The sequence below is a fragment of the Lagenorhynchus albirostris genome, chromosome 9 (genome assembly GCF_949774975.1).
Source record: "Lagenorhynchus albirostris chromosome 9, mLagAlb1.1, whole genome shotgun sequence".
Classification (NCBI taxonomy): Eukaryota; Metazoa; Chordata; class Mammalia; order Artiodactyla; family Delphinidae; genus Lagenorhynchus; species Lagenorhynchus albirostris.
In genome coordinates this window covers 72471444-72543532 of record NC_083103.1, presented here as the reverse complement: position 1 = coordinate 72543532, position 72089 = coordinate 72471444, and positions in this window count along the sequence as shown.

Genomic DNA, 72089 nt, shown 5'->3' with positions numbered 1-72089 from the left:
ATTTCTGCAGTGTCAGCTGTTACTTCTTTTTCATTTCTAATTCTATTAATTGGAGTCTTCTCCCTTTTATTCTTGATGAATCTGGCCAATGGTTTATCAACTTTCTTTATCTTCTCAAAGAACCAGCTTTTAGTTTTATTGTTCTTTTCTATTGTTTCCTTAATTTCTTTTTCATTTATTTCTGATCTGATCTTTATAATTTCTTTCCTTCTGTTAACTTTGCAGTTTTTTTGTTCTTTCTCTAATTACTTTAGTTGTAAGGTTAGGTTGTTTATTTGAGATGTTTCTTGTTTCTTGAGGTAGGATTGTATTGCTATAAACTTCCCTCTTAGAACTGCTTTTGTTATATCCCATAGGTTTGGGGTCGTTGTGTTTTCATTGTCATTTATTTCTAGTTATTTTTGTAGTTCCTCTTTAATTTCTTAAGTGGTCTCTTTGTTATTTAGTAGTGTATTGTTTAGCCTCCATGTGTTTGTATTTTTTACTGAATTTTTCCCCTGTATTTTATATGTAGTCTCATAGCTTTGTGGCTGGAAAAGATACTTGATGTGATTTCAATTTTCTTAAATTTACCAAGGCTTGATTTCTGACTCAAGATATGATCTATCCCAGAGAATGTCCCATGAGCACTTGAGAAGAAAGTGTATTCTGCTATTTTTGGATGGAATGCCCTTTAAATATCAATTAAATCCATCTTGTTTAATGTATCATTTAAAGCTTGTGTTTTCTTATTTATTTTCATTTTGGATGATCTGTCCATGGGTGAAAGTGGGGTGTTTAAGTCCCCTACTATGATTGTGTTACTGTTGATTTCCCCTTTCATGGCTGTTAGCATTAGCCTTATGTGTTGGGGTGCTCCTATGTTGGGTACATAAATATTTACAATTGTTATATCTTCTTCTTGGATGGATCCCTTGATCATTATGTAGTGCCCTTCTTTGTCTCTTGTAATAGTCTTTATTTTAAAGTCTATTTTGTCTGATATGAGAATTGCTACTCCAGCTTTCTTTTGATTTCCATTTGCATGGAATATCTTTTTCCATACCCTCACTTTAAGTTTTTATGTGTCCCTAGGTCTGAAGTGGGTCTCTTGTAGACAGCATATATATGGTCTTGTTTTTTTATCCATTCAACCAGTCTATGTCTTTTGGTTGGAACATTTAATCCATTTACATTTAATGTAGTTATCAATATGTGTTTGCCTATTACAATTTTGTTAATTGTTTGAGGTTTATATTTGTAGGTCTTTTCCTTCCTTTGTGTTTCCTGCCTAGAGAAGTTCCTTTATTATTTGTTATAAAGGAGGTTTGGTGGTGCTGAATTCTCTTAGCTTTTGCTTGTGTGTAAAGGTTTTAATTTCTCTGTCAATTCTGAATGATATCCTTGGTGGGTAGAGTAATCTCGGTTGTAAGTTTTTTTCCTTCATCACTTTAAATATGTCCTGCCACTCCCTTCTGGCTTGCAGAGTTTCTCCTAAAAGATCAGCTGTTAACCTTATGGAGATTCCCTTGTGTGTTATTTGTTGTTTATCCCTTGCTGCTTTTAATATGTTTTCTTTGTATTTCATTTTTGATAGCTTGATTAATATGTGTCTTGGCATGTTTCTCCTTGGATTTATCCTGTGTGGGACTCTCTGTGCTTCCTGGACTCGATTGACTCTTTCCTTTCCCATATTAGGGAAGTTTTCAACTATAATCTCTTCAAATATTTTCTCAGTCTCTTTCTTTTTCTCTTCTTCTTCTGGGACACCTATAATTCAAATGTTGGTGTGTGTTTAGTGTTGTCCCAGAGGTCTCTGAGACTGTTCTCAATTCTTTTCATTCTTTTTACTGCTGTGTGGTAGTTATTTCCACTATTTTTGCTTCCAGGTCACATATCCATTCTTCTGCCTCATTTATTCCACTATTGATTCCTTCTAGAGAGTTTTTAATTTCATTTTTTTGTGTTTTTCAATATCATTTGTGTGCTCTTTTCTTTTTCTAGGTCCTCGTTAAATCTTTCTTGTATTTTCTCTATTCTATTTCCAAGATTTTGGATCATCTTTACTATCATTACTCTGAATTCTTTTTCAGGTAGACTGCCTATTTCTTCTTCATTTATTTGGTCTGGTGGGATTTTTCTTTGCCTCTTCTTCTGCTGTGTGATTCTCTGTCTTCTCATTTTGCTTAACTTACTGTTTGGGGGACTCCTTTTCACAGGCTGCAGGTTCATAGTTCCTTTTGTTTTGGGTATCTGCCCCCAGTGGCTAAGTTTGATTCAGTGGGTTGTGGTAGGCTGCCTGGTGGAGGTGACTGGTGCCTTTGTTTTGGTGGATGAGGTTGGATTTTGTCTTTCTTGTGTGCAGGACTGTGTTGGTGTGTTTTGGGGTGTCTGTGACCTTATTATGATTTTAGGCAGCTTCTCTTCTAATGGGTGGGGTTGTGTTCCTGTCTTGCTAGTTGTTTGGCATAGGTTGTCCAGCACTGTAGCTTGCTGGTCCTTGAGTGGAGCTGGGTCTTAGCGTTGAGATGGATATCTCTGGGAGAGCTTTGCCATTTGATATTATATGGAGCCAGGCAGTCTCTGGTGGACCAATATCCAGAACTCGGCTCTCCCACCTCAGAAGCCCAGGCCTGACACCCGTCCGGAGTGCCATGACCCTGTCTACCACACAGCTCAGAAAAAAAGGTAGAAAAAGAGAAATAAATTTTAAAAATGATAAATAAATAAAATAAAGTTATTAAAATAAGAAACAAAAAATATTAAAAAATTAAAAAGTAATAAAAGAAAGAAAGAAGAGAGCAACCAAAGCAATAAACAAATCCACCAATGATAAAAAGCTCTAAAACTATACTAAAAACAAAAAACAAAACAGAAAACAGACAGACAGAACCCTACCACAAATGATAAAAGCAAAAGTAGATAGACAAACTCAGACAAAGAATCACTCAAAAAAAGATAAAAAGGAAATACATATATATAAGAAGAGAGCAACCAAATCAATAAACTAATCTACCAATTATAATAAACTCTATATACTTAACTAAGATAAACATAAAACCAGAAACAAATTAGATGCAGAAAGCAAACGCCAAGTCTACAGTTGTTCCCAAAGTCCACCACCTCAATTTTGGGATAATTCATTGTCTATTCAGGTATTCCATAAATGCAGCGAATATCAAGTTGATTGTGGAGATTTAATCCACTGCTCCTGAGACTGCTGGTAGAATTTCCCTTTCTCTTCTTTGTTCACACAGCTCTTGGGGTTCAGCTTTTGATTTGGCCCCACCCCTGTGTGTAGGTCGCCTGAGGGTATCTGTTCTCCGCCCAGACAGAATGGGATTAAAATAGAAGCTGATTAGTGGGCTCTGGCTCACTCAGGCTGTGGAGAGGGAGGGTTATGGAATGTGGGGCAAGCCTGCTGCGGCAGAGGCCAGCATGAGGTTGCAACAGCCTGAGGCATGCCATGTGTTCTGGGAAGTTGTCCCTGGATCACGGGACCCTGGCAGTGGCAGGCTCCACAAATTCTTGGGAGGGGAGTTGTGGATAGTGACTTGTGCTTGCACACAGGCTTCTTGGTCACTGCAGCAGCAGCCTTAGCATTTCATGCCCATCTCTGGTGTCCGTGCTGATAGCTGCGGCTCACGCTGTTCTCTGGAATTTGCTTATGCGGTGCTCTGAATCCCCTCTACTCACGCACCCCTAAACAATGGTCTCTTGCTTCTTAGGCAGTTCCAGACTTTTTCTTGCTTCTTAGGCAGTTCCAGACTTTTTTCCTGGACTCCCTGCCAGCTAGCTGTGGCTAGCTATCCCACTTCAGGCTGTGTGCATGCAGCCAAGCCCAGTCCTCTCCCTGGGGTCTGACCTCCGAAGCCTGAGCCTCAGGTTCCAGCCCCCACCTACTCTGGAGGGTGAGCAGACAAGCCTCTTGGGCTGGTGAGTGCTGGTCGGCACCAATCCTCTGTGTAGGGATCTTTCCACTTTGCCCTCTGCATCCCTGTTGCTGCTCTCTCTTCTGTGGCTCTGAATCTTTCCCTGCACCACTCCCCATCTCCGCCAGTGAAGGGGCTTCCTAGTGTCTGGAAACTTTTCCTCCTTCACTGCTCCTTCCCCGAGGTACAGGTCCTGTCCCTATTCTTTTGTCTCTGTTTTTTCTTTTTTCTTTTGCCCTCCCCAGGTACATGTGGAGTTTCTTGCCTTTTGGGAAGTCTGAAGTCTTCTGCCAGTGTTCTGTAGGAGTTGTCCTACATATAGATGTATTTCTGATGTACTTGTTGGGAGGAAGATGATCTCCATGTCTTACTACTCCACCATCTTGAACATTTCCCCTCTACCCATATTTTAAAACTACATCTTTACCTGACCAAATTTCCTAACAGCAATTAATATATACAGCTTCTCTGAAATTCTATAGAATTTATGTTACCAGTTTTACACATATCAAATTCTATCTTGCAAAATAGTTATATATTTATGTTTCTCTCAGATAGTAGGTTAATATTTCTTAAAATTAGTCTTCATATTTGGCTAAAACACTTTTTTCCAAGCATAGCATAGTATTATATATACACTGGATTCACAAAAGTAAATTTAAGCATAAATAAATAACTTATAGGTTAGAAAACAACATTGTAGTGAGGTTAAGAATAGTTAGAAGCAGATAAATCTTACAATGTAGACATAGAGAAGGAAAAAATATCACAAAAATTGATGGCCTTAAAACAGTGTTACAGTGTATGTAAGAAGATTAGGATGTTACATAATTCTATGGAATCATGTTTATTGAGTAATTTAAAATGTTAAATAAGTATACTCATCTCCATAAATTGTTGATTTTAATCTGAAACTAGTAATATATACAATTTATTGAGTGCATTCTTGGTGCAATCGGATACAGTTTACATACTTTATATGATTTATTTCATTTAATTGTCACAACTCTGCAAGATAAATATTTTTGTTTACATCTTATAGATGAAGAACAGAGGGCCAGAAAAATATTCTAAACCCACAGAACAGTTTCACAGATCTTTATCTTGTCCTTGGTAGAGCCACATAAGGACAATTGGCCTAGGCCAGCATATAGATTTTATCCAGCATACCTCAAATGGATTATGTCTAGGGACCAATATTACAGCGGTCCCCCCTTTTCTGTAGGGCACACATTCCAAGACCCCCACTGGATTCCTGAAGTCGCATATAGCACCAAACCTTATATATACTGTTTTTTCCTATGCATATACACCAAAGATAAATTTTAATCTATAAATTAGGCACAGTAAGAGATTAACAACAATAATAATAAAATAGAAGAACTATAATAATATACTGTAATAAAAGTTATATGGTTATGGTCTCTCTTTCATAATACCTTATTGTTTTGTACTTACCCTTCTACTTTTGATGATGTGATGTGATAAAATGCCAGTGAAGTGAGGTAAATGACTAGGCATTGTGACTTAGCATCAGACTACTACAGACCTGGTGATACATTAAAAGGAAAATTATCTGATCTAGGTGATCCTTGGTCATGGAGCCATGATGATGTTGATGGTTGGATGAGGATCAGGCTTGTCAAGGGTTGGGGATCCCAGGCTGGACAGAGCAGGAGAGCACAAGATTGCATCATGCTACTCAGAAAACTGTTGAAAGTGAAACTTCAGAAAAGGGGGGACTGCTGTAGTTGCTAAAAGGCCAGAAGACTAGACTTCAACTAAGTAGCAGACTGGAGCTTAATTCATTAATTCAAAAATTCACTCACTATAGTGGTATTTTGGGGTCACCTTCTCTATACCAAACACTCAGCTAACCTATCTATAGGAAAAGCTAGATTCATATATGAGCACAAACTACCTCTGTGCATTCATTACTTTTTACTTTAATTATTAATAATCTTATATATTCATCTCTGAAATTGGAAACCTGTTAACTCATGTCATATGATTATTGTGATAAATAGCTTATAAAAACAATTTAAAACCACTTAAGAAAAATATAAAGTTCTAGAGAAAAATCTCATAAAATATTCCCTATAGTAATGGGTCCATACTAAAACCAGACACATCTGTTTAAAAGGCAATTTTTAATAATTACAGCTTTGACTTTTAATTTAAAATAAGCCTGTTAACTTAAAATAAATCTGGCATTAAAACAGTTTTCATATCAGAATAAATGTGTTTTTCTCCCCAAAGTAAGCTTGATAAAATCTATTTAATTGTGTAATCTTAACTTCCCATTATTGGGTAACTGAAATTAGCAATGATAAGTGTTTAAATAAGCAAATTCCAATTACTATTAACATAAGCAATTCATTATTCAAATATGATCAATGTAGCTATTAAAGAACTGTAAACAGAATCATTACCAATGTGAATTATATTACTACACTATACACAGTCCATCAGATACACTTCTTTTGGTGAGTTTTATTTATTGTACTTTGTATATTTATATACCACATCTGCTACATATGTGTATGTAAATTTTCTATTTGTGAGCATTCACCTCTATCACTTTTTTCTGGTTTGTAAGCAAAAACTAGAAGAACATTAGAGATTTGTAAATAATACATGCCAGAAAAAACCTACCCTTATTTTACACTAAACCTCATTGGCTAAATATAGCTGATCATGGCTTTCAAGTCTAATTTTAAGTTCTATGTCATTTTTGTGACTTTTTTTCCCCCTTTTTTAAAGATATATGGCCTCATCATTATGTTGTCACTCATGTGGCTGAAAATATCTTTAAGTGAAGTATGGACTCAATTATAGTTTAAAGTAAAACTTTTAAGATATTCTGAATCTGCCAGTTTCATACAAGATGGTAGTGGTTGTGGTATTTCTGTGTTTGTGTGTTTGTGTATAGAGGTGGGATTCAGTGAGGAAATAAATGTTAAGTGCTTCTTAGAGCAACAATCAGCACAATGATCAGACCAATAACTACCTTAGTCAAACCTGGAAGACTCCACGCTACCACATACATGGGTCTATAGGGCACTGGGATGAACCAGCCAACCAATTAACGTGAAAGAGCAGGCATTATTATTTCTACTTTACAAGAGAGAAAATTGATTAGTAAACTGTTTAAATGTGACTTTCTCCAAAGACAGTTTGTCCAGATAATAATAGCAAAGTATTGAAGTTTGTAAGGTATACTATTAACTATTAAAGTTAAGAAAAGATAAGTGCTGGATGGATATTATGGAAACAAACTATGTTGAATAATTTTCCAGTAAGTGATAGGTTGGGCAGGATGATCCTAGACCACAGTTGTTTTTGTGAAGTCTTGATGGTTAGAAAAGGAGAGAAACTGCTTAATTAATTTTATCTAACATTTTTCAACCCCTTTGTGAGTGCAATCTGCCTTTTATTTGCATAAAATTATTTTGTTATACAATGATAAAGCAGAGTTCTATTCTGAGAAGGAATGTTTTATGTCAATGAAAACTCAAGCTTGGCATAACAACGAAATTTAGTGTCATTATTGATAGAGTTGCTTTCCAGTATATTATTTTGTCTTTTAGGAAAACAATCCTCTAATCCTCCTGTCTCCTTCCACTGCCAACACTGCCCAGAGGTTGGAACTTGGGCTCTAGAAAGAAGAGGAAAGTACAAGTCTGTCTCCTTGAAGCAAAAACATTATAAACTGGCCCCTGCAACATAGAAACTGGCTGAAAGATGGAGAAAGATAATCCAAGAGCAAAGCCCTATGATGAACCTTGGACTGGACTAATTATCATTGATTTAAAGTTTGTTGTTTCAGTTATCTTTAGTTTGTCCTACTCTTTAAGTAAATTCTCTTAAATGGTCAATCTTATTATCAACAATCATGTGGAAGAAAATATAGAAGGGTCCCATACCTTACAAGGTGCAAAGTAGCACCAAAGAAGTAAAAGTTGCCAAAAGCTTATAGTTTGCAAAACGAAACCCACAAGACAAATAGTGCAATGGTCTAGAGCCTACTAGACAGCGAGCTGAGGTAACAAGTAACACCCAGAATGCATTTGCAAAATATATAAGCATTCCTCATGGATTCCTTGAGGAATCGTTAGAAGAGACTGTAAAATAGTGATTTCTCATAGCCATACACAGGACTTGCATCTTAATGATTTGTGCCTAATTTTAGAATCATTAGCCTGCAATAATTGTCAATCCAAGTTTGTGACCAGACACAACCAAGTAGTCCAAGATGCAGCTTCAAAGTTTCCTTGCCCTGAAACATAAATAGTTTCAGGGTTGCTACCAGCTGGAATTTGAAACAATAATTACTGAAATTTCATTCTACAACTTGAATTAATGCATGTCAAGTCTCCTGTCATTGATGTCCTATGGCCGATATAGTGATCCTTCTACACGTATAATGAGAGTGAAGAAGCCACATGTTTGGTCTACCGAGTTTGGAACCTAAGTTTGAAATCATCAAGATTTCACATAAAAGTAGTCACCATATACATATTAGTCTTATATTTTCTAACAAGCTTTATGGCCCATTAGTATTCATAATATTTTCAAATTATTTTAAATTACCATATTCAGTAATCTGAATTACATTATGCTTTGACTGTAGCAGCTGAGCCTTACTATCCCCATTAAGTTTTCATTTATTTTTAATTAAAAATTTAGAACGAGAAAATAACCAAATAAAATCAAAATGGTAACATCCTGCATTGGAATCAGGTCCGCTAAATGAGGACTCATTATCTAGTCCTACTTAATGGGAACAAGGATTAAGTGGGAATCAGAGACTATCCAATTTCTATTTGCTCTCATCATAAATTGAGTGCTAGAACATCTTTAAGACTAAATAGTAATTACAGGGTAAGGATTCGGGTACCAAGATTTTGGTGAATCTCAGTTTCTCTAATCACTTCAGCTCAGGGAGTAAATAAATGAGTCCATAGGAATTCAAAATAGCTTGAAAACTGGGTCAATTTTCTCTTATGCTTATAAATGCTGTACACAGCAATGACAGCCTGTTACAAGGCTCACCAAAATTAGTGGGAGGACATGAACTTTAAAAGTGTGAGATTGCATTCTCTTCCTAAAGACAGAAGATGAGAACAGCCAAACACAGACAATGAAAGCACAAAATAGCTTACGTAAAATAAAGATAAATAAATAAACAAGCAAATGAAAAAAGAAGAAAATGAGGTTCTTTATAGACATTATCTATGAATCATGAAAACTCTGCTCTAAGGTATGTATTATCATCCCTGTTACATAAAGGGGAAATGAGGCTCACTGAGCTTAAGATATATGACTGACAAGGCTTACATATTAAATAACAAAATGGGGAGTTTAAATCTCCATCTTTCTATTTTAGGACCCATTTCATTTCCACTGTCCCATAGTGCCTCAAATCTGAGGGTGTGTATCTGTTCCAAATATTCCCCCACCCCAGACTTTGAACCATCACTTTGTTGTATCCTTTAGTTTTCTTGAGTTTTGTTCTGTTTTGTATTTTGAGATTCAATGGAAACAGAATTCAGTATTACATCCCTGTTGTGTTCAGATTAGATCACACATAAAAAATGGAACTCCAGGTAATGGGCACATTTTTTCATAAATTGAAATAATTAGTATTAAGAATGAGATGGGGGCTTCCCTGGTGGCGCAGTGGTTGAGAGTCCGCCTGCTGATGCAGGGGACACGGGTTCGTGTCCCGGTCCGGGAAGAGCCCACATGCCGCGGAGCAGCTGTGCCCGTGAGCCATGGCCGCTGAGCCTGCGTGTCCGGAGCCTGTGCAACGGGAGAGGCCACAACAGTGAGAGGCCTGCGTACCACAAAAAAAAAAAAAAAGAATGAGATGTAGTTAGAGGACTCACTCGGCTTATTAATTCAGTTAATATAACCCAAAGAGAAGAGAACAAGCTGGTTTTATTTTATGACGTACCTGGCATCCTGCATAAAGAAAAGGATTCCTGTGAAGCCAGAGATGAAATTCTATATCTCAAAGGAGAGCAGATTTTCCTTTAAGAGAGGCAATTATATTACATTTCTTGCCCTATCTGCCCCCTTTGTTGTTCACCAGGACTGAAATAATAGATTCATCTGCCCCAAAGGTAGACATTATTAGATGCTCACTTGTGTCAATGAATGTTTGCCTCATTAACGGAAGGCTCCCCCATGCTGTGGTTAGTCATGGTTATGCATTAAGAAGAAAACTTCATTAAACAAGCACTTCAATGTTCTCTTTTTACCTTTACATTTTGAATTTATGAAATGAGCTTATTCAACTTCCTCACCTTTGAATAATTTACTCAATTGATTTGTTCATTAAATGCCATCCAATCTATGTGTATATTGTTTCTTTGTAAATATACCCAAGTCTGTAGCAAGAATCACATACCTAAAATTATATAATTGTGCATTTGTCATGGGTACGGGAAGTGGGGCTATCCATCATTGCTGGTAGTTTAAAAGAAAAGAGGTAGTCTTCTGAATAGTTTTAAGTTTCTCAAGGCATATTCATATCACAGCATTAATGTATGTCTTAAGAAATGTTTATCTAAACTTTTTGTTCTATTTTGTTTCCTAAGAATCGTTATCTTATCCATAAAAGATAAAATGACATTGGAAATATTTTAGAAATAATTCAAGTATAGAATTTTCTGTGCTCTGAGTTAGGTATTTGACTTGGAGTCTGGTCCCTGGTCTTTCAAACTATAATTATTTGGCTGTTTTAGTGTAGTTCTTTAAGCAATACACAGTATACTCGTTCCAGGATGAGTTAGAACCACATGTCTCTTCAGTCTTGCATGGATTCTGATTTTATTTAATAAAAAAAGCCAGTAATTCTAGAAACAATTCCAAGGATTAATTCACTGAATAATATAAGCAATCAAGTTAGTCTTTTACTAAATCCTCCGGCTTAAATGTTAGTATTTTACAAAGTTTTCCTTGTTTTGAGCTATTGTAGAGTAGAAACTAGATATACAAAAAAAAATTATACAGATGTGAGGGCTATTTCAGATAGTCAATAATAGAATGTTGATACAAAATAATTCAGTGCAAAGACCGAAGGTGATAATAACAAAGAACATAATGCCTTGCTATATTTATAATAAGCAAACTTGGAAAGTACTTTCATGCATGTTTGTCATAGAAAATATTCACTTTTTTATTATTAGGATGCCAGTAAAAACAAACAGGATGGGGAGTCAGAAGAATTGTGCATCAGTTCTGACTGTCTTTCTTGTTCACTGTAGCATTCTTTGACTATTAAGTGCCCACTCTAGACTTCAGTTTTTTATCTTCATAAAAAGGTTGTAATTCTATCCCTCTTAGAGAGTTACATAATAGAATTAAATGAAATAAGTTATGTGATATTTGTGCAAAGTATAAAGCACTATGCAAATATTAGCTGCTTTTATTGCTAAAATTATTATATATTTTTGCTGTCATCTCCATGAAACATCTAAATTTCAAGCTTACTTTTGTTCAATTTGCTTCTTAACGTCCGCTTTTTTTTTTTTTTTTTGGCCACGCTACATCTTATTTCCCTAACCAGGGATCAAACCCACTCCCCCTGAAGAGGAAGCACAGAGTCTTAACTACAGGACTGCCAATGAAGTCAACATCTGCTTTCTGTTCCTTTTTTTTTAAAACATCTTGTCATCTCCAGTTCTCTGTTTCCTCTTCACCTGCCACAACCATCGCCCTATGGTTGGCATATTCAAAAATGTGTACATCCTTTTACTGACTGATCTTTACTTTAGATTGGACTATCGCTTTTTAGAAAATATTTTTAAATTTCTCTATTCATAACTGAAATATCTTTTATAATACCATAACTCTTCCCTCCAAAGCTAAGCTTCTCTTCACCCCTTCCCAAAGATGCCACCCAAAGAATGTAATAAATTTGTAGAGCAGTTCATATTTCCATTGGAATTGTGATAATTTCCCCACCATAGAAGGCTGTGTCCCTGTAATATGTAAGTGCGTGCATGGCATGTGTGTGGGTGTGTATGAATATGTGTATGTGTGTATAAACAATTATAAGAACCTATTACTAAGCTGGAGAGAAAACAAAATAGTTTAATTTAAAAGCTGGGGATAGAGAGCAGCAAGTTGATGGGAACAGTGACAAGGGACCTTGTGATACACCTATCTTGCAGGAGACCAACAAACTAGTGGGAGCTTTCAGTGCTGCCAGATACCCTCTGAGCTGCTTCCCTTTGGGAAAAGATCAACTGAATCTGGCAAATGACTAAATTACTATTTGGAAAACAAAGGTCAAGTAGAAGACTATTCACTTTGTTTCCTCTTGTTTGCTTTTATCTGTGAACTTCTGGGAAGTTCATGTGGATTGAAGAACATTAAGTCAACATTACTCTCTGCATTGGCATGCTCACATTTCCTAATGGAGCCTGCTGAAGTACCACAACAGTGCTTCCTAGATTGCTGTTCACATCCTGTCCTGGGTCTGCCTCAATCAGACTTGATCCTGTTTTTTCAATTAAAACTGGTAGAAGTAACACAATTAGAGAATATGGAAATGAGTGTTATGAGAACAGTCAACATTTTGCAGGAGAAAGTTCTTTAGTATTTCCACCATCTGATGAAAGAGAAGAAGGACTTTGAGCTATATGGAATATAGGAGACAGTCAATGCTTAGAAAACATTGCCCATTCTTGGATGCCTATTTCTAGCCTGGACCACTCCCCTGAACTCCAGAACCATACTTCCAGCTGCTCACTCAAGAAATCCCCTTGGATTTCTAACGAGCGTCTGTCTCAAAGTTAACATGTATACAAATTGAACTCTTGATCTCTACTCTTCATCCACTCCTGCAGTTGCCTCAAAACTGCTCCTTCCTTCAGTCCTTCTATCTAAGTATAAGCTAACTCCAATATTCTAGTTAACTAGAAAAAGAAGTTTCTCTTTCACATTCCACATGCAATTTGTTAGGCCCTCTTGTTTTTATTTTCAAATTATATCCCAAATGAAACAACTTCTACCATCTCTAAACTTACCACCCTTCTAGTCCCTGGCATTTCTCATCTGATAAATGTCAGCATCCTCCTAACTGGATATGGTTACCCCCTAAAAATTATTTTCAATACAGTAGTAAGAGTAATCCAGCTAAAAAGGAAATAATGTCAAGTCACTCTTTCTGCTCAAAACCAAAGACTTCTCATTTCACTTAAAATAAGTCAAAGGTCTTACAGTTAGCTGTATTCTCCTAAATAAACTGCCCCCTGCTGCCTCTTTGACTTCATATCCTACCCTATACCCCTTTCTTACCCCACTCCAGCTATGCTGCCTTATGCACAAAAGTCACATTTTTGCCCCAGGCCCTTTGCACTTGCTGTTTCTACTACCTGGAATACTCTTCTTCCAGATATCCATATGGTTTATTCTCTCACCACTTTCTAGTCATTAATCAAGTATTTCTTTTTTAGTGTAGACTTCACTGACTGAGATAGCAAATGAAAACTCTCCAAGGAAGCCCTTCCTTTCATAACACTTAACACTTGTCTAACTTTTGATATATTTGACTTGTCTATTGTTGATCCCCTATAAATAAACTGTAAGCTTAATGACAACAAAGATGTTTTTGTTATGTTAACTGTGGTGTCCCATATTCTAGACTCTTACCTGATGAAAGAAGCTGCAAATTTTAACAGCATGTCTACAGAAAATGCAGAAACAGTCTCCATGTTGTAGTTTCTTTATATGATCCTTAATATGACAGAAAAAAAAAAAAACCTTTAAAATGAATAAAGAAATGGTGTTCAGGTAAGCAGTTAGAGTAATATAGGTCATGATATAGCTTTCTTGCTCATAAAGCTGTGAGCGCGAAAAAGACTAGAGAAGGAAGAATAAATGGATATCATGTCACTTGGAGTCAAAATGTTTTCACATCTTGATTTCCTCTATAAATATTTTAGACCCATAAACTCTCCAGTTTCTTTGAGCTACTTGGGATAGTATTTAGTTCCTTTACCCCAGGTGGCTATACACCATGTGATTTTGTGTAAGATTCCAATTATCAGAAAAATAGGGTATATCTAGAATTTGTTACTACATTTATTTCACATAAAGAATTTAGTCCTAGGGCTTCCCTGGTGGCGCAGTGGTTGAGAATCCGCCTGCCGATGCAGGGGACACGGGTTCGTGCCCCCGTCCGGGAAGATCCCACATGCCGCGGAGCGGCTGGGCCCGTGAGCCATGGCCGCTGAGCCTGCGCGTCCGGAGCCTGTGCTCCGCAGCGGGAGAGGCCACAACAGTGAGAGGCCTGCGTACCGCAAAAAAAAAAAAACAAAAAAACAAAAAAAAAAGAATTTAGTCCTAGTAAACACTGGAAGAAAAAATCCAAAACTGATTATTTATAGCTTTATGACTGTTACATTTCTCTAGCATTTTTACCTCATAATTTTGCATCCCTTCTCACAGACTTCATACTTTGAAAATGGAAATAAATGACAACCCTTAATTCAAATTTGTTACCAGTGTCAATTTCTTAAAATAGGTTGACTATTTGCTTTGAAAAAATCTTTGGAACGGCCTTTGATGATTATATAAAGCCTGAAAACTTTAAGTATACAGAGATCCCAAAAGTCAAAATATTTCTCTCTGGTAATTTCAGTTTACATCATGGAAGTCTCAGAATGAGGTTATGTTAGAAAAATTATATCCTTAGATGTTAAAGCTTTAGCTTTAATTTCTCTATACCTGTGGAAATCGAATTTATTTTCTATATGACCTTCATCACTCCCCTACAGAGCTAGGGCCTATCTGATGACAGAAACATTGATCTTGGGTAAAGTTCACTGTCTGAATATCTGTGGATACAATTTTGCTCAAAATTCAATCTATAGCCAAGTAGTAAACATTTAAACTGTTACTGTCTACCTTTTCTTTCTCTCTCTTTTTTTTTTTTACAAAATCTTCCTCTCTTTTCTACATTAATTTTACAATTTAAGGACTTATTATATTCCTAGGCTTATGTGGAGTCACTTATTCAAGTGTTTTCATTGAAGACATTTATCTTTTCCCTGCATCCATTTTTATGGCAGCAAAAAATATCATTTATAGCTCAGGGAACATATAGCAGTCAGAATAATGTTGTAAATAATGATGATTTGGGAATGAAGATTGGCTGAGCCCTGAGAAAGTTTGGACTTAATGAGTTAAGGATGGGAAGCACTTAGTACAGAGCCTTGTGAATAGAAAGTACTTGTGTATGTGTCAGCTCTCATGATGCAGTGACGGCTAAATTCTGGCCATGTGGGATGGGGGCCAAGGTGCTTCACTTCATTCAGTGAACATCTAGATACAATTGTAAAAAATTTTAAGTGCTTTTGCATTGAAAGGGACAAGAAAATTACCCATATGCTGAGAATATGCAAACTTAGCTCAAATGATCAAAGTATATTTTACTTGACACCTCCTATGATATTAAAATTAAAAATGGCAAAAGAAAACCAACTTTCAGGCACTGTTGAATAAAGGGATTTAGTAAAATTAGACATTGCTATTTGATGAATCTTAATTACTAACCACTGGTTATTCTGTGCTACTTTAAACTTTCATAATGAACAGTCTGAGCACATAATCTGGTGCCTATGGTTAAGCCTAAAAACTTCACTGTAAAGTAGTTCAGGCAAGAAAAAATGTACAAATATCATGAATGACTTTTCCCCATTACAGAATCTGCTCTATTATTTGTGAGCTCTTGACAACAACTAACAGGTATGCATGAGATTGTACATCTGAATTTCAGTAATAGCCCCAGATCTTCTACTAAATATGTTCTCATCCTGACACTGAGAAATATAGGGTAGAATATAATTCATCTAGTCAACAAATATTTATTTAGTGGCCATTATGTGTCAGACACTGTGCTAGCTGCTAGGGAAAGAAGATATTAGTGTTTTGAATCTTCTGCAAACACAGATTTGCAAACAAAATTGTTTAATTCAGTAAAATGACAGCTATAATTCAGCAAGTTAAAAGGTCTATAAAAGCAATGTGGAGCTACTGAGAAAAGTATTTCAGCATAGATTGCAGATGATTTGTCAAACAAACAGAAAAATTAAAGGAAAGATGAGAAGGGAGGAAATGGGGAAAAAAGGGAGGGAAGAATGCAAGGAGAGAAGGTTTAAATCCCTGGGGAGCACATGATGTAAAAAATACATTGAAAGCAGGAAAAGGCTGGTTATACCTGGGAAAATTCCAGTGGGAAAGGATGAGTGATGAGGAGTACCAGAAAGTAATGCTACGTAAGTAAGGAGGGACAGAAGGGCTTAAGCTATCTTCTAATATGTTTTAGTGTTCATGTAAGTTATTTAAATAAAAGATGTCTTTGAAGAATTTTGAGGAAGGAGGTAACAAGATCAGATTTGCAAACTCTAAGGATTTCTATGATAGATATGGGAAATACATTAGACGGTAGTGAGATTCGAAGCTTAGAGAAACTACAGAGAAGATCATTACAAAGATCCAAATGATAGGTGACAAGAGGCAAACTAGTAAGGGCTAATATTTTTTGTACTTACTATTTTGCATGTTTTAAAGTAACTAATGTATTCAATAAAACAAGCCTAAAAGATAGTCACTAATTCATCTATCACTTCTATTTTACAGTGCAGGAAACTAAGGTAAATAGGTTAAGTAACATGGTAGAGCTAAGCTATGAACCTAGGCATTTTGACTGCTAAATCTGTACTGTTAACCACTACACTTTACTACCTTAAAGACAATACCATAATGATACAAGGCAGCAATAAAAAGGGTAAATTCCTATTCTGGTTACCAGCTTAAATTTCTGCTCGCATCTAGGAATAAACCTTACCATGATTTTGCCAATTCTAGTTGCAGATCTTGAGAAACTGGTTCCTGTAAGCCAAGTACATGAGGAGAGTGATATGCTGGAAAACAAGCCCATCTACCACTTCTGATTCTCCAGAGTCCACTTTCAGAGTCACCCAGTCTTTAACGAGGCTGACAATGTTGGAATGCAGAAGAATGCTGGACTGGATAACTTTTTCAGCAGGTTAATTATCAGGCCAAGTGAGAAACCTCCCAAAGGCCTGGGCTAAGCCTTTCAGCCATAAAGTCTTTTCCAACAGGGCTTCAAAGTCGATGGATGGCCGGTTCTGAAGCAGAACTGCAACTATTAATGGCCATGGGCTCAGAACCAGGTGTTGAATTTGCAGAAGCTACATTTTGTAGGCATCTTCAGTGACTTATAAAGGTCTAACAGTGACAAAGGCATGCATGTCCTCTGTTTCTGAGGAATATCTTAGAACACCATAGTAGCTGGAGTCCTATTACCATTTATACCACCTCCTAGTCTTCCTGAACACTTAATATTATATGCATCCTGGTTCCCAGTCACTTTTGGTACTTAAAGTACAATTTCATTCTCAAGTCCCATTTGATAACATTTTTTCTGGACAATGAATAGCCAGAGAATACAATAATCCTGATACATTATGCTTGCCAGCCAAACTAAGCAATTATCACTCTCCACACTTATACCTCTATCAGCACGTTTTCTACCTCTTGGATACATTTTATTCAATTTCTGGTCTTTTTTCCTTTGCTCCATTTATATCTTGCTGAATCCCTACATCTGACAGGTGTAAGTGATAGCTCCCATGGAAAGGAATAAAATAGAGTCCATTAAAATCTATTCAGTATTTTTAAAATAATGATTGTAGAAATGCAGTTATTTAGGAAGAATAGAGTTTGCAGAGGCTTTTGTTATTTCTCTACAAATAAACACTCATACAATAAATGTACAAAAGAGACAGAATGAAGGAATACGGTGTTACTTTTTCTAGTCTTTTCATTTTGGGAAATTGTGTGTGAAGAACAATAAGGAAAACAAGATTTTAGATCAAACCTATCACATTTAAAAAGCTCAGATTTCTCCCATTTTGGTAATTTCTACAGCGCTTACACCAAGAACTCCCACAGAGCTTGCCCTTCTTAGCACAAGGTTACTAACATGATAAGCCATTTTCACCATATTACTTTCCTGATCCCATCCAATTTAATGTCTTTAATTTAACCACTACCTCTTTTTCAAGAGTTCATGCTTCCTCCTTGCCAAGTACAAAATATCTATAGCTCTCCTTTGAAAAAGATCCCAGGAAGTGGACTTATAAAGGTCTAACAGACTCGTCAGATATGGTACTCAAATATTAAATGCCTCGCTGACATTCAAAAATTCATCTTGGGTTCCACAAAGGGAAAAAATCCTCATGTCACTCCGAGTTCAGAAAAGCACATCATCTACTGAGTGAAATCTGTCTGGTTCCTAGAACTGTTTTCAAATCTTGGTCAAAGAGTAAAGAATTAAAGAGTTCAGTTTACATAGTGGCAAAATGATATTAAATTTTACTGTTTTGAAAGAATTCTGAGGGAAGAAGTTTATCAGTCTCTGCATATAATCTCAATTAAATTTACAAATATGTTTAGTTATCAAAATATGTTTGTCCTTGATACATATTTATTCTGGATTATAGGATTATAGAACTAGGAAGAAATGAGAAAGTAACAGTGTTGTATCCAGTTATGAGATAGAGAACTGCTATTCTAATTTTAAAATTACTCTGCCACACTCTATATCATGTCTTTTCAGAAGAAGAGACTCTGTTTTAAATAACTCTTTGTTTACATGAGAATTACTCCCAAGGGAATGAGAACTCAAAGATGGAGCTGTGTCATATTCATTTCTGTTTTGCTGATGCCTGGCATATATTGTAGTTTATTCTAGGTACACAAAAAGTATTTGTTAAAAGAACAAATGAAAATAATCTTGAACATAAAGGCTTCAAATACATAGGAATCTTTCTTCCCTTGAAATACATCTCTACACTGAAAAGCTTCTCTTCTTTATTACTCCTCTTGCCTCAGCTTACCTCACAAATCCACACTCTTTGAGGGTACAGATATTTTGGTGCAGTTTGTGCCACCATAGACATCCATCCACTAATTGATACAGTAAGTATTCACTAAACCTCTACCATATGGCATGTGGGTGGTAAACAACCACTACCCCTCCACAAACAGTACTGAAAATTTGTTACCCGAGGTCAAGATATAGATAGCTCATCCTCAATTTTACATAGGACTCAGTTCTCTTATTAAAGCCAGTATATAATCTGGTCTGCCGTGGATTTCTCAAGCATATATGTGTTACTGTCACATATGTTATAGCAGAAATACAGTTGGGAAAAATTGTTCTAGAGATCTTGAATGAGCCCAATAAATACATTTGACTGATTGATCTGCTGTGCTTAAAATGTAAAAAATAAAATAATAAATACTTGCCATTTTAATAAATTCTCCCTCCCTCTCCACACCCACCACACACATTTTCATATTAATAATCTCAACTCACTTTCTCCATTTTACCTTTTCTGAAACTTACAACAAAGTAGCGGGGAAAGTCACAACCCCCACACCCCCCATTGGGTTTTAGGATATTTAGGTTGGGCCAATATAAAGCCAAAATCCTTTCCTTCAGACGTCTTTTTCTCCCACAGTTCAACTCTTAAATCTGTAAACGTTATTGCAGCTGTAACCCTATCTTGAATGGGAAGCAGGTTTTGCTTGAAAGATTTATCCTTGTCATATAAGATGGCTTTATAGCCATGCATACCATTTATTGAGCTGACACTGAGGTTGTAATTTTTCTTTGTGGAAAAGAATTAAAAAGCTTTTTAGGGAGTATGATGAATGAAGGTGATGCTTATATGCAGTTGCATCCATTGTTAAGGGGATATTTAAGAAGAGATCTCTGACAGGAAAATCCAAATAAGATGGCCCTGACCCATGGCTTTCCTTTCCCACATTTTTTTTATTCCTGCTTCATCTTTTGGGGTTCCTGATCTTCATGGTGGGGCCATATAAAAGCCTATTATCAAAAACACTCAAACTAAAGCCATACTTCTCCCACGGGGGATTACATTTCTACAGAAATCAAAATCTCAAGCTGAAGGAATCAACTGTCAAGGTAGGATTCCAGCATGTCAAATGTACCAATTAGCCTCTTAAAGGAGTTTTGTTAAAGAAACCTTTTCCCTTACTTATGCCATAGAAGAAATTAAGTAAAAATCGAAATAAGACTAACATTTTGCATTTCTTGAAGGCTAAGACCTTTTAATGTAGTACTCAGTGCATAAACTGACCTCAGTTATTAAAAGTAACAGTGCAGAAGTAGACATTAGCAATTTAAGGCATCCAGGTATCTTTTTGCATGATGTTTCCTTTGTTTTACCTAGAAACTCTTTGTCTGCTCTGATAATTCTTTAACTGCATTCTAAACCTGACATGTACTTGAGGTGGCTGAACTCTGATCCAGCCATCGGTTCAAGGATCCTTTGGAGTAATTCTTTTTTGATCCTTTCCTTACCTCTTCTTTTTCTAAGTTCCCACCAACTTCTCACTTATTCTAGGGTACCTATATTTCAGGAGGGGAAATAAAAATTAGTATTCACCTTAAGGATTTTAAGTTTAGGTTCATGATATATTAGATCTAGAAGGGTTGCTACTTATCTGCTAGTCTAAAATCTGGTAACACAAATGAAGAAATTTGCTTCTGGAGAAGTTAAGTGGCTGACATAAGTTCAAACGACTGCTTATTGGAGAACTGGTTCATGTTATTTTATGAGATTATTTGCATGAATAAGATTAAGTTCTAGTTTAGATCTCTCCGCCTTTCCTGCTCAGATGCTTCCCTCTCATCCAAGCCAGTGGGCATAATTTACACTTTTTCTACAGAAAGTCTCAACACAGTGGTGGGTTATTTTTGTGTGTGCAAGAATGCAGTAAACTATATTTAACACACCCTGCAGAAATCCAAGCTAGATATCGAAATCAGGTTATCCCGTGGATTATTATGCATGTGAACAAGAATGAGATTAAAATAAAAATTTAGAAATGACTGAATTGAGTATATCTTCATCTCCCACCGTACTCAGCCAATGTTATTAATAGCAAGAAGGTAGTAGACGAGATTATAAATGATCATGAAAGTAAAGAGTTATTAGATGGTATCATGCCCAGGAATGCACAAACACTACCTTAACCCAGTTACCCTTTTAATTTAATTTCAGGCAAAAAGTAAATGCATGAGAGACATGATAAAGGGGAAAGATCATTATTTTATCCAGGTTTATCCCTCAACTGTTTATTTAATTTTCAAGGTTAGAGAGATTACCTAGGCCTATGAGACCTCCTTTTATTCCTCAAGTCTAAACTTGAATTTAGGTATTTAGCTAATTCTGACTGTGCCAATGGAAAGAGAGACAAAAAGAATGCCAGAACTGGCTGAGTCAGCTTATCATTTATGCAGAATTCATATATTTTACTCCTCTTTATGAGTGAAACACCAACTGAGTCTCTTACTATGATGATAAAAGGCTCAACCCTGACTCTATGAAAGGAAGAAGAGAGAGTATATATGCATAGTGTATTAACACAGTTACTGCGCAATAGTTAATATGGGCAAATCAACATCACAGAATTAAATCAATCAAAATAGGCTTCTCATGGGAATTATGGAAGTGGGCTGGGAGCATTTAGAAGAAGCAGAAAGAACTAATACCCTTAATTGTCTATAAATATGTACTTATTTCCTGAAAACATAAGTCATATTCCCAATTCTTAATCTCTTGATGTTAATGGAAAAATGTAACATTTATCCAGAATAAGTTAACTGCCAAGATTCAATATAAAATAGATAATTCATTGCAAACTTTATTTTTAATATAAAATTACTTCTATATAAAAGGTCCTTGTCAAGTAGATGTGTATTCTATGCATATTTAGTAAACATATTTAGTTTACAATTTACAAGGCTAGCTTTACTTTATATGGACGAAAACTAGATATTCAAACTTTCCAACTCTAAGGTCCTTTCTCCCTCATAGCAGAGTGGTTTCCAGGTAATAAATTGAGGTCAACCAATGTCTGTGGCTTTTATTTTTAGCATAGGTCAAACAGTGACCTCAAATCTCCTGTATGCCAAATATATTAGGAAAGAGTTTAGGGTCCAATCATTTACATTTCAACAAGAAATATGTTTTACTCTGACATGTTGGCAGTGGTTCAGTGAAAATGACTTGTTTTTACACATTGGCGTTTTGCAAGGCTTTAGAGCAATTGGCGTGAAATTTGGAACACTTATCTCTGAGTTTCATGCCTCTGTTGTATGAAGGAGTGCTCTTGTGGAATTTTGTCCAGTTACTTCTATTAAATTCCCACCTCCATAAAGTTCTCAGAAATGAGAACACTGCTTAACTGTCAAGTACAGATTTTGCTTTAAACAAAAGTCAATTTATTTTTAGCCTATTGTGTAGGATCAGATTTGGAATGGAAACATTCATCTTTATGCATTGCCCTCAGTAAATCATTTTAATCAACAAACAACCCTTTTAAAGAAGCACATTCTATTAAAATACTGCAGTATTGGAAAGAGAGAACATTAATGTGAAATCCACATGGAAACCAAGCACTATGATTGTTTATTAAACCCATTCAGTTACAAGTCCTATTTTTATTTTCCTTCAATTACATTAAATGTCACAGATTAGTCTAGATACATTTTTAAACTTCTCCCTATTTTGAAAGTGTTCCAAATAGGGGTAAATGAATTTACATGGAAGCAAATGAATCCTGATTCTACCACCTACTACTTGTATAACCTTAGGAAATTTTAAAACTTTCTTTGTGTCTTAAATTTTCTCATTTGAAGAAAAACATAGTATCTACCTCACAAGGTTGTTATAAAGACTATACATGATAATGTATATAAAACACTTATAAGTTTTTACTCTATATCATAAATGCTCAATGAAATTTCAGAGTTGATGTGTAATAATAGATAACAGATGACTTTTCCAGTACTTTTTACACGATATGTGATTCAGCTCTTAGGATATTATTTTATAACTCTAAGGCATCGTATGATCAAAAGTCAGCGTGAGTGGTACAGAACATGCTCTGGGCATTTAAGAAAGATGGAAATCAATAAAGACTAAAATCAGAGCCTAGCTTCTCAATTTAGTAATTTCATGCTTTCAGGAGAAATCAGTCTCAGTTTTCTAAGTTTCTCATCTCTAAAATGAGTGTAACTATCAGTATCTTCCTTACAGTATTAATATGAGGTAAGTGTTTTTGCAACTGGAAAGTTATATTGCAACTTAATATTATTCTCTTTACAGACATCTCAGAAGATGTGAGACTTAAAAAACTTTGAGAAATGGAAAGAGTGGTTAAGGAGTTTTCTCCACTATGCAATGCATGCTCCAGAGCATCACTATTTATCTTCACTATCACATATCCAAATTATAATTTGAGAACTAAAATATTGGAAACCAGGGTAAAACTTACCAGTGTCATTAGCTTTGATGTTAGTTGAATATGTATAAATCTGCATAAATGTTATCAGATGAATGACTTAATTAAGTTTTGTAATTACAATGCAAATCTTTCATCCATGAATTAAAATATATTATGTAAAAACTCCAAATTAGATTTGGGGTTTATTGTAATAAAGATTCACGCATGACTAATGAGACAATATGACATTTATATTTGCATATCATATTAGTTTTTGTGCAACACTTACACAATTATGAAATTTTGTGCAGGATTTTATAATGTAAATGAACATATTTTAAAAAGACACAATCAATGCAATCTTGATGTTTAGGTAACTTTAAAGTGCTACCTTATTTAGCTAAAAGTGACACTTGCTTATATGATCCCAACTGCCCTGGTATTTAATTTAAATGGTGTGTGATGATCTGCATGAAGATGATTCTGAGCTTAAATTCAACAAATTCAACTTGTTCATATTCTCACATGTGCCATTCATCTCTGATTAGGGATATACCTGTCCTTCTATAGTTTGTTGCATCCATGGAAAAGGGAAATGACTATTTCCTTTCCCTCAGTCATGAACTTGAGTAATATGTGCAGAGCATATCCTCTGTAAGAAGAAAAATGGATCCTGAAAGGACCAGACATAGTATCAGCTAGCCAATGAAAACAAACCCCACTCTCTGACATATTCCAATTACACTCTGGGAAATCACATCCACTTTTCAAGAGCATCATGGTGTTCCTCCAGCTCCAAAACATTTTAATAGAATGGAACCCTTTTGTGATGGTTAATTTTACAGGTCAACTTGTCTGTGCAGATTTTCAGGATTAAACACTATGTCTGGGTATGTCTACAAGAATGATTTCAGATGAGATTAGCATTTGAATCAGTGAACTCGGTAAAATAGATTGCCCTCCCCAATATGGATGGGCATCATCTAGTCCATTGAGGGCCTACATGGAACAAAAGGTGGAGGAGGGAAGGAATTATCTCCTTTTTTTCCTGTCTGCCTATTTAAGCTGAGACATTGGTCTTCTCCCATCCTTGGACAGGGAATTATACCATTGACCCCCTCTGATTCTCAAGTCTTTGGACTTGGACTAAATTACACCACTGGTTTTCCTGGGTTTCCAGCCTGCCAATGGCAGATCATGGGACTTCTCAGTCTCCGTAATCACTTGAGCCAATCATTTCTTCATGATATCTATCTATCTATAGAATCTACTGATTCTATCTGTAGTATTAGTCAAGATTCTCCAGAGAAGTGGGATATCTCCCTTTCTCTCTCTCATTAGTTTGTGTTTGTGTGATATATATATATATATATATATACACACACACACACACACACACACACACACACACACACACACACATACACAGAGAAGCAATTGGAGACACCTCTCTCTCTCTCTTTCTGTGTGTGTGTGTGTGTGTGTGTGTGTGTGTGTGTGTGTGTATCTTACTCTCTCAGAGATAGATTTTTCTCTCTCAGAGAGATGTAGATGATAGAAAATTAGACATAATGAATAAGAGACCTATATCTATATATCCTATATATAACATTATATATGTAGTTTATCTAAAGAATTCCATTTATCTGGAGAATTCTAACACATCTATTCCTAAAACTAATTTGTAGAAGTCACCCAATTTATAATTTCAACTAGGTTTTTCATGGAATTCATCATTTTATTTGATGCCCCATATGAACTAATTTCTTTCTGATCCCAGGGTTTGCTCTTAGTCTTCATTTTGAACAAATAATTTTTCTCCCCTATATGTTTCTATCCATTAATTCTTGCTTACACGCCAACATAGCATTCCTCATCATTCCAGGCCTCAGCCGTCTCTAGGCTGTCTGTGTTCAGAGAATGTCCAATGCACCCCTGGACCAAGCCTTCAGTAGGAGCCTAACATAGACTCCTAGACTATAAGACCGCAGAATAATGATATAAGATAGGAATGCAGAGCAAAATTAAAAAAAAAATAAAAGAACTTCTGTGAAGTCTAGGTTCCAATATTCCCCCTTAAAACAGCTTGAAACTTCAACATATGTAATCGTTAAGAGCATGTACCCAAGCATTATACCACCCAAATGAATACTAAGGGACTGACAACTTTGTAGAATTTTCTACAATGTAAACATTCTAGAAATTTGGAAACCGTATGCAAGAATATGCTTAATGATATGTAATAAGTACTGAAAATCTTCTAAAAGACAAAAGTTAAATGAAAATTGAAAAAGGCACTGTTTTCTTTTTGAAGAGAATATCATGCAATGCCAAGGAATAACTTCTGCAAATCTAAAACAAAACAGTTTTGGTTTTCTTTCTCCCCACCTTAAACCCTTTATCTTTGCTTACCCATTTCCAACCCTTGTTGCACTACATAAAGTTAGTTGCTATTACCATCCTGAACACTAGGTTGATCTTAACACCTTATTTACAATCAAGATATAAACCTAGCAAAACCTTAGGTCCCTTATTTTTTAAATTAAGCTAAATTTTATGTGCAGTGAAATGCATAGATATTGATTGAAAATTTGATGATTTTTGATAAATGTGTAGTCCTGCATAAATATAATCTCAATCAAGATATAAAACATTTCCTTTATAAAATGGATCACATTTTTCTGTTTGTTTGTTTGAAAATTTTTATTAAGAGATGGTGATTTTATGTGCTTGATTATAATGTCTTCCTTAAAGAGTATATTTTCTGTATATTGGCTGCTTTTATGTATGAAATTACTTGACCTCAAGACCACTTTCCTTTCTTCACTCTTCTTAGGCACTTTTTAAGATTGCCATTTATCTTGAATACAAAATGAGATTAAGTGAAGTAACATTTGGGGGAAAGGATTCATTTTTATTTATTCACCTATATAAACCATAAATATTAAGAAAAAAGTCTTTACAGCAATTCTAAGTACAGTTGTAGTACAAATGTAAATCTAAGTTACCCCAACTATAAGAAAGTAATCTGAAAATTGTTTCTTTCCTAGTAGACATCTGCTTCTAAGTAAATGACTAAAGGAATGAAGTACTTAGTAAGAGATTAAAACTTATAATTAGATGACTTCTAGGGGCCATCTCAGCCTTAGAATATTTTGATCTAGCAATCTAAATATAGAATTTACTATATACCAGGCAATAAATGATCAGTGTGACATTTAAAATTTTATTTAATTCTAACAATAACTCTGAGCAGATTTAATACTATCTACATTTCATAGATGAAGAAAGATAAAGAGATTGACCAAAGTCACAATGGAATTAAATGGCCAACATGGGAATTGAATCTAGGTATATCTGGCTCCAAAGCTTGTTTTTAATCTTATAGTGTATTTTTTATGCCTCTCTCATACCTTCTCTGTTTTTAAGTTGGGTTGTTTATTCTCTTTTAATTTGAGTTATCTAAAAATAATCATGCCTTCTGAAGACATAGGATATCTGTTGAAATAATTCACATACATACCCCTTCTATCAATGGGTGAATTATAATAATGAAACTGAGGTCCATTCCCTAAGTGTGGAACTCTTTTTCCTTTGATCCTTTCCTTAATATCACTAGTTTAGACAACACAGACTGGTGGAAATACATCTCACTATCTGTTTTTGTCAGTGGTGCAGCAGGAACAGAGGCAACACTTGTAAAGGCATGATTATTAGTGTCAATGCCTAGACGTAAATATTATTTTTTTTAATTTTTGGCCTTATCACATCTAGGAACAAACTATTAGAGTCTGAGATAGGTTCTTCTCAAAATGATGAAAGAGGAACAAAGAATATCAAGCACACAAACTAATGTTTAATTGCTGTTGCTGTAACTGTTACTGTTGTTTCTTACCAAATCTCTTGGAACAAAGATAGATACAGCATCTACAATATCCTCCTACTCACTGTGCTAGATGTGTTTCATTGCTCAAATGGAGGAGTTGCAAAGATTTTAAGTAGTCATTTGTTATCTCATCTTATGGTGCTAATATAAAATGAAGAAACTATTTCCCATGACAAAATACTAGTAAGAGTCTCTGCTAATGAGGTTTTTGTCTTATTAATGAAAACAAATGCCAATATGATATAAAACTATTATGAATAAAACTGTTAATGTGGCAGCCCTAATAATATAGGCAAGATATTGAATACAAAGGACATATATTGGGAGGGTGTGTGTGTGTGTGTGTGTGTGTGTGTGTGTGTGTGTGTGTGTGTGTGTGTATAAGAGAAAGAGAGGCTGAAAGAGAGAGAATGAGATTCTGAGTTATTTCAGTCACATCAAGGGTATCACAATTAAAAGGAAGAGAAATTGATAATGTTAAATATACAAAGAAACAAAAAGGAGCTCCAGTGGAAAAGGATTCCTTCATATTATGATCATAAGATGCATTGGAATAAAAATTTATAATTTATCTTTCTTTGTAGAAAGAAGGTAAAATAAAGAATACATAAAGGGCTTAACCAGGAAAGTATGTTTTCATTATTAATATTACTCATAAGAACTCAGATTACTCATAAGAGGAGATTCTTATGAGATAATGTATCATGTCTTTGAACATATCAGTTTTTTATCATGATGAAAACAATTAATTTTCCTTACTATGAATGCATTTGCATCTATTTAATTATTTAGAGACTCTGAAAGCTGGAAGTTCCCAGATGGCCTTTATTCATGTTGTACATTCTCTCTTTGATCCACCACCTACTTCAATATTGCTTTAACAACACTATCTATCAAGAAAAATTATTTACATTGCACCTGTCGATAAATTACATGTGATAAATCATATGTGTGAACCATTTATAAAGAAGTGTTTCTTGACTACTGATTGATAACCACTTCAAGAAGTATGTATAAATTCTGAAAAATAAAACCTAACAATTTCTCAATATGATAAAACTGGAGAATTACAACTCGCTATTAATAAATCAGAATTGGGTAATATTATAGCAGGAAGAACTGCAGAGATAACCTGACCACCATAAGAATCAATCAAGAGCACCCCTCATACATGGTTTACAGCCTCTGCAGATCATCTCTAGTCTTGCATCCTAACAGTCTCTCCTCTTAATGGAGTCCATCTTCAGTAGTTTCTTAAGAAACGCTGTAAGATAGATATATTTTGACTCTTCAAATGTTCAAAAACACTTTTATACTTCCCTGACTTGATTATTACTTTCAATAGGGATAGAATTTTGGCATATAAATAATTTTCTCTCAGAATTTCTAGGTCTTTTCCTCTTTTTCCTGTTGCTGGTGTTGAGAAGTTTGTGACATTGTGATTCTTCTCCTTTTTTATAAGATATTTTGTTTTGTTCTTCAAGTTTTTAGGGCATAGTTTTTAGGACCCTCTGCTTATTAATTTTTCCTCAGTGTTTAGCAATTTCATAATTATTGACTTTAGTGCCATATATGTTAATATGTGTATGTATTTTTCTTTTTCTCCAGATTGAATGGGCCCAAAAAATTCCCTGACCAATCCTGAGAATGATATCCTCCAGTATGAGAAACAATCATATTTATTTATAATTTTATCTCATCCATTTCCTCTGTTGCCTCATTCTATATCTACTAATGATAAGATACTGGACCCCTTGTATTAATTCTCCAAAATATTATCTTTTCTTATTGATTCCCCTTTTTTTGTCTCCTTTCTCAGGATTTTCTTCATGGGAGCACCATGCTTCACCTTGTTCTTCCATAGTACCTGGTGCCTACAAATACTGAGCCTTTCACATTTCTCTAGATTATAGGACTCCATAGAATGGATAGATAATGGCCAGCTTGAGAAAAATGGGTGAATCAAGAAAAGAATCTTAGTATAGGTGAAATTTGAATTTGGCTCAAAGGAATGTGGGGGATTGGCTGTAGGGAAATATGTAAATGAGAATAAAGCAGAGTCAGCAAAGGAAAGAAATGAGAAAATATAAACATACGTATTTGTGCTTGTTTGGAGAATTAAAGAGATAAAATTGATAAAATTGGAAAAGTAGCATGAAGTCAGAATGTGGAGGGGTCTCTGGCTACTTAGGAACATGACATCCCCACAGGTTAGATTACAAGCTTCATATCTCACCCATCATTGTAACGCAAAGCACCCATGTCAAGGACACTCAGAGCTAGAGGTCTTTTAAAATTCAGGGAAGAGAGGCAATGATGCATTGTTTACTATAACATGAATCTGAGGTCATGAGGAGTCAATAGCATTCTAATAGTTACTCGTTCATGTATAAAACAAGTATAAGAAGTCCACCAGTTAGAATTATTTAGTGATTTTTTTTTATTGCGGTATGCGGGCCTCTCACTGTTGTGGCCTCTCCCCTTGAGGAGCACAGGCTCCGGACGCACAGGCTCAGCGGCCATGGCTCACGGGCCCAGCCTCTCTGCGGCATGTGGGATCTTCCTGGACAGGGGCACGAACCCGTGTCCCCTGCATTGGCAGGCAGACTCTCAACCACTGCGCCACCAGGGAAGCCCATATTTAAGGATTTTAAGTTGATTAGATGATCTAATTATTACTAGATATTTTTGTCCTGGGTGGGGAGATCAAAATTGAAATAAAGTCTGAAGTCTATTAAACATGTACCTACCTATTTAGTGTTGTCCTGTTTCAATCTAATTTTTGTCTTTTATTCACACATACAGAATTTAAAATACCGGGGATTATAATAGCTGCCCATATTTACTTCATACCTGCCTGGAGACGGAGAATATAGAATGAGAAGCGTTAATGTCAGGTGTATGAGTTTCAGCTCTTTGCTTTGACATTTCTTAACTGTTTAAAATTAGAGGAAGTAATTTAAAACTCTGAAATTTTTTACACACTTGTTAGAATGAGCACTCCTGTATTGAGAAGCTGGAGCTGTGGTACTGACTTAAGAATATACAGATTGTGACCTGCTGAACGAGGAGACACAAGCCACCTACACGCGGCAGCAGGTAGCTCTTTCAGCATCTCAGCTCCCACTTTGAGAATGTGAAACCTGTGGGGTCAGTTTTCATTGAAGGTGTAGTTTCAATACACCCACATAAAGGAAGCAGTAACATTTATTACTCACAGATCCCTGAAGTGAGAGGGCACAATTGAGCCAGGGGAAAGGCAGTCCTCTGGCCCAGGTCACAGGCTAGCAGGAGAGAGAGGGCAGGGTAGCAAGCACTTATGGCTTATAAGATGTTTTTGGTGGAGGTCACTAATTTTTTCAGGATTTATTCTAAGTGGTTATTTTAAAAGTTACCCAGGAAAAGTAAAGCGAAAACTTATGGTAGACAGCCTAAAAATAAGTCCTTATCTAAAAGTCCAGACTTTGGTTGTGAGCAGGGTTATCATACTATACAGTGCTAAGTTGCAAATCAGAAAAAAACAAAGTTTTCCTCAAAAGTTGTTTTTCTCATCACACATGCCCAAATTATTATTTTGTTATGGATCTCACTATTTTAATTTTCACAATGATGCTTAGAAGAATACTTAAAATTTTCAACACAAGGCACAAACTATACGGTCACTGCTCATTGTAGACAATTTTGCACTCTGAAGTTATGACAGAACAGTATATATTACAGTATATATAGGAATGAGATAAACCAACCAGCAGACCAGATTTAGATGCCTGGTTGGTGAGAAGTGAAGGAGCTTAGTATATTTCAGTTTTCTTAAAATTGTTCCTTTGTACATTCTTTTGTAATAAAGGTTTTCTCCTTCTTCTCTTATGGATATCTTACTTATTCTTTAAAATTTAGTTCTTCCCTCCTCCAGCAGTACTAAAATAGCAGTAAAGATACAAATACAAAAAGGTCAAAGAGAACTAGAGAGTTAGCAAGAGATTTCGTCAAAACTTGGAAAGAAGGAAGAGGAAAGAAGAATGCAAGAAAACTAGAAGATAGGGGTTAAGAGGTTTGAGGACTTCAGTCACTGACTTGAATTTAGTAACAGGGACTAAAAAGGAATATTGTTTTAGTACACAGGCAAAAACTTAAAAATTGTCATGCACAGGGTAAGGGATAGAATAAGGAGCATTGTAATAAAGGAAAATGATTGAGTAATCAGAGTTTACAAATGAACCTCCAAATCTGGTGCAGTCTTGTGGGAAGACAATTTGTCTGTGACTTTCAGTATTGCAAAGGTTTTCATGGAATATTATACTGGTGTATGCTAGTGTTGCATGAATGATGAAAAGATGGCCCATGTATATTGCTATTTTGTTTACTTTTTCACAGTAAGCTTGGACCATTAACTTGAAAACATAGGTGGCAAAGGTAAATTTTTACACATCCAATTGCTTTAAATATAGCCCAAATAAGAATGTTTCTATCATTTAGAACCTGCCTGTTTTCATATCCTGTGAAACCGCACCCAACATTTGCTGGACAGAGATTAAAAAAAAACCCTGGGCTGTAAAAAAACCCAAGCTGCTGCTGCCTTCTAGATCTCACTGACACAAAGGCTCCTCATCTTATTTAGCAACATCACATAAACATGTAAGTGCCTTTACAATTCCCCTCTTCCCTTGGAGTCCCTTTACCATCTTCCCCTTCTGGGTGGTGACCCCATGCTGCTGTCTCAGGAGGGTCTCCTGCTGTAGGGGATTTTCCTTTCCCTGGCATGCAACCTATCAAATATGCATCTTAATAAAATGTGAAAGCCAAAGCACATACCTACAAACACAATAAAAATCAAGAAAGTACAATGTCACAAAAAGAAAATGATATTTCTCCAGAAAGAAAAGTCATAGAATATTGAAATCTAACTGATAAAGAATTCAAATTAGCTGTTATGAAGAAACTCAACAAGTTATAAGGATACTCAGAAAGAGAGTACAGGAATAAAATCAATGATCAGAAGGAGTTCTGAAACAAAAAAAATATTGAAATTAATAAAAAAAAAGAATCAAAAATGAAGTTCTGGAGCTGAGGAATTCAACTAATGAGATGCAGAATGAGATAGAAGGCATCAGTAACAGTGCAGATAAGATGGGAGAAAGAATAAATAATTGGAGGATAGGAGTATGGAAATAATTCAGTAAGAAGGAGAGGGAGAAACAAAGTTCTTAAAAAGTGAAGAAACCCTGTAAGATCTCTCAGATTCATTCAGAAATCCAAATATTAGAATAATTGGTGTTCCAAAAGGAGAAGAGAGGGAAAAGGGGACAGAGAGTTTATTTAAAGAAGTAGTAGCTGAGAACTTCCCAACCTGGGGAAGGAACTGGATATACAAGTCCACAAAGCTAACATAATACCCTGTTTTCTCAGTGCAAAAAGACCTTCTCCAAAACATATTGTAATGAAACTTATGAAAATCAGTGATAAAAAAGAATTTTAAGGAAGCCAGGGTACATTCATCTACAAAAGAATCCACATGACTCTATCAGCAGATTTCTCAGCAAAAACTCTACAGGCCAGGAGAGAATAGAATGACATAGTCTAAGTATAGAAAGATAAAATTTTCCAGCCAAGAATACTTTGCCTGCAAGTTACCCTTCAGATATGAAGGAGTATAAAGACTTTCCCAGTCAAATAGAAACTGAGGTAGTTTGCCACCACTAGACCTGCCTTGTATGAAATGCTGAAAAGAGTCTTCTTCAAGCTGAAATGAAAAGATGTTAATCAGCAACATGAAAACATATGAAAGTACACAACACTCTGGTAAAGGTGAGAAAAGACAGTCAAAATTAGAACACTATAACTCTATGTTAGGATGGTGTGTTATCCACTTTAGTATAGAGGTTAAAGGAAAAGAGTATACTATACTATAGTATAACTATAATTTGTTAACAAATACACAGCATAAAAAGAGGTAAATTGTGGCATCAAAAAAGTATGAGTTTGGGCTTCCCTGGTGGCACAGTGGTTGAGAGTCCACCTGCCGATGCAGGGGACACAGGTTCATGCCCCGGTCCGGGAGAATCCCACATACCGCGGAGCGGCTAGGCCCGTGAGCCATGGCCGCTGAGCCTGCGCGTCCGGAGCCTGTGCTCCATAACGGGAGAGGCCACAACAGTGAGAGGCCCGTGTACCGCAAAAAAAAAAAAAAAAAAAAAAAAAAAAGAAAAAAAATATATATAGGCAAGAGAAAAAGGATGGAGCTTTTATAGGCACATAAGGATAAGTTGCTGTCAGCCTAAAATGGACTATTTTATGTGAGGTGTTTTATGTAAGCCTCATCATAACCACAAAGCAAAAGTCTAGAGTAGGTTCATCGAACGTAAAAAAGGGGAAACAGAGCATATAACCATGGAAAACTAACCAATTTAAAAAAGTAGTCAGATACAAAGGGGAAAAGAAACAATGGGAAGAGAAAATAACCAGAAAGCAAATGATAAGATGGCAGTAGTAAGTCCCTACATATCAATAATCATTCTAAACATAAATGGGTTGAATTTACCAATCAAAAGGCACAAAGTGGCTGGATGCTTTAAAAAACAAGACCCACCTATATGCTTTAACCAAGAGGCTCATTTTAGCTCTAAAGAGACACATAGACTCAAAGTGAAGGGATGAAACAAGATAGTCCATGCAAGTGAAAACCAAAAGAAAGTGGGATTAGCCATTCTTATATCAGACAAAATAGATTTCAAGCAAAAAAAAAAAAAAAGATAACAAGAGACAATGGAGGTCATAATGATAAAGAGGTCAATTATTCAAGAAGATAAGCAATCATAGATAAATGTACACCCAACATTAGAACATCTAAATATATAAGCAATCACTAATGGATCTGAAGGGAGAAAAGGACAACAATACAATAATAGTACGGACTTCAATATCCCACTGTCAGCAATGGATAGATCATTCAGAAAGGAAATCGGCAAGGAAATATTGGAATTAACCATAATTTAGATGAAACAGACTTAGCAGACATATATAGAATATTCCCTCTAACAGCAGCATAACACATATTCTTCTCAAGAGCACACAGTACATTCTGCAGAATAGATAATATGATAGACCAACTCTTCGCAAATTTAAGATTGAAATCATGCCAAATAACTTTTCTGACCCCAGTGGTATAAAACTTGTAATCAACAACAAGAGGAAAGCTGGACAATCTACAATTATGTGGAAACTAAACAACACACTCCTGAATAACCAATGGATGAAAGAAGAAATCAAAAAGAAAAAAAATTTGCCTTGAAACAAATGAAAATGGAAACACAGTATACCAAATCTTATGGGATGCTGCAAAATCAATTCTGAAAAAAAGTTTATAGGGATAAATGTATATATTAAGAAACAGAAAGATCTCAAATAAAAAAAACTAATTTTACACCTCAAGGAACTAGAAAAAGAAGAACAAATTATTCCCCTAGTTAGCAGAAGAAGGAAACAATAAAGACCTGAGCAGAAATAAATGAAATAAAGACTAGAAAAAAAAAAAGAAGGATCAATGAAACTAAGAGCTGCTTTATTGAAAAGTTAAACAAAATTGACAAACCTTTAGCTAGACTTAACAAAATTTCATTAGAAATTTTGTTAGAAAATCTAATTTTCTAACAAAATTAGGAATGAAAGCAGAGACATAACAACTAATACTACAGAAATATATAGAATCATAAGAAAATACTATGAACAAGTGTATGTCAACAAATGGATAAATTCCTAGAAATACATAACCCAATGAGACCAAATAAGGAAGAAATAGAAAATCTGAATAGATCAGTAACAAGTAAAGACAAGAATCAGTAATCAAAAACCTCCCAACACAGAAACCCCAGGACCAGACAGCAAATTCTAGCTAACATTTGAAGAAATAACACTAATACTTCTTAAACTCTTCCAAAAAATTGAAGAGAAGGAAATACTGACAAACTTGTTTCATGAGGTCAGCATTACACTGATTCTTATTACAGTTAAGGACACTGTAAGTAAAGAAAACTACAGACCAACATCCCTGATGAATATAGATGCAAAAATTCTCAACAAAATATCAGCAGACCAAACTTAAGAACACATTAAAAGGATTATACACCATGACCAAGTGGAATTTATCTGTGTGATGCAAAGGTGTTTCAACATGTGAAGATAAATATATTGTAATATATCACAGTAATTGAGTGTAAGACTGTTAAAAATCACATGATTATTTCAATAGATGCAGAAGACATTGATGAATTACAGTATCCTTTCATGACAAAAACCCTCAAACCTTCCTTTGGACACAGAAAAATCATACCTCAACATTCTAATGTTTATATACAACAAAACAACAGCTAACATTATACTTAATGGTGAAAATTTTTAGCTTTTACTCTAAGATCAGGAACAAGACAATGATGCCCACTCTCCCTACTCGTATTCAATATAGTACTGGAAGTCTTAACTGGAGCATGTAGGCAAGACAAAAAAAACAATAAAAGACATTCAATTGAAAAGAAAAAGGTAAAATTGTTATTTGAAGATGATATGATGTTACATATAGAAAATCCCAAAGACTTCATCAAAAAACTGTTGGAACTAATCAAAAATTTCAGTAAAGTTGCAGGATATAAAATTAACATACAGTAATAGATTGCATTTCTATACACTAATAATGACATCTGAAAAAGAAATACAGAAAACTATCCCATTCACAATAGCATCATAAACAATGAAAGACCTAGGAATAAATTCATCCAAGGAAGTTAAAAATATGTACAATGAAAACTACAAGACTCTAATGAATAAAATTAAAGAAGACACAACAAATTGAAAGATAGCTGTTTTTTTTTTTAACACCTTTACTGGAGTATAATTGCTTTACAATGGTGTGTTAGTTTCTGCTTTATAACAAAGTGAATCAGTTATACGTATACATATGTTCCCATATCTCTTCCCTCTTGCATATCCCTACCTCCCACCCTCCTTTTCCCAGCCCTCTAGGTGGTCACAAACCACTGAGCTGATCTACCTGTGCTATGCGGCTGCTTCCCACTAGCTATCTGTTTTACATTTGGTAGTGTATATCTGTCCATACCACTCTATCACTTCGTCCCAGCTTACCCTTCCCCATCCCCATGTCCACAAGTCCATTCTCTACATCTGCATGTTTATTCCTATCCTACCCTCAGGTACTTCAGAACCTTTTTTTTTTTTTTAGATTCCATATATATGTGTTAGCATATGGTATTTGTTTTTCTCTTTCTGACTTACTTCACTCTGTATGAGTCACTAGGTTCATCCACCCCAATACAGATACTCAATTTCATTTCTTTTTATGGCTGAGTAATATTCCATTGTATATATGTGCCACATCTTCTTTATCCACTCATCCAATGATGGACACTTAGGTTGCTTCCATGTCCTGGCTATTGTAAATAGAACTGCAAAGAACATTTTGGTACATGGCTCTCTTTGAATTATGGTATTCTCAGGGTATATGTCCAGTAGTGGGATTGCTGGGTGGTATGGTAGTTCTATTTTTAGTTTTTTAAGGAACCTCCATACTGTTCTCCATAGTGGCTGTACCAATTCGCATTCCCACCAGCAGAGCAAGAGTGTTCCCTTTTCTCCACACCCTCTCCAGCATTTATTGTTTCTAGATTTTTTGATGATGGTCTTTCTGACCGGTGTGAGACGATATCTCATTGTAGTTTTGATTTGCATTTCTCTAATGATTAATGATGTTGAGCATTCTTTCATGTGCTTGTTGACAATCTATATATCTTCTTTGGAGAAATGTTGATTTAGGTCTTCTGCCCATTTTTGGATTGGGTTTTTTGTTTATTTGTTATTGAGCTGCATGGGCTGCTTGTAAATTTTGGAGATTGATCCTTTGTCAGTTGCTTCATTTGCAAATCATTTCTCCCATTCTGAGGGTTGTCTTTTGGTCTTGTTTATGGTTTCCTTTGCTGTGCAAAAGCTTTGAAGTTTCATTAGGTCCCATTTGTTTATTTTTGTTTTTATTTCCATTTCTCTAGGAGGTGGGTCACAAAGGATCTTGCTGTGATTTATGTCATAGAGTGCTCTGCCTATGTTTTCCTCTAAGAGTTTGATAGTTTCTGCTCTTACATTGAGGTCTTTAATCTATTTTGAGCTTATTTTTGTGTATGGTGTTAGGGAGTGTCTAATCTCATCCTTTTACATGTACCTGTCCACTTTTCCCAGTACCACTTATTGAAGACGCTGTCTTTTCTCCACTGTATATTCTTGCCTCCTTTAACAAAGATAAGGTGACCATATGTGTGTGGGTTTATCTCTGTGTTTTCTATCCGGCTCCATTGATCTATATTTCTGTTTTTGTGCCAGTACCATACTGTCTTGATTACTGTAGCTTTGTAGTATAGTCTGAAGTCAGGGAGTCTGATTCCTCCAACTCCATTTTTCATTCTCAAGATTGCTTTGGCTATTCAGGGTCTTTTGTGTTTCCATACAAATCGTGAAATGTTTTGTTCTACTTATGTGAAAAATGACAGTGGTAGTTTGATAGAGATTGCATTAAATCTGTAGATTGCTTTGGGTAGTAGAGTCATTTTCAGAATGTTGATTCTTCCAATCCAAGAACATTGTATATCTCTCCATCTATTTGTATCATCTTCATTTTCTTTCATCAGTGTCATATAATTTTCTGCATAGAGTTATTTTTTCTCCTTAGGTAGGTTTATTCCTAGATATTTTATTCTTTTTGTTGCAATGGTATATGGGAGTGTTTTCTTAATTTCACTTTCAGATTTTTCATCATTAGTGTATAGGAATGCCAGAAATTTCTGTGCATTAATTTTGTATCCTGCTACTTTACCAAATTCATTGATTAGCTCTAGTAGTTTCCTGGTAGCATCTTTAGGATTCTCTATGTATAGTGTCATGTCATCTGCAAACAGTGACAGCTTTACTTCTTCTTTTCCGATTTGGATTCCTTTTATTTCCTTTTCTTCTCTGATTGCTGTGGCTATAACTTCCAAAACCATGCTGAATAATAGTGGTGAGAGTGGGTAACCTTGTCTTCTTCTTGATCTGACTGGAAATGGTTTCAGTTTTTCACCATTGAGGATGATGTTGGCTATGGGTTTGTCATATATGGCCTTTATTATGTTGAGGAAAGTTCCCTCTATGCCTACTTTCTTCAGGGTTGTTATCATAACTGGATGTTGAATTTTGTTGAAAGCTTTCTCTGCATCTATTGAGATTATCATATGTTTTTTCTCCTTCAATTTGTCAATATGGGGTATCACGTTGATTGATGTGTGTATATTGAAGAATCCTTGCATTCCTGGAGTAAACCCCACTTAGTCATGGTGTATGATCCTTATAATGTGCTGTTGGATTCTGTTTGCTAGTATTTTGTTGAGGATTTTTGCATCAATGTTCATTTGTGATATTGGCCTGTAGGTTTCTTTCTTTGTGACATCTTTATCTGGTTTTGGTATCAGGGTGATGGTGGCCTCGTAGAATGAGTTTGGGAGTGTTCCTCCCTCTGCTATATTTTGGAAGAGTTTGAGAAGGTAGGTGTTAGGTCTTCTTTAAATGTTTGATAGAATTCACCTGTGAAGCATCTTGTCCTGGGCTTTTGTTTGTTGGAAGATTTTTGATCACAGTTTCAATTTCAGTGCTTGTGATTGGTCTGTTCATATTTTCTATTTCTTCCTGGTTGTGAATTTCTAAGAATTTGGCAATTCCTTCCAGGTTGTCCATTTTATTGGCATTGAGTTTCTTGTATTAATCTCTCATGATCTTTTGTATTTCTAGAGTGTCAGTTGTTACTTCTTTTTCATTTCTAATTCTATTGATTTGAGTCTTCTCCCTGTTTTTTTCTTGATTAGTCTGGCTAATGGTTTATCAATTTTGTTTATCTTCTCAAAGAACCAGCTTTTAGTTTTATTGATCTTTGCTATTATTTCCTTCATTTCTTTTTCATTTATTTCTGATCTGATCTTTATGATTTTTTTCCTTCTATTAACTTTGGGGTTTATTGTACTTCTTTCTCTAATTGCCTAGGTGCAAGGTTAGATTGTTTATGTGGGATGTTTCCTGTTTCTTAAGGTAGGATTTTATTGCTATAAACTTCCCTCTTAGAACTGCTTTTGCTGAATCCCAGAAGTTTTGGGTCATTGTGTCTCCATTGTCATTTGTTTCTAGGTATTTTTTTCATTTCCTCTTTGATTTCTCCAGTGATAACTTCATTATTAAGTAGTGTGTTGTTTAGCCTCCATGTGTTTGAAAAATAACACACAAGGGAATCTCTCTATGGTTAACAGCTGATCTTTCAGCAGAAACTCTGCAAGCCAGGAGGGACTTGCAGGACATATTTAAAGTGGTGAAGGAGAATAACTTACAACCAAGATTACTCTACTCATCAAGGATCTCATTCAGATTTGATGGAGAAATTAAAACCTTTACAGACAAGCAAAAGCTGAGAGAGATATCTGGTATTAATGGATCAGAAAAATTAATATTGTTAAAATGTCCATACTAACCCAAACCATCTGGCTTCTACACAATCTCTTTCTGAAGTCCAATGACATTCTTTACAGTACTAAAAAAAAAGCATACCTAAAACTTGTATGGAACCACAAAGACTTCTCATAGCCAAAGCAATCCTGAGAAAGAAAACAAAGCTGGTGGTATCACACTTTCTAACTACAAACTATACTACAAAGCTACAATAATTAAAATAATATGGTACTGACATAAGAACAGACACATAGACCAATGATACAGAAAACAGACCCTAAAATTAAATCCCACATATACAGTCAACTAATATTTGATAAGTAAGCCAAAAATGTGCAATGGGCAAAGTATAGTCTTTTCAACAAATGGTATGAGGAAAACTGGATAAACACATATAGAACAATTAAATTGGACCCCTATCTTACCCCACTCATAAAAGTTAACTCCAAGTTGATTAAAGACTTATACCACAGTCTTAAGACCTGATACCATTAAACTCCTAGAAGAAAAGTTAGGGAAGAAGCTCCTCAACACTGGTCTTGGCAATGATTCTTTTTGGTTATGACACCAAAAGCACACACACTCACAAAAAAAACAAAAGCAAAAATCAACAAATGGGACTATGTAAAACTTAAATGCTTCTGCACAGCAAAAGAAAATGAAAAGGCAACTTACTGAATGGGAGAAAATTTTGCAAACTATATGTCAGATAAGGGGTTAATATCTAAAATATATAAAACTCATACAACTCAACAACAAAACAATCTGATTAAATAATGGGCAGAAAAACTAGACAGAATACATTTTTCCAAAGAATACTTCCATATAGGTAGACTAAAAAATGTTCAACTTTACTAATCATCAAGGAAATGCAAAACAAAACCACAATGAGATGCTGCTCTGCACCTACTAGAATGGTTAGTATCAAGGAGACAAGAGATAGCAAGTATTGGGAAGGATGTCGAGAAAAGGGAACCATTTGTACACTGTTGATGGAAATGTAAATTGATTTAGCCACTATGGAAGACAATGTGGAGGTTCCACAAAATTTTTTTTGAAAGTTCTACCACGTGATCCACGAACACCACTTCTGGGTTAAACCCAAAGGAAATGAAAACAGGATATCAAAGAGGGATTCCCGTTTACTGCAGCATTGTTCATAATAGCCAAGGTATAAAAAAGACCTAGCTGCCTATCAATGGATGAGTTGATAAAGAACTTGTAATATAACTATTCATTCCTGAGAAAGAAGTACATCCTTCCATTTGTGATAACATGGATGGACTTTGTGGACATTATGCTAAGTGATGTAAGCCATATAGAGAAAGACACTGTATGATATCACCCATATATAGAATCTAAAAAAGCCAAATTCATAAAATCAGAGTAATATGATTGTTACAAAAGCATGGCAGGTGAGTGAACAGGACAGATGGTGTTTAAGGGTATAAACTTGCAATGAATATTAAATAAGTCCTAGAGCTCTAATGCACAATATAATGAATATAGACAACAAAATTGTATTGTAATCATCAAACTCACTAAGAGACTAGAACTTAATTATTACAACCCTTAAAAAAATGATAATTATGTAACATGTTAATTATTGCTACAATGGCAATCATATTACAATATAGAAATGTACCAAATTAACATGTTTAACAGATTGCACACCTTAAATTTATCGATGTTATATGTCAAATATATTTCAATTAAAAAAAAAACAGAATCAGAGACTTAAGTATGGTACTGAAAATTACAGATTATAGATTTTTAACAAAGATTTGAACTTTACCAATTTGTCTGCAGGATTAGAATCATTCAAACAAAGAAACAGAGTTGGATTAGGATTTGTAGTAAAATAAAATATGACATAGTTGAGCCAGCATGAAGCTGATGCTAAATTAGTGAGTTCCAGTCTAGATGCTGTTATAGGCTCATGGCCAGGATCCATTTGAGGGAAGCTCCCAAGTTCATGAGGGTTTATAGTGAACATGAGGGAGATATGTTTGGGGTTAAGTATATTTTGTAAATGTGGGCTTTTCTAAATTCATTGACCATATAATACATTCATAATACCCACTATAAACAGTATCTTCTGGCTCAGCAAAAATAATTATCTCTAAGTTTATACTTGGAAAGAAATTGTACCTGTTTGAAAATCTTATAGCTCCATCTTCACCTACCCTACATATAAAAAGACCAACAATGTATTTTTTTTATTTTTTATTTTTTTATTTTTTTTCCAACAATGTATTTTTAAAAAGACCCAGGTTAGTTATTGCAACTGTGCAAATATTTTAAAAGTTGTGATTGAAATAGAACTTTAAAATCTTTTCTAAATATACCATATACTTACTCCTACCTGAGTAATTGTTCAAGTCTTTCTCAATTTCTAGACAAGGTGTTTGCTCTTTTATGAAAAACTAATTGGCATTTATGTTGTTTGAATACTTTTTGAGATTCACCATTTGGATAAAAATGTTACTACTCTACAGCTGTGTGAGTGTGCATGTGTGTGTATATGTCTACTCACATGTGGTTTAGGCATTCAACTGCTCAATCATCTCTGCTGAACTTGTCTGACAAAACATCTGCTATAGCAAATGAATAATATGTCTTTTTTTGAAAGCATATCCAAAAGGATACCAGTGACATCTATTCATAAGCTGGCTGTCTTGTTATGTCACTAGTACATTGTCAAGCCCACAGTAGAGCTTGTTAAGGGCAAACCATTGAAGCTTTGTAGTTTTTGAAATGTTTTTATTTTATCAGATCATGGTTGTAATATCCCACTTAAATAAGTCATTGTCAACTTGGGGACTGCAAAATATCTCCTGGAAATGGTTACACTATTCATTCATCAGGGGACAAAGATAATTAAGTCATCCATCAACAATGATGCTTGCTTAGATGTGTGCTATTTTCTTGTTGTCCTGACCTTGGTGTGTCTGGTGCTCAGATAAAGCCTTTGATGGATATGTGAGCAGTTATAACCACCCCAAGGACTGAACAGCCCAGAATGCCCAAACTGAGAAGAACACTGTATTTATTCTTCTGTTTTCAATCATTTTGACTTTCATCTACAATGTATGACTTCACTACAGTCACTCAAGCTAAATTAGTTATTTCTTCTTGGTGTTCCTATAATCCTTTCCCTACTATAGTCCTTAGCACAATGTATTATAAACATTTGTCTGTCTCTCCTACACCAACAAGATATCATCAAAGTATTGTATTATTTCTTACTTAGTTTTGTTTCCCTTGCAAGCTGACTGACTGCCATGTAAAAATTGATTAATAAATAATGGATATGTTAGTTAAATAACTGTATTTGTGCTTTATCAAATTGGCTATTGATGCTAGAATGATAATATTCTTTATTTTTTTCAACAAATTTATTGGAATATAATTGCTTTACAATGGTGTGTTAGTTTCTGCTTTATAACAAAGTGAATCAGCTATACATATACATATATCCCCATATCTCCTCCCTCTTGCATCTCCCTCCCACCCTCCCAATCCCACCCCTCTAGGTGGACAGAAAGCACCAAGCAGATTTCCCTCTGATATGTGGCTACTTCCCACTAGCTATCTATTTTACATTTAGTAGTATATATAAGTCCATGCCACTCTCTCACTTTGTCCCAGATTACCCTTCCCCCTCCCCGTGTCCTAAAGTCCATTCTCTACATCTGTGTCTTTATTCCTGTCCTGCCCCTAGGTTCTTCAGAACCTTGGGGTTTTTTTTTTTAGATTCCATATATATGTGTTAGCATATGGTATTTGTTTTTCTCTTTCTGACTTACTTCACTCTGTAGGACAGACTCTACGTCCAATCACCTCACTACAAATAATTCAGTTTCGTTTCTTTTTATGGCTGAGCAATATTCCATTATATACATGTGCCACATCTTCTTTATCCATTCATTAGTCGATGGACACATAGGTTGCTTCCATGTCCTGGCTATTGTAAATAGAGCTGCAATGAACATTGTGGTACATTACTCTTTTTGAAATATGGTTTTCTCTGGGTATATGCCCAGTAGTGGGATTGCTGGATCATATAATAATTCTATTTTTAGTATTTTAAGGAACCTCCACACTGTTCTCCATAGTGGCTGTATCAATTTGCATTCCCACCAACAGTGCAAGAGGGTTCCTTTCCTCCACACCCATTCCAGCATTTATTGTTTGTAGATTTTTTGACGATGACCATTCTGACTGGTGTGAGGTGATACCTCATTGTAGTTTTGATTTGCATTTCTCTAATGATTAGTGATGTTGATCATTATTTCATGTGTTTGTTGGAAATCTGATGATATTCTTTAAAAGAAAAATGGAAGTCTGAAAAATAATTTATTGAGTGCCAATCATGTGTCATAAAATATATTACAAAATATGTTAGCCCACTAGATTTAAAACCATGTAAATGTTTAAGCCTGACCTATGTCATTTGGGAGCAAAATAATTTTTGGAAAGTAATTTCATTTTTCTGTCAGTTTTCTCAACTAAAAAATAAAAGGTTCATAATGTCTACAACCTAGGCTTGCTGTGAAAACAAAATAAGGAGACTCTTTTTAAATGATTTGCGAACTATAATATTCAACACAAAAAGGAGCTATATGAGATTTACCATTGCTAATGTTGTCAAATTTTCTCTTCCTTGATCTATATACAGCCCTTGACATAGCTGATCTCTCCCTCCTTGAAACATTTAGTTTGATTTTCTCCATATCCATCTAGTTCTTCTTTCTCAATTACTTTTGCTTTTATCTCCTCATATCCCTGACCTTTTAAAGTTGGAATCAGTTCTTACATCTTTTGTTCTATCTACAGTTAACTTTAGAGGGGGTATCATTCAAACTTATGACTTTAAATGTAATCTTAATGCTAAAAACTCCTAAAGATTTATTTAAAACCAAGTCTCTCCCCTGAATGCAGATTTACATATCTTTCCATTAGACATCTCCACCTAGTTATTTAAAACACATGATAAACTGAGCATGTCCAAACCTGAACCCTTGCTCTACCTATAAATCACCTCCACCTGTTCTACCTACAGTCTTCTCAACCCTGGTTAATAGAAACTTCACTCTCTCACGCATAGAACTCCCAAGTTTGGGAATCATCCTATCTCTCACACTCCACATCCAATTTATCAGATAAACATATTGATTCTGCCATCAAAATATAAACCGTATCTGACTACTTCCAGCACTCCACTGCCACGTCCTCATCCAAGCAAACATCATCTTTTGCCTGGATTATTATGACAGATTTCTTGCTGATTTTTCTGGTTCAATCCTTTCCTTACTACTTGTCTGCTCAAAGCCTTTTTTTATCATACAAATGGTAAAATTGAAAGTCTATACAATGGTCTGCTATATCTATTTGATCTGTACCCTCTCCCATAACATTACCACTATTATATTTCTGATCTCATCCCCAATTCAATCCCAATTCCTTCCTCAACTTCAGCCACACTATTTCTCAAATGCATCATCCATCCCTCAGTCTCAAGGTCTTTGTAATTTATGTTTCTTCTGCTTGGATGCTCTCCCACAAGATATCCTCAAGACTCTTTTCCTCATCACATTCATGTCTTTATGCAAATGCCACCTTCTCAGTAAGTCCTTCTCTTACTATTCTATTTAAAATTGAAGCCACCAACATCCTTGCTTTGGTGTTGTCTAAAACACTTATCATGTCCTAAAATTATTTACTTAAATATTATTTGCTCCACTCTCCACACAAAAACATATGCTAATTCAAGCAAGTATGTATGTCTGCTTTATCAATGACTGTTTCTGAGTGCATAATACAGATATAGGGCTTGGCATAGAAAAGACACTCAAGAGATGTCTTTTAAGTGTATGAATGGGTTATAATAAAAATATACTTTCAGACTTTAAGAAAATTCAGAGGGATTTGAGAAGATGTGGAAGAATAAGATGCAAAGATCACCTTCCTCCCCACAGATGCATCAGAAATACATCTACACCTGGAACTGCTTCTATAGAACACCCACTGAATGCTGGCAGAAAACCTCAGACCTCCAAAAAGGCAAGAAACTCCCCACGTACCTGGGTAGGGCAAAAGAAAAAAACAGAGACAAAACAATAGGGATGGGACCTGCACCAGTGGGAGGGAGCTGTGAAGGAGGAAAGGTTTCCACATATGAGGAAGCCCCTTCGTGGGCAGAGACTGCAGGTGGCGGAGGGGTGACGCTTTGGAGCCGTGGAGGAGAGCACAGAAACAGCAGTGTGGAGAGCAAAGCAGAGAGATTCCCACACAGAGAATTGGTGCCAACCAGCACTCACCAGCCCGGGAGGCTTGTCTGCTCACCCACCAGGATGGGCGGGGGCTGGGAGCTGAAGCTCAGGCTACGGTCGGAGCGCGCAGGGAGAGGACTGGGGTTGGCAGTGTGAACACAGCCTGAAGGGGTTAGTGCACCATGGCTAGCCGGGAGGGAGTCTGGGAAAGTTCTGGACCTACTGAAGAGACAAGAGACTTTTTCTTGCCTCTTTGTTTCCTGGTGTGCAAGGAGAGGGGATTAAGAATGCTGCTTAAAGGAGCCCCAGAGACGGACGCGAGCCGCGGATATCAGCGCAGACCACAGAGACGGGCATGAGACGCTAAGGCTGCTGCTACCGCCACCGAGAAGCCTGTGTGCAAGCACAGGTCACTATCCCCATCTCCCCTCCAGGGAGCCTGTGCAGCCCGCCACTGGCAGGGTCCCGTTATCCGGGGAAAACTTCCCCGGGAGAATGCACTGTGCGCCCCAGGCTAGTGCAACCTCAAGCCAGCCTCTGCCACCACAGGCTTGCCCGGCATCCCTACTCCTCGCCATCCCTGGGCTTGAGTGAGCCAGAGTCTCCAAATCAGCTGCTCCTTTAAACCTGTCCTGTCTGAGCGAAGAACAGACGCCTTCCGGCGACCTACACACAGAGGCAGGGCCAAATCCAAAGCTGAACCCAGGAGCTGTGCGAACAAAGAAGAGAAAGGGAAATTTCTCCCAGCAGCCTCAGAAGCACTGGATTAAAGCTCCATAATCAACTTGATGTACCCTGCATCTGTGGAAAACCTGAATAGACAATGAATCATCCCTAATAGAAGAGGTGGACTTTGAGAGGAAGATAGATTATTTTTTCCTCTTTTTGTGAGTGTGTATGTGTATGCTTCTGTGTGAGATTGTGTCTGTATAGGTTTGCTTTCACCATTTGTCCTACAGTTCTGTCCATCCGTTTTTCTTGTTTGTTTGTTATTTTTATTTGTTTTTTTTTAGTTTTTATAATATTTTTTCTTAATAATTATTTTTTATTTTAATAACTTTATTTTACTTTATCTTACTTTATTTTATCCTCTTTCTTTCTTTCTTTCCTTCTATTTTTCTCCCTTTTATTCTGAGCCATGTGGAGGACAGGCTTTTGGTGCTCCAGCCAGCTTTCAGGGCTGTGCCGCTGAGGTGGGAGAGCCAACTTCAGGACACTGGTCCACAAGAGACCTCTCAGCTCCATGTAATATCAAAGAGCAAAAATTTCCCAGAGATCTCCATCTCAACACCAAGACCCAGCTTCACTCAACGACTAGGAAGCTACAGTGCAGGACACCCTATGCCAAACAACTAGCAAGACAGGAACACAGCCCTATCCATTAGCAGTGAGGCTGCTTAAAATCATAATAAGGCCACAGACACCCCAAAACACACCACCAGACGTGGACCTGCCCAACAAAAATACAAGATCCAGCCTCATCCAACAGAACACAGGCACTAGTCCCCTCCACCAGGAAACCTACACAACCCACTGAAACAATCTTAGCCACTAGGGACAGACACCAAAAACAATGGGAACTATGAACCTGCAGCCTGTGAAAAGGAGACCCCAAACACAGTAAGTAAAGCAAAATGAAAAGACAGAAAAACACAAGCAGATGAAGGAGCAAGGTAAAAACCCACCACCTAACAAATGAAGAGGAAATAGGCAGTCTACCTGAAAAAGAATTCAGAATAATGATAGTAAAGATATCCAAAATCTTGGAAATAGAATAGAGAAAATGCAAGAAACATTTAACAAGGACCTATAAGAACTAAAGAGGAAACAAGCAATGATGAACAACAAAATAAATGAAATTAAAAACACTCTAGAAGGGATCAATAGCAGAATAAGTGAGGTAGAAGAACGAATAAGTGACCTGGAAGATAAAATAGTGGAAATAACTACTTCAGAGCAGAATAAAGAAAAAAAGAATGAAAAGAACTGAGGACAGTCTCACAGACCTCTGGGACAACATTAAATGCAGCAACATTTGAATTATAGGGGTCCCAGAAGAAGAAGAGAAAAAGAAAGGGACTGAGAAAATATTTGAAGAGGTTATATTTGAAAACTTCCCTAATATGGGAAAGGAAATAGTTAATCAAGTCCAGGAAGCACAGAGAGCCCCATACAGGAAACATCTAAGGAGAAACAGACCATGACACATACTAATCAAACTATCAAAAATTAAATACAAAGAAAAAATATTAAAAGCAGCAAGGGAAAAATAACACACTAGGGAATCCCCATAGCGTTAACAGCTGATCTTTCAGCAAAAACTCTACAAACCAGAGGGGAGTGACAGAACATATTTAAAGTGATGAAGGAGAAGAAACTACAACCAAGATTACTCTACCCAGCAAGTATCTCATTCAAATTTGATGCAGAAATTAAAACCTTTACAGACAAGCAAAAACTGAGAGAGTTCAGCACCACCAAACCAGCATTACAACAAATGCTAAAGGAACTTCTCTAGGCAAGAAACACAAGAGAAGGAAAAGACCTACAAAAAAAAACCCAAAACCATTAAGAAAATGGGAATAGGAACATACATATTGATAATTACCTTAAATGTAAATGGATTAAATGCTCCCACGAAAAGACACAGACTGGCTGAATGGTTACAAAAACAAGATCCATATATATGCTGTCTATAAGAGACTCACTTCAGACCTAGGGACACATACAGACTGAAAGTGAGGGGATGGAAAAAGATATTCCATACAAATGGAAACCAAAAGAAAGCTGGAGTAGCAATTCTCATATCAGACAAAATAGACTTTAAAATAAAGACTATTACAAGAGACAAAGAAGGACACTACATAATGATCAAGGGATCAATCCAAGAAGAAGATATAACAATTGTAAATATTTATGCACCCAACATAGGAGCACATCAATACATAAGGCAAATACTAACAGCCATAAAAGGGGAAATCAACAGTAACACAATCATAGTAGGGAACTTTAACACCCCACTTTCACCAATGGACAGATCATCCAAAATGAAAATAAATAAGGAAACACAAGCTGTAAATGATACATTAAACAAGATGGACTTAATTGATATTTATAGGACATTCCATCCCAAAAAAGCAATACACGTTTTTCTCGAGTGCTCATTGAACATTCTCCAGGATAGATCATACCTTGGGTCACAAATCAAGCCTTGGTAAATTTAAGAAAATTGAAGTCATATCAAGTATCTTTTCTGACCACAACAGTATGAGACTAGATATCAATTACAGGAAAAGATCTGTAAAAAATACAAACACATGGAGGCTAAACAATACACTACTTAATAATGAAGTGATCACTGAAGAAATCAAAGAGGGAATCAAAAAATACCTAGAAACAAATGACAATGGAGACAAGACAACCAAAAACCTATGGGATGCAGCAAAAACAGTTCTAAGAGGGAAATTTATAGCAATAAAATCCTACCTTAAGAAACAGGAAACATCTCAAATAAACAACCTAAATTTCACCTAAAACAATTAGAGAAAGAAGAACAAAAAAGCCCCAAAGTTAGGAGAAGGAAAGAAATCATAAAGATCAGATCAGAAATTAATGAAAATGTAATAAAAGAAACAATAGCAAAGATCAATAAAACTGAAAGCTGGTTCTTTGAGAAGATAAACAAAATTGATAAACCATTAGCCAGACTCATCAAGAAAAGAAGGGAGAAGACTCAAATCAATAGAATTAGAAATGAAAAAGGAGAAGTAACAACTGACACTGCAGAAATACAAAGGATCATGAGAGATTACTTACAAGCAACTATATGCCAATAAAATGGACATCCTAGAAGAAATGGACACGTTTTTAGAAAAGCACAACCTTCCGAGATTGAACCAGGAAGAAAGAGAAAATATGAACAGACCAATCACAAGCACTGAAATTGAAACTGTGATTAAAAATCTTCCAACAAAAGCCCAGGACCAGATGGCTTCACAGGTGAATTCTCTCAAACTTTTAGAGAAGAGCTAACACCTATCCTTCTCAAACTCTTCCAAAATATAGCAGAGGGAGGAACTCTCCCAAACTCAGTCTACAAGGCCAACATCACCCTGTTACCAAAACCAGACAAAGATGTCACAAAGAAAGAAAACTATAGGCCAATATCACTGATGAACATAGAAGCAAAATTTCTCAACAAATTAGTAGCAAACAGAATCCAACACCACATTAAAAGAATAATACACCATGATCAATTAGGGTTTATTCCAGGATTGCAAGGATTCTTCAGTATACACAAATCAATCAATGTGATACACCATATTAACAAATTGAAGGAGAAAAAACATATGATCATCTCAAGAGAGGCAGAGAAAGTTTTGACAAAATTCAACACCAATTCATGCTAAAAACTGAAGAAAGTAGGCATAGAGGGAACTTTCCTCAACATAATAAAGGCCATATATGACAAACCCACAGCCAACATCATCCTCAATGGTGAAAAACTAAAACCATTTCCACTAAGATCAGGAATAAGACAACGTTGACCACTCTCACCACTCTCATTCAACATAGTTTTGGAAGTTGTATCCACAGCAATCAGAGAAGAAAAAGAAATAAAAGGAATCCAAATTGGAAAAGAAGAAGTAAATCTGTCACTGTTTGCAGATGACATGACACTATACATAGAGAATCCTAAAGATGCTACCAGAAAATTACTAGAGCTAATCAATGAATCTGGTAAAGTAGCAGGATACAAAATTAATGCATGGACATCTCTGTCACTCTTACACACTAGTGATGAAAAATCTGAAAGTGAAATTAAGAAAGTGTTCCCATTTACCACTGCAACTAAAAGAAAAATATATCTAGGAATAAACCTACCTAAGGAGACAAAAGACATGTATGCAGAAAATTATAAGACACTGATGAAAGAAAATAAAGATGATACAAATAGATGGAGAGAATGTACCATGTTCTTGAATTGGAAGAATCAACATTCTGAAATGACTCTACTACCCAAAGCAATCTACAGATTCAATGCAATCCCTATCAAACTACCACTGGCATTTTTCACAGAACTAGAACAAAAAATTTCACAATTTTATGGAAACACGAAAGACCCCGAATAGCCAAAGCAATATTGAGAATGAAAAATGGAGGTGGAGGTATCAGGCTCCCTGACTTCAGACTATACTACAAACATACAATAATCAAGACAGTATGGTACTGGCACAAAAACAGAAATACAGATCAATGAAACAGGATAGAAAGCCCAGAGATAAACCCACGCACATATGGTCACCTTATCTTTGATAAAGGAGGCAAGAGTATATAGTGGAGAAAAGACAGCCTCCTCAATAAGTGGTGCTGGGAAAACTGGACAGGTACATGTAAAAGGATGAGATTAGAACACTACCTAACACCATACAGAAAAATAATCTCAAAATGGAGTAAAGACCTAAATTTAAGGCCAGAAACTTTCAAACTGTTAGAGAAAAACATAGGCAGAACACTCTATGACATAAATCACAGCAGGATCCCTTTTCATCAACCTCCTAGAGAAATGGAAATAAAAACAAAAATAAACAAATGGGACCTAATGAAACTTTAAAGCTTTTACACAACAAAGGAAACCATAAACAAGACCAAAAGACAATCCTCAGAATGGGAGAAAAGATTTGTAAATGAAGCAACTGACAAAGGATTAACCTCCAAAATTTACAAGCAGCACATGCAGCTCCATAACAAAAAAATAAACAACCCAACCCAAAAATGGGCAGTAGACCTAAATAGACATTTATCCAAAGAAGATATATGAATTGCCAACAAACACTTGAAAGACTGCTCAACATAATTAATTAGAGAAATGCAAATCAAAACTACAATGAGTATAAGGAGATATTATCTCACACCAGTCATAATGGCAATCATCAAAAAATCTAGAAACAGTAAATGCTGGAGAGGGTGTGAAGAAACGGTAACAATCTGTACTGCTGGTGGGAATGTAAATTGATACAGCCACTATGGAGATCAGTATGGAGGCTCCTTAAAAATCTACAAATAGAGCTGCCATGTGACCCAGCAATCCCACTACTGGGCATATATCCTGAGGAAACCATAATTCAAAAAGAGTCATGTACCAAAATGTTCATTGCAGCTCTATTTACAGTAGCCAGCACATGGAAGCAACCTAAGTGTCCGTCAACAGATGAATGGGTAAAGAAGATGTGGCACATATAAATAATGGAATATTACTCAACCATAAAAGGAAACAAAATTGAGTTATTTGTATTGAGGTAGATGGGCCTAGAGTCTGTCATACAGTGTGAAGTAAGTCAGAAAGAGAAAAACAATTACCATATGCTAACACATATATATGGAATCTAAGGAAAAAAAAAACAGTTCATGAAGAACCTAGGGGTAAGACAGGAATAAAGACACAGACCTACTAGAGCATGGACTTGAGGGTATGGGGATGGGGAAAGGTAAGCTGTGACAAAGTGAGAGAGTGGCATGGACATATATACACTACCAAACATAAAATAGTTAGCTAGTGGGAAGTAGCCACCTAGCACAGGGAGATCAGCTAGGTGGTTTGTGACCACCTAGAGGGGTGGGATAGGGAGGGTGCGAGGGAGGGAGACAGAAGAGGGAAGCGATATGGGAACATATGTATATGTATAACTGATTCACTTTGTTATAAAGCAGAAACTAACACACCATTGTAAAGCAATTATACTCCAATAAAGATGTTTATATATATATATATATATATATATTTACTCTCAAATAAGTATTAATCACTCATTTTCAGTACCTGTTTTTTCCAGTGTCTTGCCTCACACATATTTAGTAAAGGCTACTAATTGAGATTGACTCATGCTTAATTGTACCCTCATCCTCTTTTGATTAGCTGTTGGGATATAAATCTAAATTTAATGTATGAATTTATACAATATTGTCATTTGCAAATCATTACAAAGCAAATATTAATTAAGTACAAACATTACTTATTTTCAGGTGAAAAAGCAGTATTCATTGGTGTAATTGCTCTACATTTATTATAAATTGTTAGCAGATAACCATACTGAGAATATGAAACTATATACACATAAAAAAATTATAAAAATGGTAATATGTGTCATAATTTCATAAAGACTGTTGTTCCTGACAGGTGAATATGGTAAATATCATACGTAAATCTCAATGTTTGCATCACTCTTCTTGAGCAAAACCGAATTTGTAAAATTCTCCTTTTTATCAGTAATTCTCTAGTACATTTAAATAGTACCAATAATTATATTTCCCTAGATAACTATCTATGTTTTTAATAAATTGTATTTTGAAACATCTTTAGATTTATAGAAAAACCATGACCATAATACATAGTGTATTATTGTACCCAATTTCCCCCACTATTTACATTTTACATTAACGTGGTACATTTGTCACAAATAATGAACTAATGCTGAAACAATATACAAGCCCCATGTCCCTATCCTTTGAAGTAAAAGGCTTTTGCTTTAGGAAGCAGACCTCCACCAGATAAAATCTGCTAACTGAAAAAACATAGAGCCTAGACTAGTTGAAACCAGAAGGTTGATGATGCCTCATACTTCACCTTGATGCCAACCAATCCGTGAATTTTGCACAAATTGATCACACACCCTGCAGCCCCCTCTCTCACACTGCCTTTATTTATTTATTTTTTTACATATATCCACTCTTTTTTTTTTTAATTCTTTTCCCACACAGACCAAAGTATTGAGTAGAGTTCCCTGTGCTATACAGTAGGTTCTTATCAGTTATATACATTATACATAGTTCTGTGTATATGTCAATCCCAATTTCTCAATTTATCCCTCCCCCCACTTATCCCTTATTAACCATAACTTTCTTTTCTACATCCGCGACTCTGTACTGGTTTTGTAAATAAGTTCATTTGTACCCTATTTTTAGATTCCACATATAAGCAATATCATATGATATTTGTCTTTCTGTGTCTGACTTACTTCACTCTGTATGAAAATCTCTAGGTCCATCTATGTTACTGCAAATGACATTATTTTGTTCTTCTTTATGACTGAGTAATATTCCATTGTATATATGTACCACATCTTCTTTATCCATTCCTCTGTTGGTGGACATTTAGGTTGCTTCCATGTCCTGGCTATACTACCCAAAGCAATCTATAGATTCAATGAAATCCCTATCAAATTACCAGTGGCATTTTTCACAGAATTAGAACAAAAAAATTTACAATTTGTATGGAAACACAGAAGACCCCAAATAGCCAAAGCAATCTTGAGACAGAAAAACGGAGCTGGAGAAATCAGTCTCATAGACTTCAGACTACACTACAAAGCTACAGTAATCAAGAGAGTGTGGTACTGGCACAAAAACAGATATATAGATCAATGGAACAAGATAGAAAGCCCAGAGTTAAACTCACATGCCTATGGTCACCTAATCCATGAAAAAGGTGGCAAGAATATACAGTCTCTTCAATGAATGGTGCTGGGAAAACTGAACAGCTACATATGAAAGAATGAAATTAGAACACTCCCTAATACCATACACAAAAATAAACTCAAAATGGATTAAAGACCTAAATGTAAGGCCGGACACTATAAAACTCTTAGAGGAAAACATATGCAGAACACTCTTGGACGTAAACTACAGCAAGATATTTTTTGATCCACTTCCCAGAGTAATGAAAACAAAAGCAAAAATAAACAAAAGGGATTTAATTAAACTTTAAATCTTTTGCACAGCAAAGGAAACCATAAACAAAACAAAAAGACAACCCTCAGAATGGGAGAAAATATTTGTGAACAATGCAATAGACAAGGGATGAATTTCCCAAATAAACAGCTCATACAGCTCAATATCAAAAGAATCAAACAACACAATCAAAAAATGAGCAGAATTGGGTTGTTTGGTTTTTAACATTGAGCTGAAAATAACCCAGTCCAAAAATGGACAGAAGACCTAAACAGACATTTCTCCAAAGAAGATATACAGATTGCCAACAAACACATGAAAGAATGCTCAACAGCATTAATCATTAGAGAAATGCAAATCAAAACTACAAGGAGATATCATCTCACACCAGTCAGAAAGGCCATCATCAAAAAATCTAGAAACAATAAATGCTGGAGAGGGTGTGGAGAAAAGGGAACACTCTTGCACTGCTGGTGGGAATGTAAATTGATACAGTCACTACAGAGAACAGTATGGAGGTTCCTTAAAAAAACTACAAATAGAACTACCATATGACCCAGCAATCCCACTACCGGGCATATACCCTGAGAAAACCATAATTCAAAAAGAGTCATGTACCAAAATGTTGATTGCAGCTTTATTTACAACAGCCAGGACATGGAAGCAACCTAAGTGTCCATCATTGGATGAGTGGATAAAGAAGATGTGGCACATATATATAATGGAATATTACTCAGCCATAAAAAGGAATGAAACTGAAGTATTTGCAGTGAGGTGGATGGATCTAGAGACTGTCATACAGAGTGAAGTAAGTCAGAAAGAGAAAAACAAATGCCGTATGCTAAGACATATATATGGAATCCAAAAAAAAAGAAAAAGAAAATGGTCAGAGGAACCTAGGGGCAAGATGGGAATAAAGACGCAGACCTACTAGAGAATGGACTTGAGGTTACAGTGAGGGGAAAGGGTAAGCTGAGACAAAGTGAGAGAGTGGCATGGACATATATACACTACCAAACGTAAAATAGATAGCTAGTGGGAGGCAGCTGCATAGCACAGGGAGATCAGCTCGGTGCTTTGTGACCACCTAGAGGGGTGGGATAGGGAGGGTGGAAGGGAGGGAGATGCAAGAGGGAAGAAATATGGGGACATATGTATATGCATAACTGGTTCACTTTGTTATAAAGCAGGAACTGACACACCATTGTAAAGCAATTATACTCTAATAAAGATGTTAAAAAAAATGAGCAGAAGATCTAAATAGACATTTCTCCAAAGAAAACATACAGATGGCCAACCAGCACATGAAAAAATGCTCAACATGACTAATTATTAAAGAAATGCAAATGAAAAGTACAATGAGGTATCACCTTACCCCAGTCAGAATGGCCATCATCAAAAAATCTAAAAACAATAAATGTTGGAGAGGGTGTGGAGAAAAGTGAACCCTCCTACACTGTTGGTGGGAATGTAAATTGGTATAGCCACTATAAAGAACAGTTGGAGGTTCCTTAAAACACTAAAAATAGAGTTACAATATGACCTTCAATCCCACTTCTGGGCATATACTCATAGAAAACTATAATTCATACTGCCTTTAAAATCCCTTCCCTGAAAGCAATGGGAGATTTTGGGTCTTTTGAGCATGAGCTTCCTGTTCTCCTTTCTTGGTGCCCTGCAATAAACTCTGTACTTTCCTTCACCACAATCCAGCGTCAATAGATTGGCTATCCTGCAGGTGGGTGAATGGACCCAAGTTTGGTTTGGTAACAATATTGGTACCTTATTATTAACTATAGTTCATACTTTACCCAGTTTTCTCCTAGGCTCATGTCCCCTTAGGCTCTTCTTGGCTGTGAGAGGTTTTCAGACCTCCCTTGCTTTTGATGACTTTGACAGTTTTGATGAGTATTGATCAAGTATTTTATAAAATTTCTTTCAGTTGGAATTTGAGTAATGTGTTTCTCATGCTTAGGTTGGATTCATGGGGTTTTAAGAGGAATCTCACAAAGGTAAAGTGTCATTTTCATCACACCATCTAAAATATAAATACTATCAGCATGACTTATCACTGTTGATGTTAACTTTGATCACCTGGCTGATGTAGTGTTTATCAGTTTTCTCCACTGTAAAGTTATTTTTTTTTGTTTCATACTTCACTCTTTGGAATGAAGTCATTATTGTACTCATTCTTAAGGAGTGGATAGTTATGTTCATTGTGGAATTATTTTGCATAGAAAATTTGTCTATTCTTCCCCACTGATTTATTTATTCAATCATTTATATCTCAATATGAACTCTTGAATACTTATTTTATACCTTGTGTTATAATCTGATACTACTTTACTTACTGGGCTTTCCAAATTGTACAGGTTTTGGCTATTGGAAAATCTTTCAATTGACTCCTATGTCGCTTTGACATACCCTCATTATTGTGAGGGTTTTTGTTTTGGGTGTTTTTTTGTTGTTATCTTGTATTGTTGCTTTTTCTTTTTTTGAGCATTTTACTTTCTGGAACTGCAAGGTGTTTTAGGGTCATCTTGTATACTTTCTGTCCAGTCCTAGAAACAGCCATTTCTCCAAATAGTGCTGGTTCCTTTTGTTTTTAGAAACTAAGATTCAAGCACTAGTTGTTCATGGTGCTACTGGGCATCATTGTTTCTAAGTTATCTTAATTTTCAGAGGATTATATGTGTATTTCTCACCTATACAAATATACACGTCTATAAATATTTCTACATGTAAACATATTTATCTATACTATACCAAATGTATGTATGTGAACTCATACTGATGTTTCCAACTCTAATCTATTACCACATGGATGATTCTAGCCTCCTTCCCTTGATTATTTGTAATCAACCACCCAATTCAACAGTGAGAAACCTGGCTCTCCCTATTTATCATGCAGTTATTTTTTAACCTCTACCCCTTTGGGTGCAGGGCAGAGAGATTTAGCCAACTAGAGCACATTGCTTATATATATTTCCTTTGCCTTTAGTCTGATAGACTCCAGTCTTCAAAGTTACTTAGAAAAACACCTTTTCTCCCAGCACTTTCAGTGACATTGTTTCATTGTTTCAAATCTATGAAATACAATTAGATTCTTTTATCATATTCTGCACTCTATCCTGTGATGCCCCAAATTCTTAAATGCTTTTTTAACTTGCACACATTAAGTTTAACTCTTTGTGCTGTAAAGTTCTATAAGGTTTGACAAATGCATTATGTTTTCACTTAGCATTATACATTTAAGGTTAAATCATGTCTTTACCTGGCCTGATTAGTCATTCTTATTTATCACTGAATGGTATCCCATTGTGTGGATGAACCCCACTTTTTTCATCCATTAACCTATTGAAGCACATTTTGGTCTCCTCCAGTTTGGGGCTATTATGAATAAAGCTCCAGTAAATGTATGCATACCAGTTTTTGTGTGGACACACATTTTTAATTTGGAGAAATACTTGGTCAGGAAACCACTGGGTCCTATTGCAAGACCATATTAGCTTTGTAAGAAACTGCCAAACTGTCTTCCAAAGTATCTGTACCATTTTGCATTCTCACCAGCATTAAATGAGAGTTTCTTTCATCTGTATTCTCAACAGCACTTGACATTGTCAATATTTTAGATTTTAGTCATTCTAGTAGGTGTGTGTAATGTCTTGTTGTTTAATTTACACTTCCCTGATGACAGTAATATTGTTTTTTTTTTCATACACATATTTGCCATCTATGTGTCTTCTATATCTTCACAGGGGGCTCAAAAATTCAATAACAATTGTTCTCCACAGTCTAAGGGAATTGAAATAGCCAAAGGAACAGAAGGATGCAGCAATGAGGTATCCAGCTCTTGGTCTCATCATTTAATAGAGTTGTTTTGTTTTCTTATTATTGAGTTCTAACAATTATTTTTTTTTGTATTTTGAATATATGTCCTCTGTTACATGTGTTTTGAAAATATTTTGTCCCAAACTTTCTCTTGTATTTTCATTCTCTTAACAGTGTCTTTCACAGAGAAGTTTTAATTTTAATAAAGTCCATTTTATCAATTTTTTCCTTCATGGATCCTGCTTTGGTGTTGTATCTAAAACCTCATCAACAAACCCAAGGACATGTAGTTATCTCCTATGTTTCCATCTAGAAGTTTTATAGTTTTGAATTTTGCATTTAGATCTATGATTCATTTTGATTTAATTTTGGGAAAAGTTATTAAATCTGAATTTAAGTGCTTTTTTTGCCTTTGTTTTCCATATGGTATCCAATTTTTCAGCACCATTTCTTCAAAGACTGTATTTTCTCCATTGGATTGCCTTCATGCTTCTGTTAAATATCAGTTCAGTATATTTGTGTGAGTCTATTTCTGGGTTCTCTTCATTGTTCCATTAATCTATATGCCTGTTCTCTTACAAATACCACACTGCCTTGATTACTATAGCTTTATAGTAAGTCTTGAAATCGGGTAGTGTGAATCCTCCAACATTGTTCTCTTTTTTTTCAGTATTATGTTGGTTATTCTAGGTCTATTGCCTTTTCATATAAACTTTAGAATCAGTTTATTTTATACTTAGATATGTAGAGCTTTCTGGAAATTTGGGGAAGATTGCATTGAATTTCTAGATCAAGTTAGAAAGAAATGACATTTTTCATCCATGAATATAAAATATTTCTCCCTTTATTTATATCTTTAATTTCTTTCATCAGTGATTTGTAGATTTCAGAGCACAGATTCTATACATATTTTATAAGATTTATATGTGACTACTCTAGTTTAAAATAAGTTATCTTATGTTATAAATTTAGCTTATAAATATAAATTTATGGAAGACCTCCATTCATATTTAGGAGAAACCTCCATTTAAATTATACTTTTATTTATAATTATATGCAATGTACACTTAAATTAACTATAGTTAATGTCAAGGTATTAAACGTAGTACATAGCACAGTATACTAAGTATATCTGACTTAGTCCAAGTAACACTAGAATAGGAGTGAAAAGATTTGGTGGAGAGAGATAGAGTGGAAGGTACTAGCACTGAGTCAGCAACATACTTGAGGTATACCTGCCCCGACTACTCCATAGTCATCATGGGGATTATATGAGGTGTATGAAACCATTTTGCAGACTTTAAGTCTCCATAATATGTAAGGATGAATAAGCAACATAGTCACTAACCTAGAAGTAGTTTTAGCACTTGCAACTCTTGCTGATTTAGAGGAGCATCTCATAAGATTAAATTTTAGGGATCCCTGAATGTTACATATTAAACTCAACCACACCATGTCTACTTCCCTCTGCTCTAAACCAGCTTCCTAAATTTTCTTCTTAATTTTTACCAGACATCATAAAGTTTTTGAATACAGGCTAAATATATGTACTTATAGACACTTGGTATGAGGAACAGCTAGTACACCCTTAAAATAGTATATTATATGCATTACTCCTCATAAATATTTTAAAAGTCTCATTAAAGGGGGAACAAGAAAACTTTATACAAAGAATCCTATTTCAATGTTGTAACATATTTGTAGCAGCATATATCACATATATATATATATATAGAAATTCTATATTACAAATAGTAGAGCTACAAATGAGATCTAAAGGGAAACAAATCTTTTGAATTGCAGTACATTTTTCATTTTAGAATTACAATGATAACAATAATCACTAACAGATCATTACCCCAAACTAATATATCCTCTGCTCTCATATCATCAGCACTTAAGAAGGACTTGGGGCCACAGTGGCAAGGTTTATATTTCACCTGGTCTTTATATTATCTAAGATATACATCTATAGAACTGTAATATATTTAACACATATTTCTATGCATGACTGCAACTAAAATCTACTCCCAGGGGGCTCAAAAATCCAATAACAATTGTTCTTCACACTTCAAAAGAATTGAAATGGCCAAAGAAATCATCAAATGCAGATATAATATTAGTGACACCAGTTAACTTTTCACCTTTAACCACCCGAAGAGAGGCAATCTATAGAATCTGCATCCTTTAAAAGTGGATCCTGGCATTTGTCTTCATTTATGTGTAATGTGTTGAGTTACCTCTGAGTCCCATGACTCACTTATATAGACATTAGTTCTTGGCAAAGAGAGGTCAGAATGTATCAGGAAATGAACCATTGTCTATTCTTCAATAAACGTATAAAAAGTAGAATTCTTATTCCTCTTTTCACCAAATATGTAAAATTTACCCTTAAGATGTTTTATATTATAAACATGATTATGTTTATAAGTATATAAATTGAATTAAGTAACTTGGTCAAGATTTTAACATCTTGTTTGGGATTGACATGTACACATTGCTATATTTAAAATGGATAACCAACAAAGACCTACTGTAGAGCACAGGGCTGCGAAGATATAGAGAAACTGACATGGCCCTTCGGGAATTCAGGGTCTAGTAGAAAAGGTAGACACAACATAAATACAGAGGATGACAGCTATAATGCTGTAAGTACAAACAGTATGTTCTGATAATACTTTCAACAAGGATAAGGTAAAAGATCTTCTCCGTTGCCATCTTAGTTTACAGTTGTTCACTATGATATTAAACTGTAGTTACCTTGGATATATCAATATCAGAAATTTTGCTAGTTTATCCACACAAGTAGGATATATCAAAGTTCACTTGAATTTTTATAAGAATAATATTTTTTTCTGCATTTTAAGTGAATACTGGTTCTGAGCCATAGACGTATGTTGTAAGAATGGGATGTATAGCTTCCACATCCAACAGAAAATTATCAAAGTCTAATAAACTGTAACTGTGACTTATCCCACCAAAGATGCATCAGCCCAAAATGCACAAAGGTGGCTTGTTCTCAGAACAACACCTATAAACTTACAATAAGGAAGTTTCCAATAAGACTATAGATGATATACTTTGTAATTCTTTATTTGTTCCTGATTTTATGTTTAACAAGAAGAAATCAATCATGACATCCTTATCTAGAGACAAACTAAAACATAATTCAGTTTGAAAATGTTAATCTTTGTAGTTAGTACAAATGCTGTAAATTCTGTTTTATATGATAATTCATTTTATGTTAAAAGGGAGAAAATCATGTATGTGTCAAAATTAAATTTTACCTTAAATGACAACTAACACAGAGATGCATCAAAATGCTCAGAATCAAGGTTGTCCTTATATTTAAAATAGTGAAATAAATATGTACTGGATATAATGTCATATGTATTAATAAACTAAAATAGGGGCTTCCCTGGTGGTACAGTGGTTGAGAGTTCGCCTGCCGATGCAGGGGACACAGGTTCGTGTCCCGGTCCGGGAAGATCCCACATGCTGTGGAGTAGCTGGGCTCATGAGCCATGGCCGCTGAGCCTGCACGTCCGGAGGCTGTGCTCCATGACAGGAGAGGCCACAGCAGTGAGAGGACCGCGTACCACAAAAAATAAGTAAATAAATAAACTAAAATAATCTGAAATAGATTAAGAAGTTTGGGAGCACTCAAAATAACAATCAAGGTAATCTGTAAGTAATCTCAGTGTTGAATAATTAAAATATGAGAATTTAATGGAAGTAAATCTAGTCAATTGTATTAGACTAGCAACATTCCTATTTTTGCTATTACTAGCAAAAATAGGAATGTTTAAAAAAAGGAAAGAAAGAAAGATTGAGAAAAACAGAGTGAGAAAGTGACAGAGATGGAGAGAAAAACTAAGAGAGAATAAAATATTATAAGGCTTCTTCCTAGGAAGGAGAGTCTTGGTTGAAAATATTGCAGTTTTCTTGGTTTGGCTATTTCTAACCTGATCAGTTTTTTTCTTTTTTTCCTTTCTTTCCTTTTTCATAGACCCATTTGAGAATTTGACTACCTCTTCAGAAATACACACTGTTTCAGAGAGGTTATAGTCCTCCTAAATTCTATTTATGGGCCTGAGGTTAAGAAGACAGGTTATAGAAGCTGAAAATTCCTTAAGCCTCCTTAGTTGACAGCTCTTGCTATTTTGCACATACTCTCAGTACACCAGAAAAACCGGGTTTCTATGGACCAGGCAGACCATAATTTGTGGTTAATTTATCAATATAAATATTTTGTGGGTCCTTTCTAGACTAGCACTAGGCCTTTTTTAGACTGCTTTTTGTTTTGTTGTGAATCTCACGTATGAACACTGAATCTTTAAAAGCAACAACAAAAAAGAAAACACCAAATTTATTATCTACTGGTACTACTTATACATGAATTATTCTTTTTTTTTTTTTTTTTTTTTTTTTTGCGGTACACGGGCCTCTCACTGCTGTGGTCTCTCCCATTGTGGGGCACAGGCTCCGGACGCGCAGGCTCAGCGGCCATGGCTCACGGGCCTAGCCGCTCCGCGGCATGTGGGATCTTCCCGGACTGGGGCACGAACCCCTGTCCCCTGCATCGGCAGGCGGACTCTCAACCACTGCGCCACCAGGGAAGCCTGCATGAATTATTCTTGACTATAGAATGCACAAGCTATCTATATTTTAATAAGAATGCATTCCACTAAAATTTCAAGGAACAATATTCTGAGGTATCCCTTATCTCAGTGAAATTTCTGAGTTTTTTCCCCATATATTTCCCCTTTCACATCCCCCCTGCCCCCAAAAAAGACTTTTCTATTTCCAAAGAATTTTCAGTGAATTCTTGTTTAAATTCTGGTGTTCTCACCACTGAGTTAAAGAAAATACTCAGTTAATCCATAAGGATTGTCCATGTTGCCCAACTTTTTCCTCCTCAGCAAATATAATGCAAAGTATATTTTTCAATGTACAGAAGTATGTATAGAAAGATGCTGTCATGTTATTATAGATACTGTCTCTCTCAAGGAAAACTTATTGGTTAGATAAATAATATATATATATAATATATGATCAGTAGGTGACATCAATTTAGAGTCAATATCACTATTTCAACTATATATTGGTACATTAACACATTCATATGCATGATCCATGTAGTTATATGCATACTACAATGAACAGTTCAGTGTTTGTGAAAGCAAAAAAGAGTAACTCTCCCTGGACTAACCCTTAAGGAAAAGTGACCAGGGTAAAATGTGAATGTATTTATTTACTCTCTCATAACGAGTAGTGCTAGCCAGGTTTAATACTTCTGGTGGGACTTATGACAGAGTAATATATATTTTTTTCATTCCAAACTGCTACCTAGAATAGGTGAAAAAAAAAGAAGATTGGGGCATTAGCTACGCCAATGAGAAATGACAATGCCCTAGTACAACTCTCAGAAGGTCTTTTTCTTGTTTCAACAATGCACAACCTGGAATTTATGCTGATGATGAGAGAGAGCCCTAAGAGAAAGAATGAACTACCTAGAAAAGGGTAAAACCAGTGTGGTACTTGGAGACGACTGAAGTTCAATACCATTCCAGGAAAACTACAAAGGAAGAATAAAGAAGATGTGGCCTCGTCAAGACTTCATGTGACACCACAAGAAAGGCCATCGTTGTTCATTTGTAATTAGCATATTGATGCGTAAAATTTAAGATAACTCAAGGATTCTCTTTGTCCATGTACAGTTTACATGTTTAATATTTGGCACATATACCACAAGGTCTGTATCCAAATGACAATTCTTAGAATAACTTAGCCAGTGTTCCTGCATATAGAATATAAAACACTATCTGTTTTAGTGGAATCTGTGAATATTTGCAAGTCGTATTTGAATATCTAACAAAGAAGGATAATTTTAAGAAATTTGTATCACTTATCTGACCACATACCTCATTTTAATCACAAAAAACAATGTTGAATGATACTACCTTGTTATTTCTCCCCAAGCATTTCACTCTCAATTCATCAATTTCTCTCAGTACAGCTCCAAATTTGGGATTCTTTATTGCCATTAATGGTAAACACTATTTACTCTCAAGTTCCAAATGGAAACCTTAAAGTTATCTATTCTCCAATGTAGCCATCAGTGTCTGGCATTTATCAACTCCTTCATATTTCAACTTCTGAATACACCTAAATCAACCTTCATCATTCCCAAACTTACTGTTACTGCCTTAGTGTGTGCATTCATCAGATCCCACCTGAATTACTGCATTACCTCTAAGTTCTACCTACTTCATTTCTGCATTAAAATCTTTGAAAAGAACCTTGATGGCTCATTGGTCAAGCCCTTAGGATCAGGTTCAAAACTCAGGGATAGCAATGAAAGCTAATCCCCATTTCATATTTGCTTTCCCCATTTTATAATACTCCTCCCCAAAACCCTTTACATTTGCATATCTGCACTAACCCACATGCTGTTCTTTATGAGTAGAATTATCTTTGCTTTTTAACTAACTCTACGCATCTGTCAAGATTTCTAAATTATGGATCCCATGATGTCAAGGACCAAATATTTCTTCTTGGATTTTTCTATCAGAGTCTACCAGAACTTTTTTTGAATAAATAAATGAACAAGTGAACTTCAGTATAATATCATCCAAAAAGCCCTCTCCATTGGATTTAAATAATTCTTCCTTGTGTTGGTACCTGAGCATCTCTTTACCATAACCTATAAACTTGTGCTTTCATGTTTGTCTATTCCACTGACTAAATTTTGACAATGGTAAATAGGATGTGCTCATTAAAATTTATAAAATCAAAAAGTGAAAAAGGAATGTAACTAGGATTTATTATTACTGTAGTATTGTACTTCGTACAGAAGCCACAGAAACAAATCTTTCATTTGCTCTTCAGAATGGATACTATTACTAGTTTAAATATTTAGCATCTGCAAATTTAATTGTTCAACCTACACTTTCAACCCTGCTGAGAGTGAGCTCTTCACAGGAAAAGTGCTTCTGCTGTAATACAGAAAATCTTCAGATGCTGTGCACAGATGAGTCCTGGTGAGTTTAAGCAGTGATACTTAAAACACTGTTACACAAAGAACCACCTAAGACTGTGGTTTAATTCTTCAGAATAGGCTGGAACCTGTGTCTTCTAAGACATCCCAAGTGGTTCTAGTGTGTACCAGGGGTTGATAACTGCTGAGGTGGAAGGACAAATTGAGGCAAAATTGTAACAAAATATGTTATGTCCAGGATATTAACTTTCTCTTCTTGAACTTTGTGATTCCAAGGGTTCTTAACTAGCAAAGAGAAAAACAGAATTTTCATCCCATGGCTGATGGATCAGCCTAATGACTGTAACAGACAGCATTCACTCATTGTGCTGAGGAATTTATAAATATTATCTCCCCTGACCTCAAAACAACAATGTGATTATGTATTATTAGCCTTATTTTGCAGATGAGAAAAATGAGTCTCAGTAAATTTAAGCAACTTTTCCATGCAATACATAAGCGAGTCAGGAGCATAGCTTGATTCACCTGAATCTGAAGCTCATGCTCATAACTATTCTATTTCTCTTTCTAGAAACACGATGTGAATTGTGTCATCCAGGGAGTAAGATAGGGCAATGCTACCTTTTCTTCTGTTTAAAGGCCAAGTACGTTAAAGAAAGGATCTAGCATCCTCCACTATAAAATTTGGTAATATCCAGACAGTCAGTGGTGAATGATGTGACATTCCCTTTCCCATCAGATTTTTCATTAGCAAATCTATATGTGAGGTTTCCCAGATTTCCTACTTCCTGTCTGAGCTCCCACCTCCTGCAGAGGTGACCTCAAGACAAATTCAAAGATTAATGATCTCTCTACTTTCTTTGTCTCTTTCCTTCTGATCATGTAATAGAGGTTAATTTGCAAGACTCTCCTTGGCATCCGTGATGCCTGTATAGTTTTGAAATTGGCAGCAGGTCTCAAATGAAGGCAGTGGTTTGGAGAGTTTTCAATTGGAAATGTTTCATGTTATCTAATTTCTCTGTCTAAATATCATGTGCCTAGCATCCTATATATAACACATACTCAACACCAAAGTACATGATTTCTTTATTCAAAACTATTGCCTTCTGGAAGAGTGATAATACTTCTTGATTTTTTTAATGGATTTTATGAAAAGTTTGTCTTAAATCTTAGTTCCACTTGGAAAACTCCTCTTAACTGATGATTGAATATACTCAAATTAATTATAAGTGAGATCTCTCTTATTTTTGCATAGCCATTAAACATGCCAGAAGGACTAACTCTCTGAAGGACCATTATCTAATTCAAGACTTGGATCCTTATAGTCTATACTTACCAACTGGTCAAATGGTACAAGGTTCATCTTTCTTAAGTACAGAAATATTAATCAAATAGCCAAAAAGCCAGCATCTATTAGAAAAGTTAGATTACAGGACAAGCCAACCAGACAGGTTCTCTGATCACTAACCTATAAGGGGCTTGAAAGCATTACAAATAGTCTTAAATTACCAAAAAAAAAAAAAAAGGGGGGGTGGGGAGGTGTAAGACTGGAGTGAAAAGTATGGCTGGGAAAAATACTTCAGTAAGAACTTAAAATGGGAGGCAGGACCTATAAGCGACCTTCTAGCAAAACAATTTGAGTTAGCGAAAATCCCTTTTTTTTTTTAAACATCTTTATTGGAGTATAATTGCTTTACAACTGTGTGTTCATTTCTGCTTTATAACAAAGTGAATCAGCAATACATATACACATATCCCCATATCTCCTCCCTCTTGTGTCTCCCTCCCACCCTCCTTATTCCACCCCCCCAGCCGGAGACAAAGCACCGAGATGATCTCCCTGTGCTATGTGGCTGCTTCCCACTAGCTATCTATTTTACATTTGGTAGTATATGTAAGTCCACCACTCTCTCACTTCGTCCCAACTTACCCCTTCTTAAAAAAACATTTTTCTGAAATGATATGGCTTTGGATTTCCTTAATTATGGAGACAAGGTAGAGTATTATCACCACAATATCTTCATCTTCTATTCGTCACAGTTCTCATCTTGTACTTTAAGAAATGTTAAACAACACATGATAATTTTGTATTCAAAGTTGGAGGGCATGCAACGGCAAATTACTAGCCTGCTCAAGACAACCACGGATCTCTTCTTGTCTCTCCTTGCAAGCACTGAGTGCCAAGGCAATGATAAATGTCTACTCTTCTGTTAGTAGAAAGTGAGGAAGTTATGTACATTATCAGGGTCACTCAAATCAAAAGCACCTCACCCATTAGGAATAAAATAGAACCCACTTTCCTATCCTGATTGTTATATCTGTTGATTATTCCTACTCTATAGGAACTACTTTTAGCAAAATGTATGATCATTTTCATCTAATTCCTAAGGAAATGTTAAAAAAAAATAGGGAGAGGGAGATATGTAAATTTTACTTGCTACACCCTAAGTCAATACACACCTCTCACTGCAATAATCTCCTGAAGATCACCCTGTTTTTATTCCATGTGATAGACTCATCTCCATGCAGTGGCCAGAATAATCTGAAGATAAGTCATGCCATCTCTCTCTGAAAATTAAAAAAAGGAATCTATAGCTTTCCATCTTGAATTCAATTAAAATATTTACTTTATGTATGTCATATATGGTTTGTTCAACCTAATTCAGCTAGCTTCCATCTTCAAAACTCTTCAGGTAATAAACAGACACCAGTCTTTGTATTTAGGTATAACCTACATTGTATGTTCTGTGTGCTTCCAGCGTTATGTGAAATTCTTCAAAGGACTTTCACTGAATTCCACTGAGTTTCTACACCTCAGCAAGCATCCGCCTGAGAATATGTTTTCAGTCTCTCAGACAAGCAATGCTGGTCTCTATAAGCTATCCTATTTGAATGCAAAAAAAGCACAAAGCCAAAGAACATATTCTCTAGGCTTTTGAGCTACTCTTCCAGGACTCCCCTATTTATGTTTTCTGCTTATAGACTGAAAGAGTATTGGTGGCAAAGCTCAAAAGAAGGGCTTAGTCATCTCCTAGTAAGGGAGTATCAAGCCCCTCTGTTTAGGTGAGAGTACTCACTGCCTTTTTTCTTACAGTTTGAGAAATTACAATAAAAAATTTTCTGTTCAACATTATTCAGTGGTAACAACATAACTGTAGAGAGTCTTATTTACCTAAATTTCTACATGTAACACAATGGTATAGTTGGCCAGGAAAAATAGTCTATCCAAATGAAATTCTAATCACTGCAAGCTCAGAGATATTAAATAATTTTCTTTAAATTACAATTCATTTGTGCCACAGAGGTAAGACTTGAGTTCAAATTCTGGATCTTCCATTTACATGTGACCTTAAGCACATATTTATCACTGCTAAAACTGTTTTTCTAAATGTTAATTGAAGATCTGATGCAACTTAAAAAGGTATTATGAAGGTGAAACACTATCCACCTTGCAAAGTTTCTGGCCCTTGCATATTAATAAAATAAAAAGCCCAATTTGTGAATGCCCACCATGAAAAAGACACAGAACCTGGGATTTTATATATTAATAAATAAGTTTAGAAATTTACATAATGATGTCACTTAAACCTTTACTTTTTTTTAAACATCTTTGTTGGAGTATAATTGCTTTACAATGTTGTATTAGTTTCTGAATCTAAAATAATAAAAAGTAAACCTTTACTTTTACATTTACACAAATATGATTACACTCTGCAGTAGAAAAGATTCATTTTCAAAACCACACAGGAAGACTTCATTTACATTTTTCTTCTGTACTCTATTTGGGACTACATTTCTACCCTGACAGGTAAGAATTAATTCTGTGTTGAAAGTAAAGACTCTTGGTGAAAAAGCTTAAAAGCAGTACTTTCCAGCAATCACTAAATTGATCCTATAAACAAGCTTGTGAAAAAACTTCTTATTTCCATTTTACAGATTACATAAATTTTAAGCTCAGGGTGACTCTTCTTCATAGAGTTGCAGTTACTAGATGGAGGATGCAGGACATAAGCTCATGTCTTCTCATTCTAAATGCTTATCATTTTGGAATTTTTTTAATGAAAATTGGACCCTAGTAAATACTGTCTCTTTTTTATTTAATATTATTATCTATTTCAACAAGATATTTTGTCAGTCTCTCTAGAAAGTTCTGTATTTTGGCTTTTTATGATAGTAATCTACTCATTGAATAATGTCCAGAATCAAGGAAACTGTTGACTGTAACTCAGTCCTTATTCTTTCTTACCAGCAGCACAGGGCTGCCATCTACCAGTAATTAGGAAATTTGCAGTTTTCCAAATTGTAACAACACAGCAGAAAAAGAAATGCTTTTCACTATTTTCCATTTATACTGTTTCTAGAAATGTGTTGAAATGTTGTAATTACCAGCACACACCCAATGTTTAGAATCTCAAAAGAATCAGGCTTAGAGGATACCACCTTAACCGGCCTTAGAAATTTGCTAACAAAGCCTGTTTTCTGCATGATCTTGAAGGTTACCCTGGAAAGTTCATATATGAAGGGAAAACTAAAAAGGGAAGCATATTTCTGAAAGGATTATGCAAATAGTGACTGCACTAAGTAGACACTGGTCTTAGGTAAACTAAATAGAGAACTCTCTAAGTAAAATATCCCCTAAGATGGCATAAGTGTATCTTCAAATAGGTTCATAAGTTCCTAATATTAATAGGTAATATCTATATTGTGTTTATTTTGTTATAGGTACCAGGCTCAATTTTAAATTATATGTATATATATAAATTCATTTAATCTTAATGAAAATACTATAAGGTAGTTAAAATTCTTACCATCTTAGTGAGGGTTAATTTTATGTATCAACTTGGCTGTAGCAGAGGATGCCCAGATAGCCACTTAAACATTATTTCTGGGTGTGTCTGTGAAGGTGTTTCTGGGAGGTTAGAATTTGAATTGAGATCTGAGTTAAACATATGGTCCTCTCCAATGTACATGCTCATGAGTATCATCTAATCCACTGAGGGCCTGAATAGATCAAAATGGTGGAAGAAGGTTGAATTTATTCTCTGCCTACCTGGTTGAGCTGACACAAAGGTATTCTTCTCTTGGTGCTCCTGGTTCTCAGGTGTTTAGACTCAGACTAAAACCTACACCATCAGTTCTCCTGCTCTCAAGCCTTCAAAGTAAACTACTGGTTTTCTTGGGTCTACAGCTTACAGACAGCAGATCATGGGACTTCTCAGCCCCCACATTCATGTGTACCAGTTCTTTTTAATAAATCTATTTCTAAGGTGTGTGAGAGAGAGAGGTGGAGAGATAGAGTAATAGAGATAGAAATAGAGATAGTGATATATAGATATCCTATTATGTATTTATCTTCAGAGCCCTAATTACATCTCTATTTTACATAAAGGAAATTGATATCATAGATAAGTAATTTTCCAAGAGGCAATATTCAAATCCAGGAATTCTGGATGCAGTCCATGTTCTCATACTCTAGGTATACTGCCTTCCTATTCCTAGATGTTTAAGATGTAAACAGAAGGAAGTGATCTGAGAGATGGTATCTAGGCTATACCCTCCAAGAAGGAGGCTGTAAAGTAGAGTAATAGAGTGATGTTTGAAAAACATTCAGAGTAACAGGAGAACTGAAGTCAATTCTTATCTCTTTATCACAGCTTATAATTTTTGGAAAATCAGTTTACTTCTCTGGGCCTTAGTCCTTCATTAGTAAAATGAAACAAAGGAGTAAATAATAATTAAACAACTCTCTAAGTCTTAGATAGCGATTGCAGGATTGTGTCTTGGATGATGACGGGGAAGATGAAGGTGATATAAATTCATTTAAAGTGGTGTATTTCATCAGGAGGAGTATCCTCTCAAGTTCAGCCCTCTGTAACAGCCTTTACGGATTTTAACCTTACACACCTCCATGAGCTGTAAAATAAAGTTCCATTGGAAGTTGTCTAATCACCCTATCCCATTTATAACCCCAAGAGTTCCCACTGGGGGTAGCAAAACACAAGACAACAAAACATCTAATTCAAAAGCTCTTATGTGTTCATTGGAAATGGAGTTGTAAAATCCTTGTTTTATTCCATATGACCAAGAGGGTTATAAGACAAACAAAGAGAAAATATAGTGTTGTGAAGGGAAGGGAAATGCAAAAATCCAGTGGGAAAAAATGAGAAATATTCTGATATGGTGTTGAGTCCACATTTGTCACTAATTTGTTTGGTTGTTTTTTTTTTGTTTGTTTTTGGTCTGCATACACCACAGAGAAGTTTCTTTGCCTGGCAAACAAATTCAGGGCAGCTACTCACCTGAATCTGCCCACTCTCCCCTTGAGAGTGTACTATCACTTAGTAAATCCTCACTTTACCTTCTTGACCTCTCTGTCTAATCTCTGAATGCTTTCTGTGATGAGACAAGAACTTACTTACTCTCTTGTATCACTAGGAGTAAGGAAGTAAACATCAATCCATCTTGTCTCTGAGATGGGTACACTCCTTAAAAACTGCTTGATTAACTTTTTGGTGCCAACAATTCTGAAGCCCCATCATTAATTTATTTTGCATCAGTGTTTTCAAGTGTAA